This window comes from Perissodus microlepis, chromosome 14 (assembly GCF_051167445.1).
Source record: "Perissodus microlepis isolate ML-2025 ecotype Zambia chromosome 14, ASM5116744v1, whole genome shotgun sequence".
In the NCBI taxonomy this organism is placed as follows: Eukaryota; Metazoa; Chordata; class Actinopteri; order Cichliformes; family Cichlidae; genus Perissodus; species Perissodus microlepis.
This window is the reverse complement of record NC_140474.1, coordinates 34,214,308-34,269,726: the sequence shown is the minus strand read 5'-3', so window position 1 is coordinate 34,269,726 and position 55,419 is coordinate 34,214,308. Positions and strand designations below refer to the sequence as shown.

The 55,419-nt window shown below is 38.7% G+C and overlaps 2 protein-coding genes across 4 annotated transcripts; one reads left to right on the top strand and one right to left on the bottom strand.

Moving 5' to 3' along the window:
- Positions 1–6,530: 6,530 nt before the first annotated feature.
- LOC146374297 (vascular endothelial zinc finger 1-like) lies at positions 6,531–43,496 on the bottom strand. Of its 3 annotated transcripts, XM_084950350.1 has the most exons (7): positions 43,389–43,496; positions 36,041–36,798; positions 22,948–23,017; positions 22,343–22,511; positions 12,925–12,966; positions 12,260–12,325; positions 6,531–12,069 (listed from the first exon to the last, which is right to left on the bottom strand). In XM_084950350.1, the coding sequence occupies exons 1-7, from the start codon at positions 43,419–43,421 to the stop codon at positions 11,702–11,704; spliced, it is 1,506 nt and encodes a 501-aa protein (XP_084806476.1). In that variant the 5' UTR covers positions 43,422–43,496; the 3' UTR covers positions 6,531–11,701. The 3 variants fall into 3 exon arrangements, with proteins under 3 accessions (XP_084806476.1, XP_084806477.1, XP_084806478.1); XM_084950351.1 differs by lacking the exon at positions 12,260–12,325; XM_084950352.1 differs by lacking the exons at positions 12,260–12,325; positions 12,925–12,966.
- A 3,844-nt stretch (positions 43,497–47,340) lies between these two features.
- Positions 47,341–48,447, top strand: LOC146374296 (gap junction delta-2 protein). The gene has a single exon (XM_084950933.1). The coding sequence runs from the start codon at positions 47,341–47,343 to the stop codon at positions 48,445–48,447; it is 1,107 nt and encodes a 368-aa protein (XP_084807059.1).
- The last annotated feature ends 6,972 nt before the right edge of the window (positions 48,448–55,419 follow it).

Below are 55,419 nucleotides of genomic sequence, written 5' to 3'. Positions count from 1 at the left end.
TACGCGAATGAGGTCACTTTGTTGTTACCCGGAAGCATATGGCGCAGAGTAACGCGCACTCAAAACCGGATTGCAACAAATTGGCGCTTTCGCGAGTACGTTTGCTGATAGTAACGCCATGTGATTCAGCTAATAACACAAGGATTTCATCATTTTCTTCTGTTTGGCTCTCAGCGAAGGCGGTCGCACTTTTCTCCTCTCCTCTCCCTTACCTTCCCTGCTTAGCTCCTCATGTCCTTGTGTTTTCTTGTTTTTTTTTTTATTACTTTCCCTGGAACACTCTCTCACAGTCTGTTTCTAAAACCTAAAGAGAATTATGGATTTGATCAACTGGTCTCTGAATGCTATTGACACCCTTTTCTCAACGAGATGTCTGGGCTCGGGAGAGCCCGAGTGCCCTGGAGGGACTTTCCCTGCCGGATACACGATGGACGGGTGGCAGACATGGAGGATCGTGTGCCTGGCGGGACTGTTGATCGAGGACGCTGAAGATATCTACCTATTCGGAACCATGATAACAGGGTTCTTGCTGATTGGAGCTGGCTTGGCCCTGGCTTATGAGTCTGTTCCTTCACATTCCATGCAAGGCCACCTGGGTTGGCTGGTAGACTGTTTACTTAGCCTGGCAGGGCGAAGGACACTGTCTCAGCTGAACTATGGACACGCACACACATACACTTACACTGATAAGCACACACTCATCCCCCTCCCTTTCCAAACGCCTTCGATGCTTGTTTCCTGCGGGGGAACACGGCGGGTCTGTGTGCCGCGCTGGAATGGTAGCGCTGTGCAGGGCGGCTGCTGTGTTCGCTTCGGATTACTCCTCACCCCCCACCCAATCCTGTGGCTTGTCATGTCTTTCACAATATTGTGCTGTGGACATTTATGTGCTTTTTGTGCAGAGAAGTTTTTTTGTTTCCTGTTGTCATGCTGTCCTACCATGGAAGCACAGCATGAGTAGAGGTCTCTTTTTTTCCTCTTGTACTTTCCCATTGTAGTGTATATTTCAGTGTTTTTCTGTAACGCTACCGATCTCCGACTTGTATCCCCATGTAATGTCTGTGTTGTGTGTGTAAGGGGGGGGGGGGTCCCATTTCACTGCAGGGCAACCTGCATGTGGCGAATAAAGCTTTGATTGATTGATTTTTGAAGCCACGCTGAAAATACTCAGCAATCTGTGCATTCATCACTGGATGTAGCTGTAGCATTTGTACCTGAGGGCTTCAGCTTCCGGGTAACAAGGAAATGACGTCATTCACGTAGATTACTGATTGACATGGCTAACTATGTTACTTTTCTCACAATTTTGAGTTAATAAGTCGAAATTTCGAGTTAATAAGTCAAAATTTTGAGAAAGATAACTCAAAATTTCAAGAAAATAACTCGAAATTTCGAGAAAATAACTCGATATTTCGAGTTATGGATCCTTTCTTTTTTCTTTAGTGGCAGAAACGGGCTTCCATAAAAGTGAGTTATGGCCCTATGATTTATGATGGGAGGTAACAGTCATAATTTTGTGACATGTCATAAAGGTATTATATTTCAAAACCGGATTGTAATTAATGATAATACAATTATAAAATATGAAGATGGAAATATGATGACGGGGTTAGAAGAATTAATATGTCTGAGATATGTAATAGAAAGTAATTTCTATGTTCTGTGTCAGTGTATTCTTTTTTGCTTCCTCACTGACTCGTTTAGTCAGATTCGATTCAGCTGTCTCCCTTTTGTTACGCATTCCCTGGTTACCCTCTGTATATATGGTGTGTTTTCCTTTGTTCCTCGTCGGATCGTTTGCTTGTCATCCCTGTGTATCTTCCTGTGTTTCTTCTCCAGTGTTTCCAAGTCTCAGGTTACTTGTTCTCGGTTTCAGGTTTTTGTTAGTTTTTCTCAGTTCTCAGTTCGAGTCGCCTTTTTTCGTAGTGTTTTTTGCAGCCAGAATTAAAGGCTCGCCTTTTGTTAACATTCACCCTCATCTCCGTGTCTGCATTTGAGTCCACATTCTTCTCACTCCACACCATCTGACAAAGGGTGTGTTTGTTGTCATTTTAAATTCTGAAGCCAACATGTTGAACTTTATCCAGCCAATTACATGTACATTCAGCTTTTTAGAGCCAATTAAAAACCACTCAAAAAGCTCTTCTGGAAAAGAGTACCGTTCTCAAAACAGAATCTGTAAAACAAAGTCATATGAACAGCAAAACAGTACTTCACATACACAGAACAGCAAACCCCAGGGTTAGAGCCTTTAAGCACAAACAGCAGAGACACACAAAGTAACAGCAACTAACCGTCTTTTATAGGCGTCCACAACCCCTCCAGAGACAAACAGTGAAAGTGGAGAGTATATCCTTGGTTTAACAGAAAGCTCATTGTTGCAGCCAAGGAGAGCACAAAAGTTTTAGAGAGCAGGGCTCAATGGTGTAAATTAACCTTTATATGTCCCCTTTCAAAGAGAGGCAGGCTCTTGCTTCCACCAATCAGACAGCAGGAGAGGCCGGCTTTAACCTGATCAATGAGAAAGCTGGGACAACTGCAATCGCATGGCAGGATGGTGTAAATGGACCAAACTCCAGTCAGGAGAACAACTGAGATAATCTACACACAATACGAGGTTAGTCATTAATATACTGCAACAACATGGGAATAGAGCTGCTGCGAGAGAATTCAACATTAATGAATCAATGGTACGGAAGTGGAGGAAGCAAGAAGAATGAATTGAGTAAAGTTTGACTTATTTGACTGTTTTGTTTCGCTTAATGCGCCTTATAATCCAGTGCGGCTTATGGTCCGAAAAATACGGTAATAAAAAAAATTGCAATTATGACGCAGACAGGAAGTGTATTTTTTGTAGTACACGGTAGTGGACCCAGAAGCAGACTCAATGGACAAGGCTGATATTTAACAAGGTTTTATTGTACACAGTGTAACAGTCGCAGTTGTTTGGTGTCTCTTTAAGACAACCTAAGTTAATGTTTAGTGATGTCACAAGTATGTGCCATTGCCCTCCGTGAGTGTGGGAGAAACGGGCTTGCACATGGACGCATGGACTGAGATGGACCTCATATCTGTACCTCCCTAAGTTAAAGTAACGTTATGGGTTGTATGAACACTGAACATCATGTATGATAAGACAGCAGCCGTTCAGCTCGGCCTTGTAAGGTTGGTGAAGAGTGTGTTTATGAAAGGACAAGCTCTTTGGAATTCCCAGTACCAGTGTGGTCACGAGTTTCCTGCTAAGCGTTTCTTCCGCCTACTCTCAACCACTAAATACAAGCCACGTTACAATAGGGAAAATGATTAGCTCCAGAGTAGTGACGAAGGTGACGAAGGCAAGTATGAGTTGAACAGGTTTTAGCTTACTGGCTGGTGGGAGGCGAGAAGCTTTGGGAATAGTGGAGCAGTGAGTGTCTGGCAGGATGGAGGAGTGAGTGAGAGCATTAAGGTTCCAACCCTGAGATTTCGTGAATCTAGGAGTGATGGCAGACAGGTGAGTCTTGTGAGTAGTAGTGTTTTTCCAGAGAGAGATTTGCAAACAGGATTGAAGGTCGTTACCAAGTTCCGCCAGTGTCCAGGAGAACAAACTGCAGTCAAGGTTAATGGAGGCAAGGAAACTAGGAGAACAAAGAGACCAGGCTAAATATAAGGCAAAATACATAGACTACAAGCGACAAGAAAGCCTACTTACCAAAATAAGGTAGCAGCTTATTGGCAAAGAGTGAAGGACTGCACAGGCCTTAAGAGTCCGTCTGCTTTTGCCGCCGATGAATCACAGGTGAGAGAAGCAGGTGAAGAACCACTCACGAGGGTGAACACAGGGAAAGTCAGGGTCCAGATGGACACCAGACACTCACTCGACTCATGACACTTATATCATTCAAGGTTCCCCTTGAGTCTTGGTTAGACGATGTGAAGCATCGCACAAACCTTTATTGGACCATTGCATCACCCTTATGCAAATCATTTGTAAATTATTTGAACAAATTTAGGGAGAAGCACATCCTTTTTAGCTTCTTTTATTCATTTATTTCTCACACCTTAAACTAGATTAGTGTTGTCAAGGTTAGCATTTCTCATGCTACCATCTAGTATTTCTAAAACCCAACATCAATATATGCCCTGTTGACTCTCAGTTGACAAAATAATAATGAATTTTGATATTCCCAAATTTTATCAAACCATCTTTAAATTTTGAAGCTTTTTTTATATTTTACATCACAAACTTCAACACTTCACAACACAGGTCTGCCCCAGGGCCTTCTCCTGGTGGGACATGCCCGGAACACCTCATTAAGGACGCACCCAGGATGCATCCTTGTCAGATGCCCGAACCACCTTAACTGGCTCCTTTCGATATGGTAGAGCAGTGGCTGTACTCTGAGCCCCTCCCGGATGGCTGAACTTCTCACCCTATTTCAAAGGGAGAGGCCAGCTACCCTTCGGAGGAAGCTCATTTCTGCCGCTTGTATCCACGATCTCATTCTTTCGGTCACTACCCACAGCTCACAGCTCATGACCATAGGCGAGGGTAGGGACGTACATCGACCAGTACATTCAGAGCTTTGCTTTTTCACTCAGCTCTCTCTTCACAACAGCGGACTGGTACAGCGTCCGTATCACTGCAGCCGCAGCACCAATCGGTCTGTTGATCTCCCGCTCCCTTCTTCCGTCACTCGTGAACCAGAACTTGAGACCCCCTCATACTTTAATCTTCGTAACATGAATTGTTTCCATCCATCTCTCTCACTCAATAGTAATGCCATCACTGTTTACACCTTGGCTACATCCTATGTCGATTATTGCAACTCTCTTCATTTTGGTTTAATTGGTCCAGAAGTCTTGCTACTCAGATCATCACCAGATCACTTTCCATTAGTCACACAACACATGTGGCTTCCTGTTAAATGCCGTATCGTTTTCAAGATTCTACTCCTCACCTTGAATGCAATCTACAACCGCATTACCTCTCTGAACTACTGCTTCCATCTTGCTGTCCCTTCCTGTGTGTCTGACTACCATGGGGTCTAGAGTCTTTAGAGCATAGGTGTCAAACTCTGGCCCGCGGGCCAAATTTGGCCCGCAGCCTAATTACATTTGGCCCGCAAAGCCATACCAAATTACTATTAGAGCTGGCCTACTGGTATTATACAGCTAATATATATATTGTTTAGTATTGAGCTTTGCTTGTTCCATATTCAGTTTTCCAGCAAAACTTATTTGAGTCCATAAGAAAAGATTCATTCTTATATCTGGAGGAAGATTTTTTTTTCAATAAATATTAATGTTAGCCCGCGACTTTGTTCCAGTTTTGAATTTTGGCCCACTGTGTATTTGAGTTTGACACCCCTGCTTTAGAGTGTCACCTTTCTGGAATTCCCTCCCACCAGACATTTGTAACACTGACTGTTCATTTTCAAATCCCATCTCAAAACATACCTGCTTAACCCGGCTGTCTTTAACCTGTCACATAAATTCTCTGTTCTTTGTGGTTTTAAATACACTAAATTTATTTTTGACCTGATGGGTATTTTAGTTAATTGCTAGTTTTGAACTCTTTTTGTGTAAAGTGGCAGTCAGCTTTTTGAAAGGCACCTAAAATAAAATGTATTACTATCATTATTAAATGATGGTAACCCCTGAACCAGATGATGGACACCGGAGATGAAGGGGGGCATCAGGTTGGAAAAAGAGCTATTGGGCTTGGCTAGCCTGTGGGACTTAGGAGGCAGATGATAGGTACTGACAGGCCAAGTAGAACGCGGCTCTGGGAGTGGCAGAAGCAAAAACGTGGATTGGGGGGAGTTCTAAGAGGCCATGGAAAAAGACTTTTGGACTTCCTCAAAGAGTATGTGGCAAGCCGTCAGGCAACTCAGAAGAGGAAAGCCTGCACTGTGTACAGTGGGGCGCTGCTGACCTTAACTGAGGATATTGTCAGGTGTTGGAAGGAATACTTGGAGGACCTCCTTATCCCAATGACATATCTTCTATAGAGGAAGCAGAGGGGGATGACTCGTCCATCACAGGGGGTAAGGCCAATGAGGCAATTGAACAACTTCTTGGTGGCAGAGGCCCTGGGGTGAATAAGGTTTGCCATGAGTTCCTGAAGGCTCTGGATGTTGACATTGATAGCTGCAGAGTCTGATGTGTTAAACATGAAACAGGAAGTGTTGATCTGAAATATGCTCAGAATGCAGGTGTGTCACAGGTTCATCTGGCTGGACTGTCAAAGTGACAGTGTAGCATGCACGGACTAACATCCAATCTGAGTGCAGATAACATAAAGTGTGAGCTGTAGTTAGGCTGACAATCCTCACATCACAGAAAGGTTTGTGTGAAGAATAATAACGATGCCAAGAAGATTTACTGAACAGTTCGACAAAGATAACCTGATAACCTTTCAGAAATCTCAACTAAATCTAGTAAAAGCAACAAAAAATATTAGTCACTACAACTTCTCGCATCTGCATCACTCCAGAAATTTATCTTGAATGAGTACTGAAATTCCTCTGTATCAGACGGTCCACAAACAAGTTTGATTCTTTTCTTTTATTTAAACAAATTAAAATAAAAGGCACATAAAACATTGGAAATATGTTTACATAATTATTCTCAATGGACATACATTTAAAAAAATGTAGGAATGTTTTACCTTTCTGCTAATCAGAAAGCCTAATCTTCATATATACAAAAATTACCACTGTTAATGTTCTAATACAAAAAGGATTTATAAAAGTTTTTTTCCTTGTGTGTCATAACTAACATGTCTTCTGAACTAAATGGTTTATACAAAGATATACATTCATTTGCCTTCACATCTGCCAAATTACAAACTTCACCAAAAAACAAAACAAAAAGCAAAATGAAACTCAAATAATTATTTGGCCAAACAAATTGTTTTTCATATTAGGCTGGATTACAAAGTGAAACCACACAGAGAAATGTCAATGATACGTTAACAGGAGCATGCGCTTTTAAAGATCAATAACTTTGTGTTTCAAGATTAGTCCTTAAGTAGAAAACATTAAGTTCATTATTGTTAGCTTTAAAGAACAAAGCCAAAAACTGGCCATGCAGGACCCTAGGCCATTTGAACTAATGAAGGATTCCTTCACAAGGCTATTCTCTTGCACAGCTTAACTAGAAGAGGAAGTATCAATGTGTGAGAAAAGTCTTGTAAAGTATTTTAGGCACACTTGTTAACCAGCCACTAAAGAAGGACAAATGACACCACATACTAAGCTTTCATCCTGTATTTTTTTTTTTTTAGTGTTTTTGTTTTTATAAAAAAATCTTCACCCTTCTAATTACCTTCTAATCAACTCATCATCCACAGGCAACATAAAACAAACAAAAAAACAAAAACAAACAAACAAAAGAACCAGGAAATATATTTTCAACAAATAATGCCATTCAAAATTAAAAGCACCTTCCCTTGTGGACTGTTAGCATACATAAAATGAAATTAATGAGCTAAACAACTGAGTTGCCAACATACAGATGAGCCAGGTGAAGTGGGACTGACAGTCATTGTCCAGTTACACCAAACTAGAATGCCCCTCTATGTACCATTGTCCTGTAGTCCCTATATCTTACCATTTACTGCAGGTGCTACGGAGTTCCTACACTGTAAAAGGGTGACAAACTACAAAATCCAAGTATCAAAAAACTGTATATTCATGTTGCTCAAGACACTCACAGCCAGGAAACATGTTCACCCTTTCAAACAATCAAGCAGACATCTCCAGATGTAATGTGCTCTGTAAACCTATTCCTGCCCAAGAGAGCAGCAGAATATGTGCAAGCTCACAAGTCTCAACTGAAGGGGGCACAAATGAAAATTAAATGGCTGAAACAGCAGGAAACGGTATGTAAACATTTAGTCATGAGCCTGTAACTTCTAAGGGCAACTTAGTGGATGCTGCATGCATATGGTTGCAAATTGTCAAAACCACTAAGTAATAACATCAGTAACACAACACCCATCCTTTAGCATCTTGATCTTTTACTTACACCTAGGCAAATGTTCTTTAATAATTATCCCAATTATCTAGGTTGCTAGAGTGACAAGAAAACAATAACAACAACAATAAAATAAATAAAATAAGGAAGCATATGAAACCTACAGAGAAAACTCTGCTTTTACACAGAATAAGGCTGTAGTTTATTTCTCTCTTTCTAGCAACAGATAACTTTCCTAAACAAATTACAAACATCGAGAACATTTCTCTGCTGACAGGTTTGATCTGTGCTGCTATAGTTTGATATTACTAACACTGTGCCACAGCTAATGGAAATACAAGCAAGACCTAATGTCCTACTATACTATTGCACTGGGGATTATTCTAGAAGTAATTAATGGCTTCATGTTCAATCTCTAATTAGTAGCACCATTTGGAGTGGACAACATGTAGATAACTTTGTACTATGACCATTTTCCTATTTTGGTAATCTGAGATGACAGACAACACTCAGTATTCAGTATTGGAGGGATAAGGTATAATTAAATCCACAAGCATTTGAATAACATTTTTATTATGTTGTGCTTAAAGCACCACACTGGCAATTTTAATTTTGAAACCAAAAAATTAAAAACCAATATAATTAAATTAAAAAAATAACCAAGATGTGATTAAGATGCACATTTTCTGCCTTAAGTCAATAGTTTAGCAAAAGTATTGCTTTATCTGTTTACTAATGTTTAGCAACGGTAATAAAAATGATTATCTTTTGCAGTCAATGACTGCTGGAAGTCTTCAACCCATGGACATCACCAAGATGTGGACATCTGCCTAGGTCTCCAGTTTTGTCTTTACTAACTGAAAATATGAATTGACACCAGGTGACTGGTTTGGCCAATGAACATATCTCACTTCTTTTTCTCTTGGGCTGGTTTTTGCAGTCTACCTTGCAACATTATCTATTTGCCATTAATAGAAACAGAAAGTATAGTTGTACACTTCAGAATTCATCCTACTAATCCTATCAGAAGCCATGTCATCAATAAACATTTGTGGAAGCCGTACATGCCCGTGCCAAGGCTTTGTTTGACTAATTATGTAGTATGCTTCGGATCTCTTCCTACTATTCTGGTAAATGATAACATTGGTTTTATTTGTCCAAGACAAAACCAAAATGTTTTCTAACCTGGTCTTCTTTTTCTTGAGTGTAACCAATGGTTTGACTCCCACTCATATTGAGGTTAATAACTACCACATGCAAATTCAACATTTGTAATGATGTCCAGATAATTTACCAGCTAAAAATAATAAAAGAAGAGGTGTCACTTTGCCATGAAACTGTTTGTCAGCTGTCTAATTGGGGCCTGTAAAAAAAGCTGCTGTAATTCATAATAGTTAATACAGAATTTATGTAAAACCTCTTAAATTAAAATTGAAAGTCTGCATTTTAATCACATCCTAATTATTTGTCTTAAAATCCAGTGAGATGGTGTACAAAGGGCAAAATTTAAAAAATTGTGAGTGCGTCCAAATGTTTTTGGACATTTGCAGCTGTATAAAAACTGCAGCAAGTAAAACATGTTTTCCTTTTTAGTGGGATTTTTCTCATAATAAAAATAAAGTGACACCAGGCTTATGTATAAGACTCCTTATTCTCCTTTCTCTCCAGGCTGGACGGCCACATCAGTGTTGATGAAGTTTTTGCACCAATAACATGTAGTTAATAGAAAGGCTTTATCTACCATGGGTAAAGGCAATAAAATAGTGTTTTACATTATTGGTTTGAAAGAAAAAAAAGAAAAAGAAAAAAAGGTCAGTGTAAAATGTCTGACATGTTGACACAAATGATGGACAGTGATGGGATCCACTATCTACTAAATTAAAAATCTAACCAACTGAACACACCACAGAAACTTTGGGACTGCGCCACTTAAATTTAATGTCTTCTCTTTTGGCTTTCACGTTTAAAAAGTCTTAAAAAAAGCTAAATTTAATGTTTGACTTTTGATAATACCAGGATTTTAACAGGCAAAGCCTAAGTGACATTTTTCAGGAAGCAATACTTTCACCTGTCACGTTCAAATACAAAATAATACAACCCCCCCAAACTTAGTTCCACATAAACTTGTCTCCAGCAGTAAGGAATGATTGTGCTTCCAGCAACTTTAACTGTAGAAATTCTGCTGGGGAGGGGCGCAAAATTTATCAAAACATACTCCAAATAAACATATCTTGATTTAACTTTAAAACATATCAAATATAAAATACTGAGAAGTCCACTAAAATAAAAATCAGCTAAAAAGGACAAAAAAACATTTCCTTAAGAAGAAGCAACACAAATATTAAGACATTTCCTAAATATCAGTATAGCATCACACATTATCCATATTTTAAGATGTCCAGTTGCACAATATAATTTTTACTTCTCACTCTGATAAGATCAACAGTGTCTTGTCAAATAACTTGACAATAACGATCTTAAATGGTTTGTCTCCCTACAGTATATTGCGTTTACGGTAAAGACTCCTGCACTGAGTTTGCTCAATGTCAACCATTACAGTAAAATTATACATATTTGTAAAAGGGTAAAATGCAAATACAAAGTAGTTTAACATGGAACAGCTGGAAGTGTAATAACTGCCCAATAATTTAAAACCATGTTTAAGTGAAAGAACCTACTTTTTGGTTTGAGTCTATAGGTGTAATTAAAACTGTTCACATGATCAACTGTGAGTAATACAATTGACTAATACATCAATATTAGCATTATCAAACATTAAAATGGTACAAAAAGTAGAATTCATATTTGAGCAATATATTGGGTCCTGGAAACATTTGAGCGTAATCGTGTGATGACCAGGACACGTTAGCATCTACTGTGTTAGTCTCTTTAAAGGCAACAATTTATTCTCTCTGGTTTTCAGATGAAAAAAAAAAATCTCCATACTGGTTAAAAGTTTTCCCCCCTTCTTTTTGAAAATATCATTCATGGGCAAAATTACATTTATAAAATTCTTTGGCTTAAACCTATTTCCACTTCTCCCAAACTATGAAATCACATGTTATCTGGTTAAATGATGACGATGTAACAAATTGGAATTACCTGAGCATGAGAGCTCATTCGTGACGTTGAAAGCAAGCAATGACAGCTCTTTAAAACATGGACATGTAAGACTGGCTCTGCCTTCAGGGATCCAACTAATAGGTTTGACAACTATTTATCAATATTATTGGACATATTATTGGATTTACAGATTTTGCATCAATATGATGTAGGACTGTGGTTTTTCAGGTTCACTGAATTAGGCAAAAAAAAACCCAAAAAAACCCAAAACAAAAAACCCCAACTCACAATCAACAAAGTCTTCCCCTATTAAAACATTTCTACTAATGTCCTAAGGTAAAATGCATAAAACAAAATGCATATATATTCTATAAAAGAACAATTTATGTACATGCTAGTACTCTGATTAATTAATTTCTGACCATTGCTAAGTTACAAAAATATGTATTTTCTGTATTAACTAAAAATAAAATTCATAATTACCACATAATGTTGTAATAATGCTGACCTCTGTAAGTAACAATCATTGGTTACCATCTATGTGACACATTAGTTCACCTTTTTATGCCCAGTACACTATCAACTCATTTAGAGGGAGATTTTACTAATATCTAATGGCTTTGTCCGTTATTAGGCAGTTAAAACATCACTAACTGTTACATGAGGAACAAAAGATCTACCAAGGAGGGGAGGATGGCAGAACCTGGGAAAGAAAAGGCATAGACTCCATGGGCCTCATAGCAATATTGAGTGGCCCAGTTATATTCATGGGCATAGGAGTGGTGATAGCTACCGGGTGGGCAATATTCATGTGTGCTGTTGTAGGGATTCCAACAGAGGTCAGGTTCACAGGGCCAGTGATGGTGACAGGGTGCTGCAGGTTAACTGGCGATGTAATGTTAACGGTGCTGGTGGCAGTATTAATCTGAGCTGTGATGGTAACAGCATTGCTGGAATTGACACTGCGGTTCACAGCAGAGGTGTTGGCTGCAGAGTTGGTGACAGGTGTCGTAGCCGCAGAGCTGTTGTGTAAGTTGTTGGCATCTGTATTAGAAAAGAAAAAAACAAACAAACAAAAAACACATTTAGGGCTGGTCAGCCTTATAGATACATATTACCCTTTCAAAACAAGGAGACAACAGCCCTCTCAGCTCCTCGGCTGTGGGTGACTGAAAATATCAATACATCATTATCACATAGTGTCAACTGTGGTAATATATTTGAAGAAACCTACCTTTATGAGAGTTGTCAATTAGGACTTGGAAGGAGTTATTTAAAATCTCTCCTACCGTCAACTCACCTGAGGGGTAAATTCAAAAAGCAGGATCAATAGACTAACCAGTTAATTATTGTTAATGTTATAATTAAAAAATTTAAACAGAAACATATTAAGGACATCTTAAGTTCTGCATATTCCTAAGGTTGGACACACACTGCAGTGTAGGTCTTAGACCAGTAATTAGCAGGCCTAGGTAAGCTTAGGATCACTGACTAGTTTCACTCTTGCCCACAGATAATTGGCACATTGCTGGGTCATTTGTGATCCGTTCTCAAAAAGAAAATCTAAATTTCAAAGTCCAGACAGAAATGACAGCTCGGTAATAGCAGATGGCCTGTGATGAAATGTAAAGGAGTGCGCATCTACCCCGAGTGCTATGGTCCTTTTTGTGGTTAATTTAATTGATCTACTGATCCTGCTTCATGAAATTTAACCTTACATTAGCAAAATATCTATTATCTACACATGAGAATAGCCTCAACTGTACCAGTGCTTCAAGAAAAAAAATCTCTTTGTACTTAGGTGACATGGTACAACATGAATTAAAACTGGCCACTAACGTTTTGCAGAGGTTATGCTTAAATAATTAGGGATTTCTGCTATTTCTGCTACGGGATTACCTTTTCGTGGCCCTGAGTGGTTCCACTGCCAGTCACTTATGCCTATTCAGAAATACAGACACATATTGGGTTACATAAACAAGGGGAGCACTGCCATTATTCTTGGAGTCAACTTGATCAATTAGTCAAGTTGTGTGTAGGTGGGAATGGGGTACAACACCTCGACCAGGGTTTTAGCCTTTCTAGTATAAAATAAAACCAAAATGTCAGTCTCTCAAATTAAACTTTGTGTGTGTGTTTTTTTTCTATTAGGGTAAGCAAGGCCAAATATATGATTTTCAAATAAATTATAAATGTCTGGGTCTTTGGGTGATTGATTAGCTAGGGCAAAAGAGGGTAACATTCCTCCATCTTGGCCTGTGCTTCGAGGATTCTGACAGTATGACTCATGGGTATCAAGTTAAATATGTTGCAAGAATGTCAGTGCTTCTAGAATAAAATTTGGAAACGAGTACAAAACATTTATATTTACTTGTAATTTTTTTTCCACACTTGTGTTTTAAATTTACAGTTACAGAACAAAAATATTGACAAATGTGTAGGTTGACATTTAAATCATGGCTTGTCTCTCATTTGAACCTACACTGAATTTTGTTACTACAATACACACATGGTGCATGCTTGTACACCTTTAATCTGTCCATAGAAAATAGAAGTAAAGAAAGATTTTCCACACTTAAGCTTTAAGTTCCTTTCTATGGCGTTATTTTTGTGCCACTATTCTGAGCGCATGTAAAAAAAATTGAGCGCATGTAAAAAAAGGTTTGCAGGTGCAAGTGTTGCATTTTGAGGAGAAATTTATTTTGAAGAAAAGCTGAATTTGAGTGAACAAAATTCATTGCTGCGTGCCAAAAATGTATTTCCGTGTTTGCTATTATCCACACACACACACACACACAATAGCAGCCCCTCTCGCTCAGTTTTTGCATTTACGCTTGCTCTCAACGTGTTGCTCGCGCTCTCAACGTGTTGCTCGCGCTCTCAACGTGTTGCCCGCGCTCTCAACGTGTTGCCCGCGCTCTCAACGTGTTGCCCGCGCTCTCAACGTGTTGCCCGTGCTCTCAACATTTCTGCCCGTGCGCGCTCAACTCTTTCTCTACACCGTTATATTTGTGCCACAAAACCAGCCAATCACAGACTTGGATGCAAAAAAAAAAATCTGATTGGCTGTTCTGGTCTCCAATCAGCTCGAAATGAAGAAATGCAATATCCCAGAATCCATTTCGTCCAAAACTCAAACGAGGCAGTGGCGGAGGAACACAGAGTGGCGGAGTTTGAAATATTACTCTGTCTGGGTCACAAAATAAACTTTTAAGATATTTTCATGCGAGAATGGTGCTGTGTAAACTTCTAATATCTGCTCGATTCATCAAGACATCACATATTTGCATAACTGCTCTAACGTTTTTGGAGATGCCTGTTACCCACCAGCTGACCGGGTGGTCACTCGGGTTAAACATAATGTATAAGGCTCAACTGACAAAAAAATCACCGACTACACCACCAGGTATTGTAGGAAAAACCATAAAGCCTTTGAACTAAAACAAACGCTGTTGTGACAGTGACGTACACTGTCTTGTTGGTATATATGTATGATTTGAATCACCTTCATGTTTCCAAACCAATATCATGAGCAGCAGCTTTTACAGCTGTGGCTCCAGCAAACATCAGCTGATACTAGATATTCATTTTAAATAAATTCTAACAACAGCTGATCAAGCTTGAACGTGCTGCTGTTGTTGTTTAGCGCAACATCCACTGGTTTCCTGTTTCTGGCGCAAAGTGGGCGATAAACAAACAAGAGAGACGATCAACTGATCATTGATCAGTTTCATGATTGAAGTAGCAACAGGAGAGGGAGGGGAGAGAATGAGGGGAGAAGAGGCAGCTGTGCAACGTAAAGACAGAATAACTCCAGCTTTGTGTCTTTTTTTCATTGTAGCTAAAGTACGGGACGAATCGCGTTCCTTTTCCCCTCAATACGGATGTACTGTAATTGGTCCAGCCCAGAGCTGATCATGACCAATTGGCTAATCCACCACCTTTCATTGTTTATACCGTTACAAAAACAAACAAACAAACAAACAAACAAACATAAAAATGAAAAATCACCATCGGCCCACTGGGCAAATGTCCGGTATGCCCAATGACCAGTCCAGCTATGCGGTTAGCTGGTGGGTAACAGGCATCTCCGAAATCGTCAGAGCAGTTATGTAAATATGTGATGTCTTGATAAATCGAGCAGGTATTAGAAGTTTACACAGCACCATTCTCGCATGAAAATATCTTAAAAGTTTTTTTTGTGACCCAGACAGAGTAAAATTTCAAACTCTGCCAATCTGTGTTCCTCCGCCACTGCCTCGTTTGAGTTTTGGACGAAATGGATTCTGGGATATTGCATTTCTTCATTTCGAGCTGATTGGAAACCAGAACAGCCAATCAGATTTTTTTGCATCCAAGTCTGTGATTGGCTGGTTTTGTGGCACAAATATAACGGTGTAGAGAAAGAGTTGAGCGCGCACAGGCAGAAATGTTGAGAGTGTGAGCAACACATTACGAGCAAGCGCAAATGCAAAAACTGAGCGAGAGGGGCTGCTATTGTGTGTGTGTGTGTGTGGATAATAGCAAACACTGAAATACATTTTTTGCACACAGCAATGAATTTTGTTCACTCAAATTCAGCTTTTCTTCGCTCAAAATAAATTTCTCCTCAAAATGCAACGCTTGCACCTGCAAACCTTTTTTACGTGCGCTCAAATTTTTTTTTACGTGCACTCAGAATAGTGGCACAAAAATAACGCCATACCTTTCTTGCCCTTTTTATATCCCGTCTCTGGAAATCAAACCATGTTCCACCATTACTGGACAGTATGAAGTGAAAAACAAGTTATTAATATATATACTCATTATTTACAAAAACCATTATTTCAGACATGCCCTTGTTTTGACTGTACAACATGGTAACAGCCACAGTTTCTAAATGGATCAGTAAGTATTTAAAAGTACAATGGAAGTCAGAGCCTTCACCTTTCAGGCTCCTCTTCTGTGGAACCAGTTTAATTTGGATTTGGGAGACAGACACAGTCTCTACTTTTAAGATTTGGCTTCAAACATTCCCTTTTGCTAAAGCATATAATTAGGTCTAGATCAGGAGACCCTAAAACCTCCCTTAGTTATGCTGCAATAGGCCAATGGTGCTGGAGACCAGTACCATTTCTTCTTCACTCACCTTTTTCACTCAGCATTCTGCATTAAATCAGTAGTTATCAATAATATCTGTCGCGCTTCCACAGTGTGCCTTTATGTTGTTTTCCTCCCATCACACCCAACTGGTTTCTGCCCTTTCCTTCCCACTGTTGACAAATGTTCACTCAAAGAGGTAATTTAATTGCTGGGTCCATTAAGCGTCTTTACCTTACAATATAAAGCGCTTGAGGCTGATTTGGCCCTATATAAATAAAATTGAATTAACTAACAGTCCTCTTTAACTGACAATGCTGGTAGAAACTAAGTGAGAAGACACTGCTGGCATGTGGACTGAACGCTTGTCAAATATCTGAGCAAATACTAATGTCACAGAAGCATACTGGTCACTGCATTTATGCTGGATAACTCATTAGCAGTTGCAGATATACAAAATTCTGTTTCAACTTCATTTTTGCTGGTTGAAAGAATGAGGGATTTTGTGTCTGCAGTGATTTGCTCATGAATCACAGGTGCTTTGTGGTTACAAATCCATGTGGTGGACAGAGGACAGCTGAGAATGAGACATCTTGGTCCTCTGCTTTATAATAAACTGCTCGTTCAGCGGGTTTTGCAACATGTTTACCACAAAAAAATTTTTTTTTCTTTTTACTTTTAGGTAACTGTAATTTTAAAACACAAGTGAAAACATCTTAAAAGTAAAAATGTGAAAATACAAGGTCAAATTTTTATCCTAAAAACTTTCCCATTATGTAACATTTCTCAATTGGTGTTGATACATTTACACTAACATTTTTTTCTCCTGGAAGCAGGTTTCTTTGAGACACTTCGTTGGTCTACGAGCAGACAGTCTTTGGGATAGGATTTTGGAAATCTGGGTGGTCACATTTTGAAAGCTTTAATAAATACAATAAATATCTAGAAATGAAATCTACCATCTAAGGTTAGAGATATGCTATTTCCCCTAATAAGACCAGGTTTTCCTCTGAAAGCTTTTCTTTATAATCCACACGCTTTGTAGACATCACCTAAACAGGCCAACTTCTAACATTTGCCCTTTCATGTGATGTGTGCAGTTTAGTAGTTAGGGATTACTTATAAGAAATATGTAAACAAACAAACAAACAAACAAACAAACAAACAAACAAAAAAAAAGGTGATCTCAAATTCCACCAGCACTTAAACCTGCACAACCACAGTAAGAAAATATAATTATAACATGATATTGTACAGTTCTGTGGAGTCCATTATCTCACAAGAAAACAAAAAAAATCATTAAAGACTATTTCAAGTATACAGTACAGTGCAAATGTCTTGAGCCAGCTTTCATTTCTTTATGACTTTCCAGGAAAACTGGAAATGGGTGTAGTCATTTTTTAATGCAAGAAAATAAATGGAAATACAGTATATAAGGGGAAAATTGAGTTTTTACAATTTTAACAGGCTTGAAAGTCAATATTGCTACCTTTACAGTTTAACACAGCCTGAACTCTCTTAGGCAAGCTTTCTTTAAATTTCTTTAAGTAGTCTTCAGGAATATTGTTGGCCGTTGGCTGCCTTTTGTTCTTTTCTCTGTCAAGATGATACCACAGTCAAATTAAAGTTGAGGTCCAGGCTCTGGATAGGTCAATCCATAACTGTGTCTGTTTTTCAATTGAAGTACGCTTAAGCAATGATGCTAAAAGGACTGGCAGTCTATTTTGGCATCATTGTTGAAGAATGAGAGAAGCCATTTCCAATCAAATACGTTTTTAGATGGTAATGCACGGTGGATCGAAATCTCTCAGTACTTTTCAACATTTATAATTCTCTTCATTTTGATAAGATCCCCAATACCAATGGCTGAAATGGAGCTGCAAACCATAACAGTGCCTCCACCTTGTGGTACAGATTGCATTAGACTATCACTCCTGACCTCCACTCTACATACTGATGACAAATTAAACCAAAAATCTGAAATTGTGTATCACTTCATAAGACCTGATGTCACTAATTATTAGTCCAGTTCTTGTGTAATTTAGCATACCTCCACCTTTCCCGTTTCCCCTTTCTTAAGAATAGTTTTTTGAAAGTTACCCTTCAAATTAGACCATTTCTGATGAAGCTTCAGTGAATAATAGATGGATAGATGGAATGATCAGCTGAAGAGCCAGATGCATCTTTCAGGTCTCGTGTTAGGTAATAATCTTATAACGATGCATTTTTAAGTAAGTAAGTAATTATGTAAAGTGTATTCATTAAAAAAAAAAAAAGAAAAAGAAAAAAATAGTATCTTCTAGCTGTCAAACTGCTATGTTTGGCATTTTTTCAAAGATTCAGCTGGAGAACTGGGAACAAATTATGTGTTTTTGTCACAGGCTACTAAGGGTGGGCGGTATAAACGGTATACGGTAGAAATTATATAAATTTGGCCAACGGTAGAGATTTTGACTATACCGCTCTATCGCGATAGCGCATGTTCGACCAAAACAAGCTGCGCCTGTTTTGGTCGGAAGCATTACAGCGGCTGCAAACAACATCTGCAAATTATGCCGGGTGACAGTCATAGCAAAGAGTCAAAGCACTTTTGGAATATGGGGAAAGCCAAAAACTGCGCTTCCTCCACTTCCATACCATTGATTCATTAATGCTGAATTCTCTTGCAGCTGCTCTATTCCCATGTTGTTGCAGTATATTAATGACTAACCTCGTATTGTGGATGGATTATCTCAGTTGTTCTCCTGACTGAAGTTTGGTCCGTTTATAGCATCCTGCCATGCAATTGCATTTGTCCCTAACCACCAGAAACCCTCACGTTAACTTTTATCGAGTAGAAAAAAGTTTGCGTTCATCCTTCAGCTTCACTGTGCTAATGTTATGCTAACATAGCTGTTTTGCTAGTGATCACGTAGGACATCATTGTATACCAGCTAGTCAAACTTCAGTAACCCTACAAACGTCACTGCTGTTTAGTTTTCTGTCTTCATTCCACTTCATGTTGGAAGTGATAGCAGAGCTGTACGTTTAATTTTTTCAGAAATCTCTCAGTCAGAACATGCTATATCATGTTTAGGTGGAAACTAGCGAGCTAACTTCCTGCTAACTTCTAACTTCGTTGAATTTAATAAATTCTGTTTTCATGGATGCCTGGATGTTAAACTTAATTGTTACACCTGGTAAAGCAGCAACGCTGATCATTTTATTAAAGATGAAAGAATTTAGACAGTTGTTAACTCTCAGTAATGCCGTAGTGTTTGTTTGACTTTGGGACCTGAAGCGGACAGAGTTTTGGACCCAGATTACTCCGCGAGGCTCCTGACTACGGCAGCTGTAATGCTCCGACAATCCATCAAGCGGTGCAGCTTCATAGCTTACCAAAGTCGTACTAAAGACCGATTTCTGCGCACATTGTCGATTTTTTTAAAAAATTAAAGGATTTTAAGTGTGCCTTATAGTGTGTAAAATACGTTCTACAGAAGAAAAGAATATATCGTGATATATATCATTACCGCACTTGCTTCAAATTATACTGTGATATTAGGACTGGGCGATATATCAAGTTTTTAAATATATCGATATATTTTTATACGAGATATGAGATGTGACAATATCGTTTATATGATATAGTCTATGTTACGTTATAATTATACTTGTGGAACCGCAAGTTTGCCTCTCTTTCGCCCACTTTTGTCTCTATGCAACGTTACTCTGCCTCGGCTCTCTCCTTCACTGAGCACAACTCCCCCTCCCCCATCGCTTCACCTGCAGGCAACGACAAGATGGACACAGCAGCTATCAAAGAGGAGCTGGTCGGTAAAAAGAAAACATTTGGAGATTACCATTTTAGTGCTGTCAGCGTGACGTTAACGCCATAGCTGCATTAACGGGGCAAATCTCCGTTAACGAGTTACCGCAGATGACCCCGTGCGTAGGGCTGGACGGCATCAACGAGCTGCGCTAACGCGTTGACGCCTAAAATCCTTTCATTTTCTCAAAAATCGACAGTGTGCCATACGTATGAATTCTGGTTGTGCTTACTGACCGCGAACCAATTTTATGTGGTACACAGCGCTCAGAAACCTTTCAAAAAATGTTTTGGTACGACTTTGGTAAGCTACAAAGCTGCATTGCTTGATGGATTGTCGGAGCATTACGGCTACCGAGGAGCCTCGCGGAGTAATACGTACTCTGCTTCAACGTAATATTACCGTACTGTGTATGTATAAGGACCACAAATGGCACCTGTAAGAAACATGGTTACAAAAAGGATTTCAAACTCTATGTGCTCAAATTGTGGTCATAAATATTTTGTACTTGTAAATCAGTTTTGTACTTGTAAATCAAGACTTGTATGTGTAAAAAGAATTTGTGTGCGTGTAAAAAAGATTTGTGTGTGGACTTAGCCCAAAAATACGTGTGAAACTCTGCACTCAAGTTTCAAGTTACAAGTACGAATTTTGACCCTGTTTTTCTTCCTTTCATCTGATTGGCCAATGTCATGTCAATCACAAATTTAACTATCCAATCAGAGAACAGATGGGCTTGAAATGAAATAAACATTTCATTGTTTGTAATGATTCTTTTCTCTGTGATTACAGATGCTGCCCTGAGATTCAGACCTCAGCACCCCCAAGTGGCAACAGACAAATGATCCTATATATTCACTCTTTGTAGTAACTCCAAAATTAACTGATGAAAACAGTACTAAGACTAAAAGGTATCACATGAGAAGCTGTCAGTGAAAGCTGCAGCCATTTTATTGATAAAAGTCTAACCTCCAGGTGACTGGTCTCACTATACAGGAGCATAAACAGTAACTCAGCAGAAACCTGCTGATCTCAGACCTGCACAGCCTCTGCTTTTAACACTGACTGTAGTCAGCTGCATGAAAAGGACATGATTTGGAACGTCAAAGGTCTTTACTTGTATATTGAACTAAAAACTTTCACACTGTGTTTTGCTAATAGTGTGTTATTTATCATAAATTAATTAAGAGCCATTCATACAAGAGTAACAAGAAACAATAATATGTATTTTAAATTTTAATATCTTTCTACTGGACTGAATACAACATTGTTATGTCAAAGTCCAGGTCCTCTGTGCTTTATCTGAGGATGATGTGCACTACTGCTAACATTACACAAGGCAAAGGTCGCCAGTCACATTGTTTAAGAAGTGCTGGGTTTAAAGATGTTCTGTGATGGGTCTACGATGGAGAACTGAAGAAGATATCCCTCTGAGGGAGCTGCTAGTGAAGATAATGAGTCCTGCTTCATTCCTCCTGATGTTTCTGAAATAATGTCTCTCTCAGTGGGACAACCGAAAATCTGGCATAGGACAGCAGTGATGAAAGAAAGGGAGAAAGTTTCTGGAAACCTCTGGCTCCACAACACCTAGCTTGGTCCTGATGGTATCCTTCACTCATTTTCCCCAGGTGAAATGTGTCTGTGAGTAATAAGGTGAACTCTGGATCCTGGTATTAAATGAAAAGAACAAATTACACTTCTATTAACCTTCCACTGGTGTGTTTTTAAATCTAATATTTTATTTTAAAGTTTCCATGTTACCAGACTGCAGAGTGCTCTGTGAGTGCTATGGATCTAAAACTGCTTAAATCTTCATTTTTATATCATCCTCAGGCTTACGTTAAAATCTCAAAGGACAATATTTAAAAATCTAAGTAGTGCTGTATCATTCAAACCAAGTCTATGAAAGTAACATAGGCGTGTAGCATCATTAATTAGCTAGCAACAAGCCTCTAACACAGTGCATACACTAAAGGCTAATCTAGCTAACACATTAACAATAGGGGCTACAGAGTGATGCCAGATGTTGTAGAACTATAAGATGTTAAGCTGTGTCTTTTTAAATTATAGCAACATGGTTGTATTCACCTTCATTTAACGAACCATCAGTCGTGGTAAACCCATCAGCAGATATCCTCAAAATTGGAGCAGCTGGGCTATATAAAAAGTGTAGGTGGGTTTGTTCGCGGTTACGTCCAGCGGGTGTATGGGTGGGAGTGTGATGCAGCAACTCCACTTCAAGTCACTACTGTTCATACTTGGGCTCCAAAAGTGCAATATGGCAGCCCCCACAAAAAGATAATTTTGACTTCATTTTGAGAGGAATTGGAGCCACGTTGTCCGTCTAAATGCACATCTGTAATCATTACCGCAGCAATATTATTACAAATGCAAAAGTGAGCAAATAAGGGAAGGAGATATGCGCCTACCTTTATTGTTACATGGGCTGTTGAAGCTAGCTTGCCCATGGGTCTTGAGGTGACTTGTGATGTAGGCGGCACTTAGCATTTTGCCACAGATGTTGCAGGTCACTTTGCCTTCATGTCTGATCATGTGAGATCGCAGGCGGTCTTTGGTAGCAAAAGCAGACGTACAAGCCTGAGAAAAATGAGAAATCAATTTTTCTTTTTCAACTTGTATTGTAGTTTCACTTCATTAACAAAACACTTTGCAAAAAGGACACTCTAGATAACTAGTGCAGCTTGTGCTGCATTGGTTGCCATTTTCTGTGATCAACCTCAAGATTGTTCATGTTACTTTCATGAGCAGCATGACTGATCAGAAATGTGTTTTGCCAAAACCCATGGACTACCAGCCACTACATTTCAGAAAATGCATATTTGAAGCACAGAGAACTCAGTTATTATAATATACAAAGTAACCATAAGACATGATACAAATGGAAATTAACAGTTTCTGAGTGGCAGCTAATCTCTAAACAAAACTGCCCTTTATTGGCCTGTGATGAAGACACATGACCAAAATGTAAACTTAAAATAAACATGAAAGCAAGAGACCCAGTCACAACTCTTACCGTTACTTGGCACTTAAATGGCCTCTCTGAGGAATGGACGTGCTTGACATGACAGCTTAGATGATCAGGTCTGAAAGGTGAGATATATACATACCAATTTAAGGCTGGGTAATGTGGTAGTTACAGTAACTGAAAAATCCAGGCTAAGTTTTAACACAAGAATCCCTTATACTATTAGATTTCCCTTTATATAAAACCCAAATAACACAAAACAGATCACAAAAACAATTCCAAACATTATTTTGCTTGTCAGGAGGCCAGAAATATAGATGCATGGTTTTCTATGAAGAAGGTAACACAAACTTCTATCTTGGATGAATCACCTAATTTTATTGAGAAGTTTTATCATTTAATTAAAATCAGTAAAATACTCACACAATGCAATATTATGTAATTTAGGATTGAGAAATGCTACACTGCATAAATAGGTAGATACTTATGGAACACCAGGACTACCATAATGAATTAATTAAATACACCATTAAATGTGGCAATAATTAATTAAATGTGGCAATAATTAATTAAAATCGGAAATAATTAATTACATAAATATTTACGACACATGTAATTAATTAATTATTGCCACATTTAATTATTGACACATTTAATTAATTATTCATTTATTTCACATTTTAATTAATTATTGACACATTTAAATATTTATTTAATGGTGTATTTAATTAATTCATTTTGGCACAGTTGACTCCTTCAGGTCTCACCATGAAATAATTTTATCTGTCAACCTCACCCATCAAACACAGGGGGCGGGGTTAACGCTGATCGAGTCAAAACCATTGCTTTGGCCTGGTGGCCATTGCTTTTAGCACACAACAACCGGCATGTGGAAACTAACAGAACTGAACTTTGAAAAACCCTGTTTGTGTGTCACCAAATACCGGTTTAATATTTTTTTTTAGCCGAGAATGTAGTGGTTTAATCTTCATATGTCTGGTCGGTTTGTCAAGATAGAGCCTCTTCGCGAAAGTGCTTCGATGATTTCGGAGATGTCTGCCCAGTCTCACGGCAAAGCGTGGGATAGACCCGTTCGCCTCGCAAACAATCGAGCTGTTATTACCACCGACAAAGCGCAGACCCTGGTACACAGCTGTAATAACCCCCGCTGACACTGACTTCTTTTACTGAGGTTATATTTATCGGGTTTTTATTTCCTGATGTTCTTATGTGTCCTACGTGTTTCAGTCGCCAATTCTGAATTATAACTAACATTAAAAACATGTTTAAGGAGGAGAGAGAGGAAATAAATTCGATTAACAGCTGATCTTTGGGTTTTTGTTCAGTAATCAGCGTGACCTGCGTATAAACGCATAAAAGAGATAACGTTGGAGTTTCTGTCATGTAGTAACTGCTGGCTTTAACTGTACAAAGGTTGTTCAACACTATGAAACACATACAGACTTCATGATGTTCGGCTAATATTTTTATTGTGAATATTAATCATGAAGGTAAACGGCCCTGTACACCACGGAGCGAGGTCAGCATATCCACGATATCTTCAGCTCTCTGAGTTAACCCAGTTTCCCAGCTGACTAATCTAACTGTCATCTACGAATATGTCACGGGTCATATCAATATGATTTTACAGAAAATCATCCTTATTACTGCCAACTATTCCAGAGACGTGAAAATCTACAGCATAAAGAACAAGAAAATATAGCAGTCTAACGCAACACTGTAACAGAGATGAACCGTCAGTTTGTCGCAGATCAAAGTGGAATGAAAGTGATTGGTTGAACAGGTGTTTGTGATCTGTGTTTTCTGCATTTTCATCAGCGTAAGAGACTCAGCAGCAGATTAGAATAACAGTTATACATTTAATAAATCACCAAATGAATACACGCAAGAAACGAGCAAACCTGTTCCGACAATTTGAGTTTGTATTCCCTCAGCTGCAGACTCGCTGCTGTTTAAATGTTTGAGAGGAAGATTAGATATAAAGCAAACGTCAAACATAGACTCAGTCTGCGTTCACATTTGATATGAGGCCAGGACGGATAATGGCTGTGTCCTGTTTTAAGATCATATATGTAAAATTGTTGTCTGGCCTGCGTCGATCCAGCCGCTCAGAGTCCGTTGTTACCATGGTTACTGCATAAGCAGCTGTAATGTAAACAGCTGGCACAGCAGAAACCTACCGGCAGCATGGGTGTTTATGTTTTTCATTGCAAAAGAACTGTCTGAATGGTTAACTGATGTTAACTTGGATAAATTATAGTTAAGGAGTATCACACATAACGCCCACGTGAGCTGTGTGACTGTTCACCACTACACTGAAATAAGTAGGCTATTACTGAAATACACGTGCTATATCATAAACTATGATATAAATAGGGAGGTCCTACTAACATGTTTAGTTTTAAAGGACACCTTCCTGCCTTTAGTCTCATTCATGAGCAGTATTAGTTTTCTTCTAACATCCAGAAGTCTGCACGAAGTGTTTCATAGTTTGTAACAAGCCTTTGACAGTTAAACATAACATGACCGGAAAAAAAAAAAAAAAAAAAAAAAAAGATCACACAAATTATATGTTAACCTCATTTATTTTTAGTTAAGTAAACTCTAAAAATTCTAAATTTGCTGGTGCTTAGAATACAGTTGAATAACTATTAAAAAACAGATGATATAATATTTCTGTCCAGGTTGCAGTCTGCATGGTGAACATGCTGTTGCAAACTCTGCTCCTCTCGGTGGAAATGCGCCTTCTCTTTCCTCTTTGTATAAAACATTTCAAAAGTCAGTTTAATCTCAAATTAAATCTAAAACACACCAGATAAAGAAAAGCGAATGGTTCAGTCTAACACATGTGCCAGTGAACCATTAAACGTCTGTAAAACTATGCAGTTATGAAACGTAACTTTAACCTCAGCCAAACCGATTTGCTCAGTTGTAAATAAAACAGCAAAGTAAACGTGACCCGACAGACAAAACCTGAGTGAATTACGTCCAGCGTTTAACACAGAGCTAAAACTCAGGTGAGGTTTCAAAGCTGTGTGCCGGTGATTGGACATCAGATGTGGGCGTGTTTCTTGAATTAGCAGCAGGTGTTAAACAACCGCTGACAGGTGAGGAGGAGGATGCATGCAGGTAAACTGAGGGCCTGTTGAGCTGATCGCTGGTGTCGTTAAGTTAAGCTGGAACACCGGGGCTGTGAGCTCGGTGCACTCTGTCAGCTGACTGTTAGCAGAGCTAGTGACATCTCTGAAAACATCTGAGCACTTTTGCAAACATGTTCTATGTCGACAACCTGACCAGACATGTGAAGATTACACCGCGACATTCACGGCTAAAACACTATTAAAAGTGTAGTTGGTGACAGAAAAATGGGGCATTTTAAAACTTTACACCACCACCATTGCTGCCTGTGATTTGAAATGCATTCTGGGATACCTGGCTGCCCCAAGTCCACACAAGCAATCGATTATCTAGGATTGACCTGTCTTGACTTACTTTGCACGGCAACCAATCAAATGTTAGAGAAGCTGCATGGGCAGCGTTAACCCCGCCCACTTAGTTTGATGGGTGAGGCTGACAGATAAAATTATTTCAAGGAGAGAGATGAAGGGGACAAAAGTGCCAAAATGAATTAAATAAATAAATTATTAAATAATTAATTAAAACTGTCAATAATTATTTAAGTGTTATTAATAATTTAATTAAATATGTCAATAATTAATTAATTACATGCGTCGTAAATATGTATGTAATTAATTATTTCCGATTTTAAATAATTGCCACATTTAATGAATTATTTAATGGTGTATTTAATGAATTCATTATGGCAGCCCTGGCATTCCATAGATACTGGTAGTGTTACAGGCCATTTATAACTTCTGACAGCAGTGTCAGAGAACCTCAGAGCTGAGCTTATGAAGTCCTCACACTAGTTTTGGTCAGTTTTCGTTTTTAAACCACAGTTAAACTAATTAAACCACATTTATTTTTAAGCTCACTTTAACTAGTAGGTTAAACAATGTTTTGATGTTTTGTGACAACATCTTGCAAGGCTGAGATTAGGGCTGAAACAATTCATTGAATTAGAATAACTATTATAAAAAGTCCTCGACACAAATGTTTTGCTTTCATGCTTCATTTATAACATGGCTCAGTAGCACTCAGTTGTTACCAAGTAAATTGAAGTGTTTCACCCACATTTGCAACTGAAAATATACCTGCAATAAAAAAAATATTTAGGAGCAGGCATGTGAATAAAAAGCATGACAACATTAAGCCCACGCAGCCCCAGTATTTCAAAGAAAAGACTGATAACACAACAGCTGATGATGATGTTGTTATTGTTTCATGTGGAGTCGGTCTGCACACAGTGAAGAGCAAAGAGGTGAAGCCATTATAGACATGGTGACCTTGGATAGAGTGAAAGAAAACGTTTTTTCCAGTGTCATCCGTTCCTAACAAGGACAGCATCCTCTCCATAAGCTCGAGAGCAGTACCATCACTGAGGCCTGAGACAGAGCATTGGCGTTTGTAGGGTTACTAAAGTTGGGCTAACTGGTATATAATGATGTGCTACACAGCTATGGTTAACATAAAAAACATAAACAGTGAAGCTGGAGGATGAACGCTAACTTTTTTCCCCACACGATAAAGATTAACGTGAGGGTTTTCTGATGGTTAGGGACAAATGTAATCGCATGGCATGCTGTAAACGGACCAAACTTCAGTGAGGAGAACAATACTGCTGCATGGGCTGGGCTGTAGTTACATTGTAAGGTTTTAAAAACTGAGCTTTAAAATGAATAATGATAATAAAAACCGAGAGAGGCCGACAATGATCAATGATTTTTTTTTTTTTTTTTTTTGGGGGCTTGTTCAGATTAGATACAACAAAATATAAAGCATTAAAACATGTTAAAAACACAACAGTTTTATTAAGTGTAGAGTAGTTTGGGCGCGGAAGCAGGTTACATCAGGTCATCATTTAAAGATTGGATATCCCACCTGTAGTGCAGCACAGTAGTTATTATTATCACTTGTCACATCCTGTTTATGACAGTTAAAATAAATAACATTCATATAAGAAATAAAATTGTCTGTGTAAACTGTATGTGGTGTTAAGTAGGCCTATACTACTGTACTTTAATGTTGGTCATAAGGGTGGTACTTGAAGAGCCATATACAGTATGTATGTACACTGTGCAATGATACATTTTTTAGCATTTTTTTTTTTTAAACTCGCTCATATTTATGCCTTATGCCGGCCCCACGATAGGCTAATTGCAAACGAAAAGCACGCGAAATAGCGCACTGCAACAACAATACGTCTTTCACGTGGAACAGCGAAGCGCATTTCGCAAACGGATTTCGTTACACAGGCATTTTGTCGTACCACGGGCAAAAATATTGCTGTTCAGTGCCTTCGTAACTTGAATTTTATGTTCAAGTACTCATTGTGAAAAGTTTGAGAACCACTGGGCTATGAATTATTTTGTACTGGGATGGTACAAGCTGAAGCTGGATGTGAAGGCGCTCCACATATCTTGCAGGAAAGTGCTAAACAGTCTGCAAATACCCATTGTGTCCTGGTTGAACTGCCAAAGGCAAGCAGCAACTTAAGTGGTAAACTGGACGTGGTATTGACAGAAGACAATATCACCAAACTGTAGAGCCATATAGTTACTCTTTCTTTGAGAGGGTAAAACAGAGGAGAGAACATCTTTATGAAGACGGAATGTGTAAGCAAACTTGCTTTGGTGTTATCTTTGTCCACATGTGTCAACAGTCTGGCTGACAGTTTCACGAATGACATCCAGTTCGCTTTCTTAGGCTACGTCCACACTAATGCGTTTTCAAACGAAAACGGATCGTTTTCTCTCCATTTTGGCCTCCCGTCCACACTGAGACGGCGCTTTGCCCAAGGAAAAACGCAGCGCTTTGCCCAAGGAAAAACGCAGCGCTTTGCCCAAGGAAAAACGCAGCGCTTTGCCCAAGGAAAAACGCAGCGCTTTGCCCAAGGAAAAACGCAGCGCTTTGCCCAAGGAAAAACGCAGCGCTTTGCCCAAGGAAAAACGCAGCGCTTTGCCCAAGGAAAAACGCAGCGCTTTGCCCAAGGAAAAACGCAGCGCTTTGCCCAAGGAAAAACGCAGCGCTTTGCCCAAGGAAAAACGCAGCGTTTTGCCCAAGGAAAAACGCAGCGTTTTGAAAACGCTCTCGAAAACGCATACATTTCAAAACGGAGCTGTCCCATCACAGTGTGGACACTCGAAAACGCAGACTTTCTAAAACGATGATGCATTTCAGTCATGTGATGCAGTCATGTGACCAATTAAACAAAGATAGTGGAGTGCATTATATAGCAGTTGTTTTGATTGCTCTCAATTTTGACACCCCTAAAAAACATTAATATCAGTTTGTACATGCTCCAGATAGTGTGGACGTAGCCTTAGTACTCCCTCAAATCTCAACAGCTGACATTGAAGCCAAACAGTGTGTTGACCCTGTCAGCCAGCATGTCATAGCTCAGGTTGAGTGAGGACGGTCACCAACACCATCACTGAGGGAAGAACTTCCCAAATAAGGTCACTGCCATCAAGTCTAATATCGCCCCACTGTGTTCTCAGTATCATGCTTACAATTTGCTTTCCTTTGATTCTTGGTCCTTCTTTCCTCCTGTTACATTACAGTAAATCGGGGCTCTGCTTGGTCATTTGAAACCAACTTCATGCCCTCTTGTTGTCCTACCTGCTTCATTTTTCATTAGTGTCTTTGACAATTGGCCCCAGTTTAGTGTAAATGATGAATACTTCTCTTCATACTGGCTTACTTCCCAGCTTCTTTAAACATGCTGTTGTTGAGCAAATATTAAACAAACCTCATTTGGATCAGTCTCCAAACTGAAATTTTTCAGTCTGGTTTTAGCAAATTGCACTCCACTGAAACGGCTTTACTTTAAGTGTCTAGTGACATCTTGATGGCTGCAGACTGGAGAGTACACAGTTCTGGTTCTGTTGGACCTAGCCTCTGCCTTTGATACCATTGATCACAGTATCATGATTAATAGGCTCAAGGACTGTTTGAGATTACTGGTTTTGTTTTAAAATAGTTTATGTCATATCTGAGAGATCTTTTGCTGTTTTTGTGAATCAAGTGACGTCTGAAACTACAGTTTTGCCTTGTGGGGTACCTCAGGGATCTGTCTTAGGTCTGATTCTCTTTTTGCTCAATATTCCCCCCCCCAGGCCAAATCATTAGGCATTACAATAATAATTCCCATTATCTCTATGCTGATGACATCCAGTTATACTTTTCTTTCAAAGTCTCTTTAGTTTTGTAAAATTGTCTAGTTTAAGTAATCGCCTGACAGATATTAAGCAGTGGTTAAAACAATAACTTCCCCCAGTTAAATAAAAAAAAAGAAAAAAAAAAAAAGAACTTTGATTATTGCTCATGACCATATGATTTCAGAAATTAGGCCGCATATCAGCTGCTTAAGACTGTTCTGTTTAATCAAGCATCAGAAACCTCAGTGTCATATTTGACAGTTCAATGTTGCTAAAGCATCACTCCAAATGACTGGTTCAGAACTGTTTTTATCATCTAAGGCAGTAGTTCCCAAACTTTTTTTGCTAGGCCCCCTTTGTAACACATCCTCTAACACATCCTCCAACCACACACACCCATATTTTGCTCCATTGCGGTTTATTTCACACCTCAAACATTTAGTAAACAATTAAGCAAATACAAGTAAACTGCAATAAATCACAGGTATTAATAAAATAAACTACTAAGGAGGCCAGTTATGTGAAAAGGGAAAGACCATCTCTGAATCGAGGAGGGGGCCTAAGGGTACATTTTTCGCCATCTTACAATGCTGTGATTGCAGCCATTCCTCAACTCTGTGAATGGTACTCATGGCAATTGATCAGTGGGCATAATTATGATGAATGAACTGACCTCCGATCCCAGTGTTCTTTCAGTGGTGCTAGTTTCAGTCATTATGTAAATGTACTGTTTTTTAAGATTGGGGAAACCTGCAGTCAGCCGAGACTGAAGAAGTCACCTGGATGAGTGACAAAACATTTCTTCCACTGAAAACGCTACATCCAGATGAACAGAATCAACCTTTGGGGATTTATTCTTTGATGAGAAATTTTTTTTAACCTTGATGGTCCTGATGGTTTCCCAACATTATTGGCATGACAAGCACCTGAGATGTTTTCTATGCACCACAGTGGAGGGGGCGCCATAGTAGTCTGGGGTGCTTTTTCCTTCAGTGGAACAATGGAGCTTCAGGAGGTGCAGGGGCGTCAAACGGCCGCAGGCTATGTCCACTGGGTTTTTCCAACAGGACGACACGACAGTACACAATGCCCGCAAGACAAGGGACTTCTTCCAGGAGAATACCATCACTCTTTTGGATCACCATCCTGCGTGTTCCCCTGATGTAAATCCAATTGAGAACCTTAGGGGATAGACGGCAAGGGAAGTTTACAAAAATGGACAACAGTTCCAGACAGTAGATGCCCTTCGTGCAGCCGTCTTCACCACTTGGAGAAATGTTTCCACTCACCTCATGGAAACGCTTGCATCAAGCATGCCAAAAGGAAGTTTTGAAGTGATCAACAATAAGGTTGGAGCTACTCACTACTGAGTTCATGTTTGAAACTCTAATTTCTGTGGGGTTTTTTTTTTGGAGGTGTGGTCCTAAACTTTTGATCAGCAGTTTCAGTCTTGTTTTCAATAAATTGCATGCTCCTAAAAATGTTTTGTCTGACTCCCATTTCTTCTTGTTGCATGTTGGAGCTCAACTTGGAACTAGAGCAGGGTGATATGGCCAAAAATATTTATCACGATATATATTTGAAAATTTGCGATAACGATATAACTGACGATATAATTGATGCGAGACAAAATACAACTCCACAACTTTACTAGTGCACAACCCCCCCCCCCCCCCCCATTCATTTATTTTCACTTAAACAAGCAGCTGTTTTTATGTGTATTAAAGCTATATAAAAATGTAACAGTGTAAATGCAAATTCCTTGCTGAAAGTTTAACCAAAAGGCATTTCCAGTAGAAATGGGCTTATATATCCTGAGCAAAACCATGTATAATATCCACTGAAGTTAAAAAGAGGTGCTTTGCAACAATTAACTGCAGTGTGCCAAATAAAAACGTCAAATACGCATTTTTCGGACCATAAGGTGCACAGGATTATAAGGCACATTAAGCGAAACAAAGCAGTCAGATAAGTCCAACTTTACTCAACTCATTCTTCTTGCTTCCTCCACTTCTGTACCATTGATTCATTAATGCTTTATTCTATCACAGCTGCTCTATTCTCATGTTGTTGCAGTATATTAATGACTAACCTCGTATTGTGGATGGATTATCTCAGTTGTTCTTCCAACTGAAGTTTGGTCCGTTTACAGCATCCTGCCATGAGATTGCATTTGTCTCTAACCATCAGGAACCTTCACGTTAACTTTTATCGAGTGGAAAAGTGTTAGCGTTCATCCTCTAGCTTCACTGTGTTTGTTATGCTAACATAGCTGTGTCGCTAGCGATCACATAGCACATTATTATATATCACCTAGCCCAACTTCAGTAACCCTACAAATGTCACTGCTGTTTAGTTTCCTGTCTTCATTTATGTTGGAAGTGATAGCAGAGCAGTACGTTTGAATTTTTTCAGAAATCTCTCAGTCAGAACATCGTATATCATGCTTAGGTAACTAGCGAAACTAGCGAGCTAACTTCCGGTAACTTCCTACTAACTTCTAACTCCGTTAAATGTAATAAATTCTGTTTTCGTAGATGCCTGGATGTTAAACTTCATAGTTACACCTGGTAAAGCAGCAATGCTGATCATTTTATTAAAGATGAAAGAATTTAGACAGTTTTTAACTCTCAGTGATGCTGCAGTGTTCGTTTGACTTTGGGACCTGAAGTGGACGGAGTTTAGGACCCAGATTACTCCCAGATTGACGAGCACCTTAGTCTGACAAATACGGCAATAACAACGCCAGCTTGCATGTTCTAAAAAAAAAAAAAAAAAAAAAAAAAGTGCTTTGGTGGGCATCTGATGGACAAACACCAAACCAGTTCCACATCACTGAAGTGGCACCATTTTTACAAACCAATTCTGGGTCATCTGTTTCACTCAACGATCTGCTTTCTCCCTTCTCATTCTCCGTTGCCACCATGCTTTTTCGTTCATGTGTGTATGAAAACAAAGGCACTGCGCATGCGCGTTTACCCATATTCTATCGCGATATTTCATTTTCTTATCGTTGCCTAACATTGTACCGGTATTACCGTGAACGGTATAATATGGCCCAGCACTAGATTGGAACCATGTTAAGATCCAACCATGCAAATTATTATTTTTTTGGCCATTTTCAAGTAGTCTTAAACTGGTGATCGGGACTGTATATCCTCCAAGATGACAATGCTCGTCCACACAAAACAGGGCTTATCAGAGAATTTTGAGTTGGAGGGGCTGGAATAGCCTGCTTGCAGTGCTGACCTCAACCCCACTGAACACTTGTGGAATGAGCTTGGATGTGCTGTTCATGCCAGAGTAACATACACACAATGTTGACTGACTTGCGAAAAATTCTGGTTGAAGAATGAGATGCCATCCCCAAGCAGGAACTAAGCTGATGACAAGAATGAAGAGGTGGTGCCAGGCTGTTATGAATATATATGGTTCTTCCACATGCTTCTGACCATTGTTTGTTAAATGAATAAATTGTTAAATTGCCAATATGTCTTTCTTTAGACTTCAATTATTCAATCCAAGAAATGACACCAAAGAAGAGTCCATAGCAGAATCGGTTGTTTAGCATTGGCAGTGGAGATCTGTTAATGTTTTTTTTTGTGCGCAACCCACATACTCAACTCTGCTTCGGCCCCATTCACTAAAAAGAGCCGAGTCTTTTGGATCCCAACCGGCTCTTCAGGTTGTTTTGTTGCTTTGTTAATTAATTTATTATCAGCAACAATATAAATTTATGCACAAAATGAATTGCTAATGTAAAAAAAATGTTTTTTATTTATATATGTTTATACATAAATATGCTTTTATTTATCCCTTTAAGGCCTACCATAGAGCCAAGTTCGCCAGAGCTTATTTTTATGTTTTTACATGCTGTAGTACCATTTTTGGGAGCATTTCAAGTTGCTAAACATCAATACAATTGTTATATCCCAAATGTTAATAATATGTATGCATTAAGTCTATAGTAACTACATAAATTACAAGAAAGTGCAATAAACTACAAAAAAAATTGAAAATCTTTTTTTTTTTTTTTTTAACATATATTTCTAGTTAGAGAAATTTAAGTGGTTTATCCCTCAAAACTGTAAATACAAAAAAAGTTACAAAACAGTTTCCCACCACAGGAAATTTATTTTGAGTGTCTTCATAGTTTTTTTTTTGAGACACATCAATTTTAATATACTGCAGGAAAATCGAAAATAAATATTATAATGTAAATTTGCAAAAAAAAAAACCCCCAAAAAAACCAAAAAACCAGCATGGGCATCAAAATAAACTATTTCCAGCAGTGCAATTTAAGTTCTAAGCATCCCAGAAACGATACAGAAAAGCATAAAGTCAACGTGATTTAAAAGCACCAGTATAGGCTTATACGGCCCCGAAGGTAAGAAACTACATTTTCTGCGATAATTACATTTACATAACTTCAGGTTTTGGGCAGGCAATGGCGGACATGCGATAGTTCACGCTGACGTCTATTCCAACGTAGGAAGTGTTATGAACAGCTGATTGGATCGGCAAAGCATGTTTCTAGAATATTATGTTTTTGTTGCTACAAATGCTTTTTAGGAAATTTTTGCAAGGCCATATGTGGAAGGAAACCATGACTTGGGACATGGTGATGGCATGAAATGTAAGTACAATTCCTCTGGTTTCATATGCCAAAAAAATTATTGCTCTAGCTCATGTGGTTGCAGTTTTACAGGGATTTAAAAATAGTTACGCAAAATGAAGCGTGCCCGCTCTGACCGGTCACTCCACATAAAATGTAAAAAATAAATTATAAAATACTATTTAAATTTTCAGCTTTTTCCTTTTAAACAAATTTAAAGTGAAACAACACAAAACACTGCAAACCACAACACAATAAAATATAAATTAAAATATGCAAAACAAAAAGAAGATGCACGTTCTCTATCATATAGGCCTGGGATGATTTTGTTGAAGAGTGTTTTCCTGCTTGGAATTGCACACATAGGATTCCCTGCATGAATAAACTTTCTGAATCCTTTATCATCCACAACTGAAAATAGTTGTGGATGATACAACTAGTTGTGGATTACTATACCTTTCTAATGTGATGATGTTGTCTCTTGTTGCTGCCCCTGGCTCTCTTTCTCTCGCTCTCTCTCTCCCACCTGCTCTGTTCCTCTGCTATTGGGAGTGTAACTACCGCCCCTCCCCCCTCTGTTCACAGCAAATACAAGGCTCACGTGGGCGTGAAGCGAAAAAAAAAGTGAGAGAGAGAGGGTGAGAGAAAGAAAACAAACAAACAAACAAAAAACACCCTTCGTTCACTTCGAAGATCCGACTCTAGGAGCCGTTTTGTTTGCAACCAACACAAGACTAGTGGCTTAGGCCCCTTTTCTTTTTAGGTGCCACTTGTTTGAGATATAAATATTTTCTTTCTGCAATAGTTGCTCTGCCCTCTTATTCTTTCATATCCCCCCCCTTCATTTTTCTGTCCTCTGTCAATACTGGCATTGGCATATTACATATGCACTCATGAATAATGACAGAAATAAATACGTAAATGAAGAAAAGAGAAAAAAAAGGAAAGAAAACAACAACAACAACAACAACAACAACAACCCCCCCCCAAAAAAGAAAACCAAACAAACAAAAAAAAAAAAAAAACAGTGTGTACCCTCAAGTGGACAAAACATTGCGACAGCAGCCCGTCTACAGCCTAAAACTGAAATATAAAGTTGAGGTGATTTTTTGGGGGGCTGGCTATTAGTGTGATCCCTCAAAAACAGTGTAGTGTAACAATTATGATTCCTTATATTGTACAAATTTAGAAGAACTATAATAATAGAGAAATCAGATCCACATACCTAGAGAAGCCCTTCCCACAGACAGAACAGATGTAGGGCTTGTGAACTCCCCCATCATGGGAGCGGACATGGTATGTCATGCGATCCTTCCTTTTAAACCTCTGCTGACAGATGGGACATTCAAACGGCTTTTCGTCTGAGTGTGACAGCTTGTGGCGATTGAGGTGATACACATCTCTGAAGGCCTTACCACACATGTCACAACCATGGTTCTTTTTCACTGGCTTGGGAGGCTTTTTAGGGATGCTCTGTAGTTGTTGGTGTTGCATTGGGGTCATGCTGCTAGTGCCTGTGGATGCTGATGTTGTTGCTGTAGTCAGGACACCTGTGGCTACAGTAGTTATGTATGACGGATTTCCACTATTCTCACGTGGTACAGTGGATATGAGTGGCACCATGGTAGGAGCAGTCTGAGCCTTCTTAGGCCGTGACACCATCTTAACGCCAGTGTGGCAAGACTCGTGCCGCCGTAGATGGTAGCTGTCCCGGAAAGCTTTGTTGCAGTAGCCACAGATAAAGGGAGTCTTTGACTTAGGTTCCTTTTTAACCACAGCAACTGGAGCCACTTCACCACCTCCTCCAACAGCCCCAGTAGCCACATTGTCTTTAAGAAGTTCTGTAGCACTAACAGGTGGTTTCTGGTCCAACGGGATTGGCAGCACTGGTTTCTGATCAGGTGGCTCTGTCCCAGAATTAAGAAGAGGCAACAGGCTGTTTCCAGCTACTTGGTGTTGGTGATGCAGAGCCTCATTGGCCTGCTGTAATAACAAAATAAAACAAAATAAAATAAAAATCAAGAAGAGGACCTTTGAAAATTATGTTAATAGACACACATATCATCAAGGATTAGTAAAGTTAAGAAAGTACTGTGTATCTACTCTAACGGTCATGAGGATCATAGAAATGCTACAAATTAAAAAACATTAATAAATAGAATTTCAAAAAATAAAAAAAATAAAAAAATACTGATGACCACCGGGATTCGAATTCATTCTAGACTTAGTAAATGCAGCAATGGCAGGGGTGGGCAACTCCAGGCCTTGAGGGCCGGTGTCCTGCAGGTTTTAGATGTGTCCTTGATCCAACACATGAACTAATCATGTGATTCAGGTGTGTTGATCCAGGGTGATATCTAAAGCCTGCAGGACACTGGCCCTCGAGGCCTGGAGTTGCCCACCCCTGACATATGGTGAAAAACCTAGGTGACTTCATTCTTGAGTTTTCGCATTCACAAACTTGGGTGCTCATGCCGCCCGCCTAGTAGGGCCGTCGCCCATCAGTCTTTTACGGCTGAGGAGTAAAAGGTAAAAGGTTCATTAAATATGTTTGTGGTTTTCACAGTAAAAGACTTTTTTACTACTATTACTACTACTACTGATTTTTAAGGTCATGTATTAATACAGTATGTGGGGAAAAACAAACAAAAACTAAAGCCATACATGTGCCATTGTACTGAAATAAAGGACACCAGGGGGTAATTTTAAATTGGGTTGGAGTTTTTTAAGAGACAGGAAGGAGTTTGTGAAATTAAATGGTTGTTGCTCCTTATATATGGACACTGCTTGTGGTGTACTGCAGGGGTGAGTTTTAGGCCCCAAATTCTTAAACTTATACATTAATGACATTTGTAAAGTGTTCAAAGCGGTAAAAATGGTACCATTTGCTGATGATACAAACATTTTCTGCTCTGGTGATTATCTGCAGCACTTATCGGATGAGATGACAAATGAAATAATTAAACTGAAGCTTTGGCTTGATTTAAAAAAATTAAAATAAATAAAAAAAAAATCATTGAACTTAAATGAAACTAAAACTAAATGTATGTTAGGGCTGCCACAAACGATTATTTTGATAGTTGACTAATCACCGATTATTTTTGCGATTAGTCGACTAATCAGATCATCATCCATTGAACGTAAAACGTACAGCTTATTGCACCAGCAGCATCTGCTCTTATATAACTATCATTAGCTTACAGCTTTAAGTGTTTAAGGTATGTGCTAACTAAAAATAAAGACAAGATGAGAGTTTATTAAATGTTAATGACATTTGCAGATTGTTTCGGTGAAATTTAATAAACTCCTTGCTATCTAAAATATAACGGGACACCGGAGTATAATCTCGAGCATCTCACACTTCTGATAATCAGCTGTCTGCTTGATGTTTATTCAGCTGTGTAAAAACTAGAACTTTAATCTCAGCCAAACCGATTTGCTCAGGAACAAATAAAATACTGAAAAAAGCCAAACAATAACATTTTTAAGTTATCTAAGTGACTCATATATCATGTTTAACCTGAGTAGCGAAAGACAGCGGTGGATTTGAAAACGATTTGCCGGGTGTCCGGTGTTCTCACGGCTCTAGTGAGCCTTGCCCCCGGCTAGCTATCGAGCTAGTGGGTAACAGACGTCTCCGAAAACGTCGGAGCGCTTTTGAAAATATGTGGTGTCTTGATAAACTGCGCAGATATTTGAAGTTTACACAGCTACATTCTCGCCTGAAAATATGTTAAACGTTTATTTTGTGACCCAGAAAGAATAATAAGAGTAATATTAAAACTAACTAGCTGCCGCCATTGTTGTAAACTGAGCAGGGCTGTGCTATGAATTCTGGGACAGAGCTACTTCTTCTTCAGGGTTTAACGGCAGCTGGCATCCTTGTACATGCAGTGCTGCCATCTTCTGTTTCAGTTTCCGTTATTACACTCTTAAATCCTACTACTTATTCCTGCGTCTTTTGTGATCTTACAAAGCTTCAAACGGCGTGTCGACTATTAAATCAGTCGTCGATGATTTTGATAGTCGACGTAATCATGACTAGTCGACTAATCGTGGCAGCCCTAATGTATGTGTGCGGGTGTGTGGGCAGGAGCACGAGGCAGCCACTACACCTCAAGTCACTACTGCGCAGATTCTGGCTTCAAAAGTGCAACATGGCAGCTTCCACAAACAGGACATTTTGGCTTCATTTTTGTATAATGGGAAGAAGTGCAACCAAATCGGCAATCTTTTCTACAGTCACTGGTACATATTTGCCACAGGCAATATTGACTTGTATATGATTAACTAACAATCTTGTCAACAAACTTCTTTATTTGGAGCACATTTTTACAAGAAAGATAAGTTACCATATTTTTTGGATCATAAGGTGCACTGGATTATAAGGCGCATTAAGCAAAACCAAACAGTCAGATAAGTCAAACTTTATTCAACTCATTCTTCTTGCTTCCTCCACTTCCGTACCATTGATTCATTAATGTTGAATTCTCTTGCAGCTGCTCTATTCCCATGTTCTAATGCGTGACTGATAGAGTTTGAAATCCGCTTTGTAAGCGTGTCTCTTAAAAGGTGCCATTTTGGGGTCCTTACATACACACAATACAGTAATTAGAGCAGGGCGATATGACCAAAAATATTTATCACTATATACATTTGAAAATTTGCGATAACGATATAACTGACGATATAATTAATGCGAGACAAAATACAAAATATAACTCCACAACTTTACTAGCGCAAAAAAAACCCCATCAATTTATTTTCACTTAAACAAGCAGCTGTTTTTTTTGTTTGTTTTTTTTTAAATGTGCATTTATGTGCAAATGCAAATTCCTTGCTGAAAGTTTAACCAAAAGGCATTTCTAGTGGAAATGGGCTGAAATATCCTGAGCATAACCATGTATAATATCCACTAAAGTTAAAAAGAGGTGCTTTGCAACATTAAACTGCAGTGTGCCAAATAAAAAAGTATTTTTCGGACCATAAAGTGAGCAGCAGATTAAGCGAAACAAAGCAGTCAGATAAGTCCAACTTTACTCAACTCATTCTTCTTGCTTCCTCCACTTCTGTACCATTGATTCATTAATGCTGTATTCTATCACAGCTGCTCTATTCCTGCGTTGTTTCTGATGGACAAACACCAAACCAGTTTCACATCACTGAAGTTGCACCATTTTTACAAACCAATTCTGGGTCATCTGTTTCACTCAACAATCCGCTTTTCCCCTTCTCATTCTCCGTTGCCGCCATGCTTTTTCGGCAATGTGCGTATGAAAACCAAGGAACTGCGCATGCGCGTTTTACCCAAATTCTATCGTGAAATTTTATTTTCTTATCGTTGTGTATCATTGTACCGGTATTACTGTGAATGGTATAATATATCCCAGCCCTAACGGTAATATTATGTTGAGGCACGGTACATATTACTCTGTGAGGCTCCTGACTACTGTAGCCATAATGCGCGAACAACCCATCAAGTAGTGCGGTTTAAAAGCTTACCAAAGTCGTACTTAAAACATTTTGACAGATTTTTGAGTGCCGGTTACCACATAAAATCGTTTCGCGGTCAGTAAGCACAACCGGAATTCATACATAAGGCACACATTTGTATGAAGTCTGTATTTTAAGTGCACCTTACAGTCCAAAAAAAATATGGTACTGAAAAAGTTCCTGTGATTAAAGTTCTTCGCTGAGCTGAAATTTTAACTTAAAATATGATATGATATAATGTGTGTCTGTTGTTGACCACACAGAGACTTTCAGAGTTGTGGAGATTTTTTCTTTTTTACTCGAACGGCTGGTCGCACTGGTTGCTCCCAGCCATGTTTTTTTTTTACAAAAAAGGAAGGAACCATCAACACTGACATTTCGACCCTGTGTCAAGCTTATAAAGCACAGATGTTTTGAAACACTGTTCCAAAGTGCGGTCCAAAACCCCACATCATGTGATTACAGCTAACTCAGATTTTGGTGCAATTCATCCCGGTGGCTTACCTGCTGCTTCGTGGCTGTTTTTGACAATGTAGAGCAAAACCTGATGACACTGCAAACTCACAGAAAGCCAACCCAACCTGAAAGCAACTTTAAAACTAATATTTTTCTATACAAACATTTACATATGACAAATATAGCCATTGATACTTTTCTTATTAATTTTAAATTTCCGTAAGCATTATCAGCATCAAACATCTTCCACACTGATTGCTGTGGCCTATGCTTAACTTACCTAATAAAGTAGGCAACATTCAAATCCTCAAAACTTATCAAAATAGAAATAGAAATTAGCAACCTTTTCTCAATATATTTTATTTTATGAACTGGATGCACTGAATTAATTAACACAATACGAGGGGGTAGTATTGGCATTACATTATTTAACTATTTTAACTCTTTCAATATTTGAACACTTTTCTTACTGTGCTGTATAAGGAGTTTTCCAAAACATACATTGATCACAATTATTGATATTGAAAAAGCAGGTTCAAATGATCTTTATTCTACAAGCCATCAGATTTCTCAACATGACCAAGAGGTTGCCAAGTTTGGGGGGTGGGGAAGCTGTAGCTCAGGAGGTAGAGCCGGTCATCAATGATGCCTGGCTCCCGCAGTCTGCATGCCAAATATCCTTGGGAAAGTTACTAACCCAAAGTTGGTCTCCGATGCATCCCTCAGAGTATGTGTGTGAATGTTAGCTAATAAGAACTAAAAGAAAAGAACAAAGTGCAATGAAGGATGCAAGTGTCTGCATATTGTGTGCTTATGTTTTTTATGTTGATGTGATTGATTTTGTTGTGGTGTGAACGAATGTCAGGTGACTTCTGCTGCAACCCTGGTATAGTATATAGCTTTGTTTAGAATTTTGCAATGCTCACCAAATATAATTTTCAATATGTGATCATAGCCACAATGGCCAGCAGGTGTCCCTGTCAAGATGGCTGTAGAACTGATTTAAAACCTTGGCACAATCGCAGCGTAATTGCTTTGACTATTTCACTGATTCACAAAGGCTCACTTTACCTATCATGACTATTTAGTACCGCATTTGTATTAGCATTTTAGCAATTGGCATGGGTCGGCCAAATTCCTCCTTTCCGAGCAACAACAAGTAGAGTAGACTGCTGGATAGTGTAGTGGTAAGACTACACACCTTTGGAGCGGGTATCCAGTAAGGGTCCTGGATAGACCCATGCTAAAACCAAGCCCTACGTCTGCAGCCTGTCCACAGCTCGGACAAAAGCATTTCACTACGTGTTGTACTCTGTATGATTGTGTATGTGACAAATAAAGCTTGCTTGCCAGCTGCTCTATCATGCTGCTCCAAAAAAAATATTTCTACAAATCTTCTAAGCTAAACATCATTAAATAAGATAATGAAAAAAAATTGTACAACTGCCACTGCTAATGCAATGTATAGATTAATTATGGTAAGACTCCTATTTGACAAACTGTTGGCATGTCTACAAATCTTATATTGATGCAGGTAAATATTGTCTTGCTGTTTATATTCAGATCTCATGAAAAGACTAGGAAAAAAAAATCAGGTTATGGCGCAGGGTTTCTTAAGGTTTTGCAGTTAAGATGTACACAAAGTGTAGATTTAATACCAGTTGTTCAGAGAACATGAGACACTATAAAAAAATATAGTGTGTGTCAGTTATACTTAAACAGATACAAAGTTGACTGCGGACAGTAAAAATTAAGCAAAAATTAAATACCGACCTTCTATAATATGGAATTATTTCATAAAACTTAATTTATTCGGCATATAGACTATATACAATTTACAACCTCCTTATCGTTTCTCAAAACAAGATTAAATGATCAAACAGCATGTGAATTGATTCTGATTCTGAACTTACTTACAAAACTAATGAACCACATGACTTTATAGTTTATTTTTCTAGTTTGTAAGTCGTGGCTACTGATCATTGATAAGATAAAGTGCAACGTTTGGAGCCTTGAATGTGATTTAGTCACTTCCCTTAGCGTGCTAAGTAGCCCCTTAGTTATAGTGCTAGGATTAGCTAACTTCTTGTTAACGGGGCCAGTCAAGAGCTTAAGCTCCCCACCGCTTTCTTGCTTTGTTAACCCTCTGTACTATTGCAATAGCCGCGGTGCACACGGGAAAAGTGTCTGGTTAGCGAATCCGTTAGCCTATTAGCTTAGCTTACCTATATACAATAGCAAAAGCTTTGCTTAAAGCTAATTTGCTAGCGCGCGCATCACCAACATCCGAGCTACAAATTTGCTTTATAGTCACATAATGTGACCATTAAGCTGTAAATGGTACAAATTGCAAATCATGAACCGACACAGATTTCTGGCTATTTAACTGATACCAAGACTATACCGTATCTAAGTTGGCAACACAAAGTCCGGAGCTCTCGGATTCGACAAAGCTAGTTAGCAGTTCGTTACAGGAAACCACTCAGCGGAGCTATCTAGCAGGGTATCGCTAACACCTTTGTTTTTCTTGGCTAACTCTTAGTAATTTCAGAAACGGATAAAACCCATTTAGCAAACAATATTTACGCTTTATGGCAAACGTTTATGGAGACTGTGCCACTTACTTGAAATAAAAACGTACTCCAGCTCGGTTCCATTGCAACACTTGGGCTAAAATCTGAAGGAAGCCTATAAGGAATCTACAACAAAGCAGCTAAATATGGCAGCGACAACTTCCTGTAACCCCAAGGACTAAATCAAGTCCAATATACTTTTTTTAAACTTTACTTTAAATATTTCCCCTTTCATATAGTTCACATATATTTTGTCACTAGAGACTGAAAAAAAATGTTACAAGACAGATGTACTTAAACATGTAACAGACGTGCTGCTGAATCAAACTGTGCTGTATGTACTATTTTGTTATATCTCTCTCTCCTTCTCTCTCAGTTAGTCAGTCTTTATATGTACTGTTAATAGTAACAAATAACAAGTTATCTATCCCTTATTTATTCCATAATTTAATCCAATATCTCTGCCCCCTGCACAACTGCACCATAAACATAAATATGCAATATATGTTTCTATTGTAAATATTGTCTGTTTTCTATTATGTTACATTGAGAACTAATAAGTAACCAGGCCAGTATCAGCTTTACTGACCATAAATATCTACACATATTCTTGGTCAGTAAAGCTGGTTCTGATAGATCTTGAGGGCAATTTTCTTTTTATTCCTAAAAAATTGAGTGAACCCAGAATCTTCATTTCTAGCTTTTCTTGTTTACAAGCATCAGGACCAACTCATCTTGCTTGATGTTGACTTCATTCTTTTTTTCACAGTGCGTTTTTTGAGGATCAACTTTTCACAAAAGCGCGACATTCAGCGACGGATTCAGATCCAGAAAATTTGGAAGTTCATGTTGTTTTTTTGTTACACGCTCAGTGTGTGAAGGCCTTTAATCCAAAATTGATAGTTGAGTCTGAAATCAAACATGGCACAAATTCCTCTAATTAATCAACCATTTACTTGCCAAATGCTAAAAACTTATAAAAGTTCTTTGCACTGCACTCCAAAGGCCATTAAAGGCCAAGAGTGTTGCGAAAAAGCGATACAAAATTCATAATTTTCCAGATCTGAACTTACTGTGTAACGTATATACAGAACTTAAGTCATTCTGTGATTTACTATAATAAATCACAGAATGCTCACTTACATGTTTAGCTTTTTTCACAGAACTCACAGAGAGTAACCGGTCTCAGAGCAGTGAAAGCAGAAACAGCCCAATAGATCCAAACCCAGGATTTTCATGTGAGGCAGCAGTGCTGACCACCTCACCAACAAATCAGCCAAATTTAAATCAGGCAATCTTCCGTTTTATTAGCTATAAGGTCACTTATCAATTATTTTTGAATAAATGTACTCAGTTCATTTTATTTTACTTTGATTTATGATGTTGTTCACATTTAGCTAACTGGGTATTTTAGTTTTATCCTGCTTTGCTGAAGCTAAATCAGCCTTTTTCTAAATCGGTATAAAATCATAAGTTAGTAACAAATTTGAGAACAAGACATAATTCATCGGAGAAGCTGCTCCTGAACACTTCTCCAGCACAATTATTTCCACTGTTAAGGCCCTTGTGACAAGAGAAGAGAGTCTGTGTTATGATCTACAGAGTCTGGGACTTGATTGCATATGCAAAAACCAAAACATTTTTTTCCCTTTTGAACTCCGCTGCTGCATGCTATCAAAGGATACAACAGATGTGAACATACTGACTCCAGCTGAAACCTGCTATAGTCTAGAAAGTAACAAAATTTGTCTGTAACTTGTACTGTTCGAGGTGGTTCAAGCAGAGCCTTTGCAAAGACCTGCATTATGTTTACTTTCCAGCCTGTTCCATATGCTTTTTGTTTTACAGTTCCCGGGTGTTCAGAAAATGAGCCCACTCATTGTGCTTTGTTGTATTGTACATTGCCAGCCTTTTTGTAAAATAGCACAATGTCAGCTTCAGATAGACTGGCTTAATGTGTGTGATCGGTCTATTCTCTCTTTCCACACTCAGCGGGATTCAATTCATCAACATTTTAAATCAAAAATAGCCATGCAAATGGTGCAGTAAAGGCTACATTATGAGGATTTATGCTGCAAACCTTAAGGTTAGGTGAGTTCAAATGGGATTCTATTGAGTTCAAATGCTGCTTTTTCATGGTTGTATTTTTTAACACTTCTCTGAGTCTACTAAAAATGCACTACAAAGTATGTTATTGTCCAGGAAGAAAATTGAAAATGACCAAAATTTGGGTATCCTAAGGTAAAGTTTTCTCTATATGATTTGTTGTTATTCATATAAAGATTTTCAGTGAGACCTTTCAGTAGATTATAAATAATTTAAACATTTTAGAAAAAAATAACCACGATCAGAGTTAAGATAAATATGTAAATAGCTTTTTCTACAATAACGATAATGAGCTAAATACTGTAAAAAAAAAAAAAAGATAAAAAAGAAAACTGAAATGAGTTCCTGTAAAATCCACTGTTTTAGGGTTGAGAATGGACCTCTTGATATATTTCTTTTGAAAGGGGGGGGGGGGAGCACCATTACTATACAACAATAATATTACCAGTGTCAGACATTAGGTTTCACAATACTTCATTTGCTATAAGGCTTTATTGATTTGCCTGAGCATGCATGATCAGTGATGTGGTTAAGCTGCTGAATACGCTTAATGAACCAGTCCTATATTTTAACAAGTAAAAGTGTTTTGGGTGAAGATGTAAAACAGATAAAACAAAAACCTTTGGCCATTTGATTTTATTTTAAATTTTTGTCTGTTTGTAAATTTTAATTTCCAAAAAACCCTAACCCTAGCCCTAAACTAATAAAACTGAGAATTTTATACAAAGATTCTAGGTTTGACAGCCGCAGTTAAGAGCAAAGATGATAGACAGAAAATTGTAAAATATAAAACAATAGTCACATCACTGAGATCAATGAAAAATACTCCCAGGTACTATATTCATTACATAAAAGTTGGGGAATGAAACAGTTCAGTGTCCCACTTGCAAAATGGAATAAAAAATACAGTCCAAATTTCAACAGGGAACAGCAGTTGTCCCCCCCCGACTCAACACCCTGTACGTAATAGGCTGACAGTCACCAATATTAATTATATATTTCACAGAATAACAGCAAATGCTTACTATAAACTGTTTTAATCTAAACCATCTTGAGTCTGGGGCACATACCTGCAGACAGAAAAATATGACAGCACTGTTTTCAGTGTGGAATATAAACAGTGTAGATTATGAGTACAGTCAGATACACCTGCCCTCAATTAACTCAAGCCAATCACAGCGATTGCCTGACCAATTGTGAAACACACAAAGCCATTTCCCACAGCAAATATGGAGATGAGTTTATGAAGGTGAGTTACTATATAGGCTGCACTGTAGTCGACCATGTTACAAGAGAAATGTACAACATTTCCCTCTGAAATGAAGTGCAGCAGAAGTAGAAATTAACACATTAAGTACATATTTAAGACATATTTAGATATTTTCATATTTAAGTGTAAGTTCTTCGAATTTGTACCTAAATACAGTTTTCAATAAATGAACTTAGTTACGGTGACAAACCACTCAGAACTGTTGAAAGGTCTCTTTCTGCTCTCTAAAACAGATGTTTCTAAAAGCATAATTGTGATCCTGAGATGCTTCAACAAACTTGACTGTAACAAATATATTTATATATTTTAATTAAGTGATAACAAAAAAGTGTTTTTACATGGCAAATGCTTTATTGTATATATAATGTATTTAAAATGTAATATATAATATATTATAATGTAATATATACAGTAGTGAGTTAATATAAGTTAATATATTTTCCAGAGTTTTCAGCTACATATCAGAGTCTTCATCAGTGAATAATATTACTGCTTATCATTTTACCAAGAAATTGGCAATAGGTTTAAGCTAGTATATATTACTTCAGTCAGTTGAGCCTAGTCTGAGTACACCCTAAGTTGTCCTATTATTAATAGCCCCTTTTACTTTCTGTCTAAGATTAAGCCATGGGTGACTGGTCCATACTTGGTCGCTTTCTGTCTGAGGTCCAGAACCACTCTACAGTGATAGGCAAGATCTGGCTCACTATGCTGCTCATTTTCCGTATTCTGCTGGTAGCCTTGGTGGGTGATGCTGTCTACAGTGACGAGCAGTCCAAATTCACCTGTAACACCCAACAGCCTGGATGCAACAACGTCTGTTATGACACATTTGCTCCTGTTTCACATCTACGGTTCTGGGTCTTCCAAATTGTACTCGTCTCTACTCCATCTATTTTCTACATAGTTTTTGTACTGCATAAGATTGCCAAGGATGAGAAGCTTGATGGCCAGAGGACACAGCTGCTATCCCAGAGAGTTCCCAAACAAAGGTCCGGGGAAATTAGGAAAGATGGCATGGAAGCACTAAAGGTCAACATCCCCACTTACTACCCTCATTACAGTGGGGAATGGAATACAAGTGAGAGGGAAGATGTGAAGAAAAGCCTTCTGGAAGAAGCTTATGATGAAATGGGAGAGGACCCCACCCAGCAGTCCAACCAGGTTCTTCTTATTTACATTCTTCATGTATTACTACGATCTGTACTGGAGATCACCTTCCTGGTCGGCCAGTACTTCTTGTTTGGGTTTGAAGTGCCTCACCTGTATCGCTGTGACTCGTATCCTTGCCCTACTCGTACAGACTGCTTTGTATCACGTGCCACTGAGAAGACCATCTTCCTGAACTTTATGTTCAGCATCAGCTTGGGCTGTTTCATCCTTAACATTGCAGAGCTCCACTACCTGGGGTGGATTTATATTTTTCGCATACTCTGCTCAGCTTGCTCCACCTGCTGCCGTCAGGAGCAGAATCCGGTCAAATTATACTCAAACCATAACCCCCTGATGCTGCAACTCAGGCATTCTGTGAGAGGTCAGGTGTTTCTGCAGACTCAAGCAACCATGGCCCAGGAAAAGAAAGGAAGCCTACTTGGACATGCCCCAGCTATCTCGTTTGAAACAGACTCAACTGTGGAATGCACCTCCAAGAGAAGTCCAGACAGCAAAGACAAAGTAAAAGTTAAACTGGCTAATATGGCCAGGCTGGGATGGACTAGGAAGTCTTGGCTATGAGAGAGAATTTTTTTGTATTTGTATTATCTTTGTAAAAAAAAAAAAAAAAAAAACGGACTGAAAAGGGAACTAAGGCCTAGCGTACCCCTTTTTTAAAAATTGCTTTTCATTTAAATAATTGAATATATTATGGGAGGGACTTTCTGTGTGGGGCTCTACTATTAGTTTTAGCTATTGTGAAATCTAGTGCTCTAAAGTAACCCAGCTAATACCTCTTAAACACCAAAAGTACATCATTATGCAAAGAACACTTTGTTTGGAAACCTGGAGTCATGGAATGATATTACTAGACATGTAATAACTCATAACTGGACCAGGGAAATTTCATTTGCAGTATCTTGTATCTAAAACTTTATTATTTTAACATTTTGAGATCCAAGAGTTCAAAAACTATGAAAAAAAAAATCACAATGCAAATGATTCAATCACTATATACAATTGACAGTTGCAAGTTTCACAAAGACATGTATAAAAAGTTAAAAATGTGAAATTTGGTGAATTGCTAATGCTAATTTAAATCTGTATGTACAACTTTGCTCCACTTTGGCTTTAAAGCGTGTGTAGATTTTTATTATTGGAGTGTATAGTAGGTGAATGTTGAGGGGGCTGTAATCTGCATTGTCAGTGGGCTTCTTAGAATTGTTATAGATTGCCTTGTGTTGCTCCTTATATGTATTTATTTAAGTATGTTTCTGTTGCACTATCCAGTGAAACGTCACTTATTCCTTTTGCACTTTGTAAACCTTGGCAATCACCAGAAATAAAATGTTGCTTTATGTTACTTCTGTCTTCAGTGTACTGCATTTGGGTGCACAATTAAACCCTACATTCCACACAATAGTTCATGTCAATATCTAATGGTTGTCTAATTTGGGCCTTCAGGCACTACTGCATTACACACATGCATCTGAATTGAAATTCACTATCGTAACTCAGGAACACCTAAAAATTGTGGTCAGTGTATTAGGTTTTTTTTGCTGCATGTAGAAATTTAATTTTAAAATTTTAAAAAAGAACTTTTAGCTGCTCCCTTTTGACAGTGGGTTGCCACAGAAGGTAGCTTCACATGCTTGATTTTCTTTTTTAGACGAAATGCCCTTCCTGACAAACATGGACTGAAGTACTGTGGCAGTCCAGATGAGTCATGAAATAAAGAGTTTTGCGCTTTCATCATGAATTGTTCAATAAAGTACGTTAGTAAATTCATTTAAATTCTAAATTCTAAATTAATCTCTTCATTTTTTATTTTTCTCATTTTTAATTAAAAAGCTGATTTTCAAAGTCTTTTTGAAAATGCAATTTAAAAAGAGAAAATAATAAATGGATATAAAAAAATGTAATTATGAATACAGATTTATTTCTGACATTTAAAATGGGGATTCCACTTCTCATTTTCAAAACCATTTCCTTACTGCATTTCCCTTTCTTGTTAGCTCGTTATGTTAGCTAATGTATAGCTTTGAGATCAATTAGGATTAGCTAACAGATTACCTATCAGATTAGCTAAACTATTTAGAATTTCTGTAGTTCTTTTGGTCCCTAGAAAAAAACTAATGCAAATTAAGGAGCTCTCTGACTGGTTAGAAAGACACACTGGCTGCCTGTATTTTTCTACAGTGCTGTTTGTGCCGATAGTTTTACAATGTTAAGAAGTGTGTGGGCTTTTACAAAGGGTATTTCGTCTCAGTGTTCACACTTTGTCCAACACAAATATATCAGAATCAGAATCAGACAGACTTCATTAATCCCTGAGGGAAGTTGAGTTGTCAAAGCAGCATACATACAACAAAATTCAAGAACCCATATAAAATGAAGTAATAAAACATTTATCAATAGATAAATATTATAAACTGGACTGGACTCATAATTCAGACGCCTTCTACAGGCAAGGGCAGAGCAGGCTGTACCTGCTGCGGAGACTCAGGTCTTTTGGAGTGAAGGGCCCTCTCCTGAAGACCTTCTATGACTCTGTGGTGGCCTCAGCCATCTTTTACGGTGTGGTCTGCTGGGGCAGCAGTATTTCTGCTGGGGACAGGAAGAGACTGAACAGGCTGATCAGAAGGACCAGCTCTGTTCTAGAATGCCCACCAGTGGAGGTGGTGAGTGACAGGAGAATGGTGGCTAAGCTGTCATCCCTGTTGGACAACATCTCCCACCCCATACAGGAGACTCTGACAGCACTGAGCAGCTCCTTCAGTGGCTGCGGCACCCACGATGTGGGACGGAGAGATTTCGCAGGTCTTTCCTCCCCACTGCTGTCAGACTCCACAACAAAGACTTCAGCTGATCAAACACACACATCCACACTAAGTGCAATACTTTTTTCTGGCATCGTTGTATTATACTCAATTGTATATAGCATTTATTCAATTGTATATAGTATTTTATCTTATTCTATTCTATTTTGTACAGTTGTGTACAGTATCTTATTGATATCTTATTCCAATGTTTTTTTTTCTAATTTTTCTATGTAACTTTGCACTGTCCACTGCTGTAACAAAACAAATTTCCCACGCGTGGGACTAATAAAGGTTATCTTATCTTGTCTTATCTTATCTTAAGATAAATATAGATATAGTTAACCTTCCTGTCGTGTTCGGGTCAAATCTGACCGATTTACAAATGAAAAAACTCATAAATATTGTGTTTTACATCCGATTACCTCGAGTCCTTATGACATCCTCCACACTATGCACTTGAACATATAAAAGTGATGAGCACCTCTTTCGTTGAATTTTGAGTGTTTTAATCAACTTTGTTAGATCTGTGGTGTTCCCGGTCAGAAAAGTGACCGCCATAGCAAATGAATGGGAATCCACCTATGGGAATCCTAGGGAACAATATGAGAACAGCCCCACAAAGGGTGGAGACTGAGCAATACTGGAAGAGCATTAAGAAGGACGAAACCCATAATGGCAATGCTCAGTGGCTAGTGGATCTAAAGAGCAGACCTCCCTGAACAGGGTCCAGTAATTATCACAGTGGCAGTAGGGCTGCACGATTTTGCATAAAATGAGAATCACGATTTTTTTGCTTAGAATTGAGATCACGATTCTCTCACGATTTTCTTTTCCAGTATAAATATTTATTGCGCTTATTAACTGCACATCAACTTCGTAACAGTTGAGACTGAACATAAAAACAATAAATAAACATAAAAACAACAAATGTCTCATATTTTGTCGTTGCCGCAAAATGTTGTACTGCTTGAAATTCCGTCTCCACCGGGTAGTGCAACAATAGAAAAATAGTTGCGGGACGGCACTGTGTAGCGTTTGTCTAGGGTGTTGATCATTTTCCTAAATCCCTCGTTTTGCGCAGTGTTGATGGGAGCTCGACGGGTATAGGGAAGCGCTGTATAAGGTTCCCGTTATTGATGTTTGGGTGGTTGACAGGTGTCGTGCCAAACTAGGTATCCCCAACAGAATTTGTTTCCCCTGCGTCTGGAGCACACGCTGGACTGTCCAAATCACAGACAAACAGTATCCCACATTGTTGATTTTTAGTTTACAAACACTTCTTATAATGACTAACTACTCTTGACAGTTTTGAGATGTTAGCTCTTTATACAACGAAGTTATAGTGGGATACAAATAATATCAGGCTGATCCTGCCACAATTTGTTCCCCTGTGTAAATTACGGACAAACAGTATCCCACACTGCTGATTTTTAGTTCACAAACACTTCTTATTATGACGCATTACTCCTGAAACTTTGGAGGATTTAGCTCTTTATATAGTAAAGTTACAGGACAATAAATATAGTTATCAGCCAAAATGTTAATGGTTTGTTAAAATAATCCCATCTGATACAGCAATAAATATATAATTTTCTGTTGTAACCCTCAAACTGAATGGTAATGTAACGATACTAATTTTTCACTTTTTCACAAAATGAAAACATCAGTACTTCCTGCGTGCTCCCAGCACAGGGGAAACTAATTCTGTCGGGGATACCTACTTTGGCACGACACCGGGACGGATTTTCTCCAGTCACTTTCTCGTCATCCCTGACGTGCTCTCCGTTGTTTTTTCCCTGCCAATTTTAGCAGCCAGCTTCTGTATCACGTGGTATAAGGCTCCGCTCTTGTCATTTGTTGAGCAGGAAGAGTGAGCGCTTGTTTTCATGCAGATTACATGCCGGATCAAAATGCGGTACAATCGTTGTCGTCTTTTTTTTTTTTTTTTTTTTAATCGTTGTCATTTGGAAATGAGATCGCACATCAGTATGAATTGAGATCGCGATTTTCTAACGATTAATCGTGCAGCCCTAAGTGGCAGATATCCAAGAAAAGGTCTCCAGTATGAAGAGTGGGACAGCATCAGGCCCTGACATAGTTCATGCCTACTGGCTGAAGAAGCTGACTGCACTCCGTGAACTTCTGGCAGCACAAATGAACCAGCTGCTAGTCGATGAGACACCCGGAATGGCTAACCGAAGCCCGGACGGTCCTGATCCCCAAGGACCTCCGGAAGGGTCCCATCCAACTACCGGCCACTAACCTGCCTCAGTACATATGGAAGCTCCTGGCAGGCATCATAGGAGCTAAGATGAACTTGCACATGGTTCAATACATGAGCAGGGCACAGAAAGGAATTGGCAATACCAGCTACTGGTAGACTGAGCAGTCAGCTGAGACTACAAGACTAGACTGACCAACCTGTGCACTGCCTGGATTGATTACAATTCAATTCAATTCAATTCAATTTTATTTATATAGCGCCAAATCACAATAACCACTGCCTCAAGGCGCTTTATATTGTACAGTAGATCGTACAATAATAGATACAGAGAAAAACCCAACAATCATGTGACCCCCTATGAGCAAGCACTTTAGCGACAGTGGGAAGGTAAAACTCACATTTAACAAGAAGAAACCTCCGGCAGAACCAGGCTCAGGGAGGGGCGGTCATCTGCTGCGACTGGTTGGGGTGAGAGAAGGAAAACAGGATAAAGACATGCTGTGTTTAATGCACATATTAAACAAATATGCAAGACTGCTTTCTTCCATTTGCGCAACATCTCTAAAATTAGAAATATCCTGTCTCAGAGTGACGCTGAATAACTAGTTCATGCATTTATTACTTCCAGGCTGGACTACTGTAATTCATTATTATCAGGATGTCCTAAAAACTCCCTGAAAAGCCTTCAGCTAATCCAAAATGCTGCAGCTAGAGTACTGACAGGGACTAGAAAGAGAGAGCAGATTTCTCCTGTATTGGCTTCCCTTCATTCGCTTCCTGTTAAATCCAGAATTGAATTCCTGCTCCTCAAATACAAGGTCTTAAAAAATCAAATAATCTTATCTTAATGACCTTGTAGTACCATATCACCGTATTAGAGCACTTCACTCTCGCTCTGCAGGCCTACTTGTTGTTCCTAGAGTATTTAAAAGTAGAATGGGAGGCAGAGCCTTCAGTTTTCAGGCCCCTCTTCTGTGGAACCAGCTTCCAGTTTGGATGTGGAGACACTTTTAAGATTAGGATTAAAACTTTCCTTTTTGCTAAAGCATATAGTTAGGGCTGGACCAGGTGACCCTGAATCCTCCCTTAGTTGTGCTGCAATAGACGTAGGCTGCCGGGGGATTCCCATGATGCATCGAGTTTTTCCTTTCCAGTCAACTTTCTCACTCACTATGTGTTAATAGACCTCTCTGCATTGAATCATACCTGTTATTAATCTCTGTCTCTCTTCCACAGCATGTCTTTATCCCATTTTCCTTCTCTCACCCCTACCGGTCCCTCCCTGAGCCTGGTTTTGCCGGAGGTTTCTTCCTGTTAAAAGGGAGTTTTTCCTTCCCACTGTCGCCAAAGTGCTTGCTCATAGGGGATCATATGATTGTCGGGTTGTTCTCTATATCTATTATTGTATGATCTACTGTACAATATAAAGCGCCTTGAGGCGACTGTTGTTGTGATTTGGCGCTATATAAATAAAATTGAATTGAATTGAATTGAATTGTGAGATTAATAACAAGTATGATTCAGTGCAGAGAGGTCTATTAACACATAGTGAGTGAGAAAGGTAAATTCATTCAGTATAAGGACTCAATGTTACAATCCTTGATAATGGATTATGAAGTGCCTTGAGGCGCCTTGAGGCCACTTTTGTTGTGATTTGGCGCTATATAAATAAAATTGAATTGAATTGAATTGAATGCATTGCTTTAAATGGAGAAAATCTTGATGGATGGCTGTTATGAGGAAAGGCAGCCCAGAAACTTTACCAGTGGAAGAAGGCCTATGACTCGATGCCCCACACCTGGATCCTGGAATGCCTAGACCTATACAAGCTCAACAGGACCCTAAGAACCTTCATCAGGAACTCAATGGAGAAATTGCGTACAACACTAGAGGCCAACTTCAAGCCAATAGCACAAGTCACCATTAAGTGTGGGATCAACCAAGAAGATGCTCTGCCCCCACTGCTGTTCTGCATAGGTCTGAACCCCCTCAGTGAGATCGTTGACAAGACTGGCTATGGATACCGACTACGGAATGCCACCTCCTGTACATGGATGACATCAAGCTGTATGCGTAGAGTGAACAAGACATCAATTCACTGATCCAAATCACCAGGATATACAGCAATGACATCAGAATGTCGTCTGGACTGGAGAAGTGTAGTCAGGTGATAACAAAGAGAGGGAAGGTAGTCAGCACCGAGGGAATCAAATCAAATCAAATCAAATCAAATCAAATCAAATCAAATCAAATCAAATCAATTTATTTATATAGCACTTTTCACAGGATAAAAACCACAAAGTGCTTCACAGTAATATAAAACAGAAATACATAAAATACATTAATAATCAAACATACTGCACAAATCTAATTAAAAGCCAATCTAAATAAATGAGTCTTAAGCTGCTTTTTAAAAGAATAAATACAATCAAGGCAACGTAATGATGGAGGGAGAGCATTCCGCAACCTGGGGGCCACCGCTCTAAAAGATCTATCATCTCTGGTCAT

Coding starts and splice junctions, on each gene's coding strand:
- LOC146374296 (XM_084950933.1), top strand. CDS start 47,341: ATGGGTGACTGGTCCATACTTGGTCGCTTTCTGTCTGAGGTCCAGAAC.
- LOC146374297 (XM_084950350.1), bottom strand. CDS start 43,421: ATGGAACCGAGCTGGAGTACGTTTTTATTTCAA. Junction 36,799..43,388: donor GGAGTACGTTTTTATTTCAA/GTAAGTGGCACA, acceptor TTGTTATTACAG/CAGGCCAATGAGGCTCTGCA. Junction 12,070..12,259: donor AATTGACAACTCTCATAAAG/GTAGGTTTCTTC, acceptor TTTCTAATACAG/ATGCCAACAACTTACACAAC.